General features: G+C 32.5%; 3 protein-coding genes and 1 long non-coding RNA gene across 4 annotated transcripts; 3 read left to right on the forward strand and 1 right to left on the reverse strand.

Moving 5' to 3' along the window:
- Positions 1-16616: 16616 nt before the first annotated feature.
- Positions 16617-29456, reverse strand: LOC139523085 (monocarboxylate transporter 12-like). The gene is made up of 5 exons (XM_071316850.1): positions 29267-29456; positions 28390-28533; positions 19716-19859; positions 18457-19260; positions 16617-17323 (listed from the first exon to the last, which is right to left on the reverse strand). The coding sequence occupies exons 1-5, from the start codon at positions 29313-29315 to the stop codon at positions 17088-17090; spliced, it is 1377 nt and encodes a 458-aa protein (XP_071172951.1). The 5' UTR covers positions 29316-29456; the 3' UTR covers positions 16617-17087.
- A 9797-nt stretch (positions 29457-39253) lies between these two features.
- Positions 39254-42318, forward strand: LOC139524957 (mast/stem cell growth factor receptor Kit-like). The gene is made up of 4 exons (XM_071320131.1): positions 39254-39445; positions 40351-40583; positions 41332-41643; positions 41987-42318. Exons 1-4 carry the CDS (start codon positions 39384-39386, stop codon positions 42316-42318), a joined length of 939 nt encoding a protein of 312 aa, XP_071176232.1. The 5' UTR covers positions 39254-39383.
- Positions 42319-45167: 2849 nt separating this feature from the next.
- LOC139523086 (uncharacterized) lies at positions 45168-48961 on the forward strand. The gene is made up of 3 exons (XR_011664558.1): positions 45168-45472; positions 45813-46079; positions 47198-48961. It is a non-coding gene; the product is annotated as an uncharacterized lncRNA (long non-coding RNA).
- Positions 48962-49256: 295 nt separating this feature from the next.
- On the forward strand, positions 49257-55651 carry LOC139523087 (monocarboxylate transporter 13-like). Its single transcript, XM_071316851.1, has 5 exons — positions 49257-49525; positions 52114-52257; positions 52659-52802; positions 53206-53982; positions 54914-55651. Exons 1-5 carry the CDS (start codon positions 49333-49335, stop codon positions 55117-55119), a joined length of 1464 nt encoding a protein of 487 aa, XP_071172952.1. The 5' UTR covers positions 49257-49332; the 3' UTR covers positions 55120-55651.
- The last annotated feature ends 3582 nt before the right edge of the window (positions 55652-59233 follow it).

Genomic DNA, 59233 nt, shown 5'->3' on the forward strand with positions numbered 1-59233 from the left:
TTGTATAATTTTGCCTTGCAGGACAGAGATAATTATGATTGTGGTCGACAATGACGACATCAGATGCAACAGACACCATATGATATCAAAAACACATAAGTGCAGACTTTGCGTAAGAACTATGTTCATTGTGTGACAATGCGAAAGTTACATCTAGTTAAGGAATGACTGTAATATTTTGTCTGTCTTTTCGAAATAACATAAAAATAGGTGTATTTAAAGTATGCATCCTATTTTTTATGTAACTTCGAATAGACAGAAAAAAAATATTACAGTTATTTCTTGTAATTTAAGTCCAAAATTTCTCTTCAAACCGGGAAAAAACCATGAAAAACGTTGATGAGATCACGTGACTAAATTATGTCTATGATATGATAAACAAGATAATCAAAAGACACGTTACACCAAAACTATTATTATCACTTTATTAAGGCTAATCTAGTTACATATACCTCTAGCTTATATAAAACTGATAATAATGGGGTTTTGTATGTCGTAAGAATAGGCGAGTGATATGAGAGCCAAACTTACATTTTTAATGCATCTACCTAACACACGGCTAAATTATATATCACTGGAAAGCTAAGAATGTGTACTTTCTAAATATCCCGGTCGTCAAAAGAAATTATGGTGCATATTTTTTTAAATCGAGGTCAAAGGTCATAGGTGCAATTTCAATTCACAGATACTTCCAGTAGAAAAATCGAGTTAAAACAAATGCAAAAACGAAACAATTTTATGGGAATGCTGTATTACTGTTGGGAAAATATATTTCTTTCATAGTATTAATTGATTTTGGTTGATTTTAACGGTAACGCATGTTACGTAACGTTTTCTCTCGGAGTCTTTGAAAATCAACCATTAAGTCACACAAATGTATCTGTAGTCGCCCTTGCATTATCTTAATCTTATAATACCTCCATATCATTTGAATGCACGTATTTACAAACATATATCTGCAAATTTGATATAAATAATCCAAAACAAAATATTTGAAGCAAGGGGAAAACATAACATATATTATGACGTATTTTTAATTGTTTAGAAAAGTCCCATGATGAGCTGTACATTAAGATTGAGGAAGTGTACGGTTTCCTGTTAGTTTGAAAGCCTGGCAACCGCTTCAAGATCAGACAACCATAGGGCAGATTTATTTTTATCATTGTAGTGCAATATGTGAAGTCTGGATCATACCGCAATTTCATTTACATTACTAAATCAGATATGATAAGATTACTAACTAACATTACTAAAATGAGTAAAGTGCTACTAGTATATTTATATCAACAAATTGACAATTTCAATATAAAACATCACAAGGAAAAAATTATCACTCATTATACGTCAAATTGTGTTTGGTTTTACTAGTCGGCCGCCGTGTATCATGAGATATCTAATTAGTCAAACAACACTTGACAAAATAGTTTGTACTTTTTTTAAATTACGCTAGTGATAACGTTCGGCTACTTTGACACTAAGTATTTAATTAATTTACTTCTTTATATCTTGTTTCACCGCTTCAAACGGAGGACAAGCTTATGCTTATATCTTATATTGAATCTTTTATTTGGCTTTTTTATGTTAAAATCCCGTTAGTGTATAACCTAAATGATCGAAACGTCGGACCAATAGGACGTTGGACCATTTAGGTGTCGGAATATTATAGCTTCATTTTAACTTGTAATCTCATCATTCTTATCGGTCAACATATCCATACAAAGACAAATTCCTTGGCATGGGCATATATCAGTACAGCAGAGGTTAATATGCTCAAAACGAACACAAGATCTACTGTATACAGATTGAATTAAAAGTGGAAATGGACATGAGAGATTTGTCAAAGAGACACCAACCCGTTCAAAAAGCAGGCAACGACTGAAGACCACCAATGGGTCATCAATGCAGCAAGAAACTCCCAAACCCGGAGTCGTTTTTCAGCTGGCCCCTAAACAAAAATGTACTAGTTTGAAATGATAATGGACGTCATACAAAGCTTCGAAATATACTCAAGAAATTCAAATAAAAATCATACAAACCTAAGAAAGGCCAGAGGACTCTGACTTGGGACAGGCGCAAAATTGCGGCGGGGTTAAACATGTTTTTGGTAATCTCAACCATCCCCCTATACCTAATGCGCGAACAGATCAAATCTTGTAGAAATTTGGATGACATCATACCGGACCGATGTTGCCTTTTAGCCAACCAAAGTCATACGGAGAACTTTTATTGTTTCTGTAGTTAGTTCGACATTGTCTTGGATAACATTCTGACCCCCCAATAGAAAATTAATGCCATGTAGAATGTATGCCCCATTTTCATTTTTTCTAATCTCCTGATCAGTCAAACTTGTTAATAGTTATCAAAGGTGTGTCCATAAATACGGTGCATTTGTAATGATAAACCTAAATGAAAAAGAGTAAAAAAATTATTGATAGATAATATACATTCTACTAAAACCATACATCTAAGAACTTTGTCAAAAGGAATATCGTACGCTTTATTAACTGCCGCAGATGCGCAATCATCAAAAAAACCATACAGAAAGGTTTTTAAAGCAGGTGGCATAATTTCAATTGAATAATCCTCTGATTGGATAACAACTTTATCCTATATCTGCTTCCATAAAGTACTAGTAGCTGCATAAAGTGCTTGCAACCAGTTTCGCAGTCACTGCTCAGATCTTTAAATTTGACAGACTGTATATATATAACAGTTTTAAACGGGTAATTTTCCGTCATTACGGCATAAGACAAAATTATAGAGCTACTGTATATAATATTGGATGTACCTTGGCCTTGTTGAGGCTGTATATATACATGTAACTATGAATTGACCATATATTTTTAGTTTTTGTTGAAGCTGATAATATGTTTTGTAGTTTTCTCGGCTGCGATCCCCGAGCAGAATTAAGCCCGGTAAACTGGTAAAGTAAATAAAGCTGTTAACCAGAATACTTCCTTATGTACAGGCACGTCATCTTTAATCGTCGAAAGTTTAGTAAAAGCTGTTTTATGTTCAGAATTAAATAGCTCTTTACTTTCTGATTTAAAATTTTGTAGCAAATATTTAGCGATACAAGCTCGATGGTATAAAGATTTAATAGTACAATTATCATGAGTTATTTTGTAAATCAGATCATTGTAGGAGATATATGTAGTAACACTCAATACACCTTGAGTTTGCTCCTCAGAGGATACCTTATGAATTTGTGTAACTTGCTTATAGGCTTTATACATTTGCAAAATATGCAGACAAATCGGAATGAGTTGTAGATCTACTGCCCTTGTTGATATATGAGAAGAGACTGGTCGGTAGAATTGGTACATGTAGTACAAAGTCTTTGCACAGACAAAATAGAAGATGATAAGTTGTGCTTACTTTTGAAGTATTTATAGAAACTCTTATGATATTTTGTATTTTCAAATGGGATGATTTCATTATTTTCATATTCATCGACCAGTCTTCTGTAAACTTTATCTTTTCGTTTTCCCACTGCTGCAATACAACTGTATCTTCATTTAAGTGTTTAACTACATAGTTTATATGTAGTAAATACATGACAGACTATGCATCTGTGTCAATCAATGGATAGTTTTTGCTGTTTAGCATAGGAAGGGTTTCATTGTGAACTTGACTGTGAAAATTTGACGACTCGGTAAATGTTCTACAATTTTCCGATACGATTCCTTATTTAGAAAGGGGTGAATTCTACAGAACTCAAAAACCATGTTTTACTTTGATTTGATCTTAATTTCGGACGATTTTATATCTATTTATGCTACACTGAAGTTAAAGATAGAAGTTAAACCGTTTAAATATGATTTATCGTACTCCAATAGCACTATTTGTACACGGAAATCGACTAACATATTCAGTAAAAAAACGATAACGAAATAGATAAGGGATTCCGGAAACTATAGTGATTTTACCCAACATCATAAAATTGCAGAAATTCGTGATTTTAAGAAATGTTGAGATAAAGTCTTGATCTTGAATGAAAAAACGATAACTGATGAGTAATTTGGTGTGTTCTAAAACGGAAACAGTGCAAAAGCATTTAATAAAAATTAAATTGTAGATCCGAAAAGGTCAGGATTATGAAAATTTTCGTACAAAATGTCAAATATTTAGAAGGAATGCAAAAGCATGCGGACTTACAGTTGTAATTATTGTTTTTCATTATTTTAAGAATCTAATTCACTTAATTATTCTGTCTAAAAGAAGAGATACGACTAATTTCCTTTGCCTGAAAAACACGTCGTAATTTTATAATTTTCAACTTATTTCTGAAATAAAGTTAACGTCAATTTTACAAAAACTGCACCGTACGATTTTGTGACGACCGGGCAAAAATCAAAGTTAAATCATTATTCTTTCATTTAAAAAAAAAATTAGCCGTGTGTTAGGTGGGTGCATTAAAGTCCTTAACTAGACGTCTTTTTCAAATATTACACTCGCCTAGAAGTTACAATAATCTTAGAGAAATTATTGTACGGTAAAATGGGTGTTTTAGAAGTAAACATAGGAGTACAAATACGATTGAAAACAAGTCTTTGTGTTTGTTTTCCTCACACATCGTGGTCAACATAATAGAGTTTTCTGCGACTGTCATACAAACGAGAGTTTTAGCTAGCTATAAAATCAGGTTTAATCCACCATTTTCTACATAACAAAATGTCTGTACCAAGTCAGGAATATGACAGTTGTCATCCATTCGTTTGATGCGTTTGAGCGTTTGATTTTCCAACTATATAAGGGACTTCTCGTTTTGAATTTTCCTTGTAGTTTGGTATTTTTTGTGATTTTACATTTTTTGTATTTTGCAAACAAAAGCAATGTGATGGGCAATTATTTTGATTGCTTTCTTTTGAGTTCCAGGAGAAAATCAATTATCTTTTAATGTACTGTTCTAGAAAACATCTACAATCGTCTTTTTTGTTTATGTTTACTAATGTTCCACGATTTCCAGTACTAGTAATAAATATCATTGTGTCTGCTTCCTCGTAATAACACGGACTGTGATCATCATGGTCATCATCAGAATTTGTCACAACACTTTCGCCTCTTTTCGCAAAACTCATTTTGTCAGATTGAATCGAGCAATTTTTTGGCGAGGAAATGAAACAATTCTGTCTTGTTTTCGTCCACTCTAAAGAAGCTTGACCAAGCTTTCTGAGTCTTACTGGTGCCAAAAACTTTCCGCCTGGATCCAGCACCCCTCGCTTTACGTATTGTAACGCCGTAGGGTTATGTTTAGTTCTTGTATACCTTAAACCGTGTAATAAAACAATTCGTATAATAGTGTGACTTTGACTGTTTATAGTTTCACCGGTCAAAGTTACACCAATATACAAGAAAGGACTGTACTATCAAGACAAGACTACTAAATACTACTTAATATAGCCACAACATTATTTTTTCTATAAGGGATCGTTGAGCCTCTAGCTTTTGGTGAATATTAATGAGAAAGTTGGATATGCAATATATAATTGATTAATTACGTATATGAAATATTTATCATATGTTACAAATAAAACTGTCTAATTATAGTCAATATATTTCTGGGTAGTTGCCTGATCCTCTTGCACAATGTATTTTTATCAGCGGAAAAAAATTGGGAACCTTTATATAGATACGGAAATAACGGACAGTCTTCTTTCTTTAACTGACGGTTGTTATGACGCGGTAATATTCTATATTTTCATCAGTAATAATAATGCATCTGCTTTTAATATACTATACGGAAAAAACAGAGTATCCTAAATTTCAGTCCTTCTGTATGCTGGAACTGGCTGGTCAGTACAAGTATTCTATATAACTAAGTCTTGCTTGTTGTTTTCATCCGAAAGTAAACTCTATACGGTATCTAACCCGATACGTAATTTATTTGTACGATAATTAATTATAGTCGTATTACCTATTTGTCAATCAACACTCTTAATATAAATAACTTATAGCAGTTTTTGTAATTATATGACTAAGTCTATTCATTTATTCAAATTCTCCGTTAAAGTGGAGAGAACTTGACAATAATTTATAATATTGACAAGTGAATAAATTCCTTTGTTTTTAGGAACTTTTCACAAGAAATAAATATACATATATTTTTCCTTAAATATTACGTATTTGCTTTAGCTAAATATATATATTTAATTTCAACTTTTGTACTTCTGAACCTTAATTGTTATGTATGAACACCGTTCACAATTTATTACGTAATCAAGGTGCAAGTATAGGACACCCTCTTTGTATTATTTAATTAATTTCTCTTTCAGAAATATTCTTCCTCTAGAAACCTTTCCTTGTTTCTCTATTAGACAAATAATTAAAACTGCTCTTGCCTTCCGCCTAGCAGTTCTCTTTATTTTTAGCTTCGTTTCCGCCTTGAGCCTTGAAGCCAGACTGCCCAACCCAGTCTATGCAGGATGTTTTATAATAGTATTTACGCGCTCTATCCTCGTGCTTCTCACAAGGTCACCTATGGTTACCTCAACAACCAATCATCCAATCAGAAACGGATTTCTACGGGAAACGTCATATTTCCGTTTCCTACCTGAACAGACTTTTGTAAATGTGTCTTTATTCCGTATTTAAGTCGTCGTAACACTTGTATAATTATATTCTAGACATGGAGAGGAATTTAAGCATATCTCGTATATTATGATACGAGTTTTCTAAGTTATCAGCCGCATGAAATAGCTATGAATATTGTGCCGTCTAAATACCGATTGGAACAACGTCAGTTTGTTATCAACTCTAGACCGCATATTTGTATATTCAGCTGTCACCTTCTATTAAAATTGTTATGAAGTTATTCTTTGGATTATGAGTGTTCCATGGGCTTTTAATTTAAGCTGGTAATACTCGTGCAAGCTGAGAACGACGATTATTGCATCCAGATTATCTACCTTGTTCTAGACAGTGTTTGTTTACGTCACATTCCAAAGAATGACAATGACATAGATGTGTGTAAAATTACAATACACATCTTTAAACGTTATAAAGTTTGTAACAAAACCGATGTTACTATGAATTTCTACCACTACAACAATATATAATATATGAGAATACATATTCTTTATCAACTTTGAGCATTACGACTCTTCGTGTAACGAAAATAAATAGAAAAACAGCCTCGCTGTTCGAGTTTTTTTTTTTCTAAACACGATAGTTTTTGTAAGACCTCTTCAGGTTCCTGTGCGTACAATAATTTTTCATATAGATATTCGGCGTAAGGTACATGAGTCATGACAGTGACAGTATTTATGCTTTTAGACTGTTTTCTATGTAAATAACATAGTTAATGTCTACTCTTGAATGTTTTGACGTAAGGTGGATAATGTAAGGCAAAATCACATATTTTACGTATTCATCAAAAGTGTATATTTCACGCGGTTAATTGACTATAGCCGCACCATCAACTACTATCATGTCTGTTTAAGGTTCTTCTTGGTAAATCTCCCTTAGCTTCTAGCGAACTTCCATAAGCTGTGGTGACTTAACGTCACTATTGATTTTTCCACTTTGAGACTAAGAAGGGGGAAATTTCTTGACAGAAAATGTCTCCGAAGTCATTGTCTGCTTTGACAAGATAGTGAAAAGCCTAGACTGCAATCTTCTTAGGCAAGTTTAAGCTTGCTTTTTGTTTCACATGACTTTTTCTTTGGTTGGATACTGAACAACAGACAATTGTTTTTCTTAATAGGTTTATAAAGTCTTGCCTTGTTCTGCATTCGGATTCAGTAGTCAGCATACTGATTGCATCCAGTTTGTATAATTTGTGACATTTTTTCTGTGCCTGGTTGTACAATATCTTTAACATCTTGTAGATATCTTCAGAATCCTCAAGAAATTGATTTCCATAATCATTAATGACAGTTTTGAGACTACTCACTTTGTCAATAAAATCTTGTTGCATAGACATATAAATGTCATGATGCCTCTCATCTGCTCTCTTTCTTCTAGACGAACTTTCTTCGAACTGGCTTGTTCTTGAGGCGAGTAGAATGCACCTGTGCAGAAGAAGAATCAAGCTGTGTCAATCTTTCTTCTTATAGGTTTTCCGGGTTTTTTTTAATTGAAACACCGCCAAATCACCAGCTCAGCAAAAAGGCTTTCTTTCATTATATTTTCCTCCTGTGAACAACTGCTTTCGAGCTTTGTTTGTCTTCTTTTTATGCCCCACCTACGATAGTAGAGGGGCATTATGTTTTCTGATCTGTGCGTCCGTTCGTTAGTCCGTCCGTCTGTCCTGCTTCAGGTTAAAGTTTTTGGTAAAGGTAGTTTTGATGAAGTTGAAGTCCAATCAAACTTAGTACACATGTTCCCTATGATATGATCTTTCTAATTTTAATGCCAAAATCGAGTTTTTACCATAATGTCACGGTCCACTGAACATAGAAAATGATAGTGCGAGTGGGGCATTCGTGTACTGGGGACACACTCTTGTTTATCTCTGTTTATGTTGTATACCGCTCCAAGACGGGTGATACTTCATCTCTTGTGCTATAATATCACCACTACTCAGCTTTACCAACAGTTGTTTATCCTGAAGAACTATTGCTGGTCTTTAGAACAAGGAGTGCACCTAAAAGGTTTAGGAGACTTACATTCACTCAAAATTTTAGATAGCATCGGTGACATATGGCGTTTATGGGCTCTCGCAAGTTTTGTATTATTGAACTTTATCCTGCACTAATTATGGTACCTGATATTTTCCTTTTTCATTGTGCTTTCAATACCATATGCGTGGTTTAATCGCCGATTATCTAGAGGGATAGGGAGGGTATTTAATCCATGAAAAAGGGGGATATTTTTGCCCCAACATTGTATATCCTTCATCTGACGATTTCATTTCAGTAGGTCTGTTGTGACCTCCTGACACACACAACATTTTGTCCATATAGTTTCCCCAACTATCTGCCGAGAAAGCTGATAAGTTAGTTCTTTTTGCCGTTTTAAAAATAAAATAACTAATATATAAATAAACATGAATGGATTAACGCAACAAAAAGCAACGTCACAGGTAAATTTCAAGATTAGTTTTCAAATTATGTTATTCGGATGTATTTAATAACTATATTATTATAAAATTGCGTTATAGCAATAGGGATAAAATTCCTTCAACTCAATATCCATTCAGAATTACAAACAAAACTTCAGACGAAATACACGAACGTTGGATAGACAAATACCGAGACACGTCTTATAACAATGCGAATTCACACTCAGTAAAACAGTAAACTCTGATAACTCTGCGACTTCAGGAGGCATATAGCAATCTAACCTAATGAAGCAATAGAAGATTAGTCGGCGCTCGGCGGAATATAACGTCCGACATTATTAGGGTTATGAAACAGTCATATTCGGGATATTCATAAAAACCAGGAATGAGTAATCGACCGATATATGACTGAAAGTGATGTTTTATCTTTATTTACAATGATTTACTCCATCTTAATACATTTTGGATACAATACAAGCAAAAGGGATCAAACATTTGATGTTTTTTTTCTCTGAAAAGACGTTATTTTGAAAATCCAAGATGACCGCCATGATCGGATGAATTTTTTGTGTGGCTACCCCCTAATATGCTTACATACGCATAAAAGCACGTTCTTACAACGTGTCATGCTTGTATCACAATTTGCATGATTTGTGTGGTAAATGTTTAACTATAATGACCACATCAACAGCACATAAACAGTAAAATCACAAAAATACTGAACTCATAGGAGAATCCAATCGGAAAGTCCATAACTTTCACTTGCAGGACAACACTCCACACATTGCGCTTTTTAAATTAGATTTGTTCTATTTTAAAGTTGAAGAAGCAAAACAATGTTCAGTTTTATCATTGCTACTGTTTAAAAGTAAAAACTATTTTATCATTTATTACATCAGCAATGTTTCCCTTAAAATAAATCATAATTTATGATTTCTTCTTTTTCAATTTTCATTCTTGCATAATTTGACTATGTATACAGATTATACTACGCACTAACGTTGTATTTAATCATAATCTTATTGTAACAGGAACATGTTTCTTTTCCTCTTGATTAACTTATCTGCAAAGAGTGGATTGAACAAAGTATATATATATAAAGCGCAGGCAATCGTCAGATAGATTAAAGGGTAATTCTAAAATTATCTGCAAACAGGTTGAATAGAAAACAATGAATAATATTAGTGTGGCAGTGTTGGTGGCTTTAGTTCTTATTGAATCATTTGCTGTTCAAAGTAGTAAGTAAACATTTTACTGAAAAAAAAGAATAGTTAATATATTGCATATTCATTTTATTCTTTGAAGATTTTTTATTAACTGCCTGTTTTTTTTTTAATTCTTTCAAGACTATATTCAACGTCAAACAAACTATTTAAATTTATTATATATTATTGAATTATAGTTACTGCAAGAGAAGACGAAAACGATATTCACGAAAAAGTTGCTTGATATACAAACTGTAAAAGGAAAAAGAAAATATATAGTGTGTTTTTGCGCATTACCCGTGTGACATTTCTCTTACATCTTAAAATTTTTGATATCCATTCAAAACTATGACGATGCAATTCTTGCCAATGTTTGAACATGACTTACTTTTGGCTTTGAACTTTTCAGTAAATGGGTGTGGCATCATTGTATGTGAGCACAAGTCTGCGTACATCACATGTCCCGACCCTTTGACAATATCGGTACAATCTGCAATATATGGGCGGTCCACGGATTCATCTGTATGCCCTGGGAGTGTCAAAACAACTCATTGCGGATCAGAAAGTTCAATCTATAAAGTCAAAAGGCAATGCAATGGCAAAAGTATTTGTTTATTGACAGCAACCAATCGTCAATATGGAGATCCTTGTCGTGGAACAACGAAGTACCTAGAAGTGGAGTACAAGTGCACTTATGATTTGCTTAACCACTACTTTGTCACACGCCGTTAGTGTGTTGAAGATATATAATCCATGCGTTTTGTTTTGGCAAACTGCTTTTTTTATAATGTGTACCGAACATTAAAATAATATTGTTTTGGGTCTCTTATTGAATGTTTTATTTTTCTTTGCTTTGTGTGTATATTAAAATTATTAACCTAAGGTGTCATACCACCAATTAAAAGTCCCATCTGTTCAACCAAATTTTACAATTTTCACAGCTTTCTAAATATTTTACCTTACTAAGTTTAACTTCATAGAAACCAGGTATATCCTGAATCGTACATGTATCAGCTTTCTACATGCCAATTTTCAACAGATGTTTAAAATCATATAAAAAAGAAAAGGTCTTCCGAATAGAGGTACCACTAAAAATAACCTCTGTTTTTTTGGAAATCTTAAATTAGTATACTATGGAGTGCATTAATCCTCAACTTTGAATGCAAACTCAAAAACAAGTAAATTTTAGCTCAAAATGGTCTTAATATATTTCTCTTTCACCAAAAGTTTCATTTCTGCCAATTTGTTGGTTAGTTTAAGTAAACAAGGACATGAAACGCACTATTTTTTGTCCGATTAGGCATACTTTCACATACGTTCTAAATTTGAGGGAGTAATTGGTGGTATGACACCTTAAATCAAACCGGAGAGAAAGAGAGAGAACGATATATAATTATACAAGTATCAGTATTGGAGTACTTTATAAACTACATGCGTCCGGAGCGATTTACTCGTCTTATCTTCATCAGGAACGCTGTTGCCCTCGAGCAGCATTATTAAACAGTATTCATTGATCATTTGCTGCGGTACAATAAGTACCATTTATGTTATTTGTAGAAGGTAGGTTTATGCTGACTAAATTGTCTATCCGACTATTGATGTGTTAAGTCTTCAAAAATATTGGTAAATTTTTAAGAACACTCCATATCATCGGGCGTTTCCCCCTTTAAATATAAGAGGAGAACAACGACACAACATTGAAATGTAACACACACAGAAACGGACTAAGCATTAGACAAAATCCTATGAGAATAACAAATATAACATCAAAACCAAATACATGAATTTGTGATAGATACATGTAAGTACCGTGACACGTCTTATAGTAATGTGAATTAACACTAAAAAAAAGAGAAGACAATCGACACAACGGAAACACAACGTTAAAATGTAACACACACAGAAATGAACTATAATATAACAATGGCCATATTCCTGACTTGGTACAGGACATTTTTAAAGAAAAAAATGGTGGGTTGAACCTGTTTTGTGGTATGCCAAACCTCCTTCTTTTATAACCATGTGAAATATAACATTTAAAATGGCAACACAACATTACAGGACTACAATATAAATAAGGAGAACACAATTGACAAAGAAACACACGAATAATAGCTAACAAAAGGTTTAAAATTTTAATACGCCAGAAGGGCATTTTGTCCACACAAGACTTACTAGTGACGCCCAGATAAAAGTTGTGAAAACAGATGCCTTAGCACCATATTCTTATTTTAAAAGAAGAAACAAGTTAACAAAAACCTGTCAAAAAGGAACGACAAGACTACTGCAGAACCCTCACAACTATTAGTCTCATCCACATTTTCAATCGTGTTACAACGCCACACACTTTTTTAGTCCGTGTGTCATAACGTACAATCTATTCAAACGGTAAGCTTGATAGAACAAATATGTAACCATGGCTAGTCCATTGTCTTTTTATAGACCATGCGTCAATAATTTCGCTTATAGAAAATAGCCATCAAGGACAATTTTTAATTTGAGTTTATTGAATGAACAAAATTAATTGTTGAAAACATTCATTTTTCTGCTAAACCCTGCTCACTTTGTCATAATGAGTTTAAATTGTATCTCAAAGAAACAATTGAACATTTATTGTTTTTACTAAGCTAAAAAAGGCAGATGGCTCATATAAATTTCAATGGCAAACAAAATGAAGCCTTAAAACACATTCTTTATCTAGCTGTATTGACCGCCGTTAGATGAAAAAAGGGTAGATAACTCTGCATGAAAAAAATTCTTCACATCCAGTGGTCAAAACCTGTGAGTCCAATCAACTTTTGTTTCTCTTAGTTTTCGTGCATACAACAATAAAAAAAAAGAGGTTAAATTCACACTGGACTAAAAATGTAGTGGAATAAGCTATACCTATATGTATGTTTAATGGTGGAAATTGCAATATTATGTGTTGAAACTAGCCTCACAATTTTGTCACCCCGTGTAGTCCGAGATCGATTTGTTATTAATTTAAGATTTCTTATAAGAAGGTCAAATATAGCCCCATTTGCCCACAACGATTTCGTTTACAGTACAAGAGATATACTGTTCAACTTTTGTACAATTTAAGCCCGCTATATCTGGCCAAAAGTTGAGTCGTCAAATTTCAATTTGTTCATGGCTACCTTTGTATAGTCCTTTTCAATAAAAGTATGATTAAATACTTGTCAAGAATATTTATGTGTATGTTCAATTGAACATTGCATTAACATTAACAGTTAATTTATGGCCAGGTTGATTCTGCAAATCACTAGTTTAAAAGTTGTAAAAAAAATGGGGGGGGGGGGGTAAACATTTAAAATCAAACATTAATCAAGAGTTTGTTTACTAAACAGCTTGAGATATTCATCTAAGTTTTAGTATGCAAGTCAACCATGATGCTATAGCCTGTGTACTGTTTTCATTGCCGTCACTCATCTACTTCTTGTTTACTGATACTTTGCCCATACGACTTCCCTAGAAGGCTCCATCTAGTTGATCCAATTGATGGATTTAATTTTGACTATTAAAAATTTCCAGGAGCGTTATTGGTGTTGAATCGATTGATTTAGAATTGGGCTGCGTTTAATATCGTAGCAGCTACGTAGTGCTACGTAGATTTTGACTATTGAACGTGTAGCTATAGACTAGTTGTGACATAAATATGGTTAGCAGCTACGTAGCTGCTACGATATTGAACTCGACCTTGGTGCTTACTGTTTTAATGGTTTGTGATTTAGCTTAATATAAAAAAAGAAGATGTGGTATGATTGCCAATGAGACAACTCTCCACAAGAAACCAAAACGACACAGAAATTAACAATTATAGGTAACCGTACGGCTTTCAACAATGAGCAAAGCCAATATCGCATAGTCAGCTATAAAAGGCCCCGAAATGACAATGTAAACAATTGAAGTTTTCATATAAAGATTCCAGGCTAGCTGCTATTTTCGATCGGTTCATTGAATTTTTGCTTGTGTGAAAAATAAAGCTATCTGTCTGATCAAGAGAATTATTTCTTGACATCTTTACCAAACGATATCCTGATCGAAACTAAACTAAAAAAAGACAGGTTATAAAGGTTATATCATTATCCTAGAACCCTAACTCTTAACTAAGGTGTAATAAATGAACAAAGAATATCATATTTCCGTTTTTCTATTAATCTTTCCTTTAGATAATAGCTGTTTCTAAGTGTCAATAGCAAACCACGATTAAAGTGTTTGTTAAAGAAAAATGTATATATATATATCTGTTAGTCGATCAGTGAATGTTAAAAAGTCATGAATCTGCTTTTCATTCATTTTCTTTTAAAATTAGTTTCTTTATTGAAAGAGGTATACCAATGATATAATCAACAATGCATCAGTACACACATTCCAAACATTCCACACATTCCTAAGGTTACAACATTCTTGATGACATCATTCTGACAATTGCTGGAATGTCACTTATTTGAACTATGATTGACCTCCTGTGTCCTTAGATCTTTACTCAATCCGGAAGTTGTTCCAGAACGTGCATAAGACTAATCCGGAAGTTGTTCCAGAACGTGCATAAGACTACTGCTTGTATCATACTAAATATAAAAAAGAAGATGTGGTATGATTGACAATGAGACAGTTCTCCACAAGAGACCAAGATGACACAGACATTATCATCTATAGGTAACCGTACGGCCTTCAACGGTGAGAAAGGCCCATACCACATAGTTATAGAAGGCCCCGAAATGACAATGTAAGTATATACTTCATCTTCATATCCCTTTATTAGGCATGTGTGTTGTAGTTAAAACAAATATATAGCTTTATGTTCAACAGTCGTCCCAATTCATTATCAGAATCATCGTCAGCGGTTGATAGTTATATCTAAATTTATACCTGAGAATGTGGTGTTTTATACATTCTTTTGGCGTTCTCGTTTCAATGTTGTACATTTAGCTTTGAGTTGATTTCGTACTTTACTTATGATATGTTGAGAAAGGTAAATTATAAATGACAGTATTTTAACTACTAGATGTCTAGTTTGTTACTGTTGTCATTGACGTATATTAAACATCGGCTTAGAGGATGTTCGCTTGTCATGTTTTATTTTTTTTCTTCAAATTTTCGAAATCCTCTGGTTTTATTCATTTCAATGCTTGAAAAAAAATGCCAGTTGATCTGCATTTTTCTTTTTATAAATTTTATATAATTTTATAAATGTGTAATTCTGTACATTTTGTATGAAACGCAGAAGCCCTTCATTTTAAAAATGTACACACGGTCAACTCTTTTACACTCCTATGGAGTTTCAAAAATAAGCATTCAATATTTATAATTACATTTTTTAGCTAGGATCATGAAAACACGATTCTATCAAGTTTTTCTATAATTTACCTGACTGTGTTGTACTTTATTGTGGGACCTCGTGTCATCTTCATTGTGTAATGAATGTTACTTTCAAAAGGACGCGAAATTGATGTTAGCCAATTGAAATAACTGTATCAGAATAAAACATATATCTAATGTAATTGTTTAAGAGTAAAAACACTGGAACAAACATAATTGAGTTGAGTAGTTTCTTTGTTTATACAAAATCTATTTCATAATTGATATTAAGCGACAGTTTCGAAATGCTATATATTTATTTTGTCGAATTCACTCAAAGGTAAAAACAAAATTCTCAATTTTGCAGGGTTATTATCCAGGATATTATTCACCATACAACAATGGTTACCATGGTTATAACGGATACACAGGATATCACGGAAATTATGGTGGAATAAAGGCTGGAATAACGGTCTCTAGGGAGGACCATACGGAAACAAGGGCTACATCTATCATGGTTACAGAAATAATAAAGCTATCAAAATTGATATCAGTGATAAAAACAAAAAGTTTTATTTAATGTTTCCTCTTAATTACTTGTTGTCTGTGGCCATCCTTTGTTTTGGTGTTGTGCATTGGTTTGCACAGAGCTTTTTGTGTAGAAAAATATCTAAACCCTTTCCTTGAAAAAAATCAAACTATAACTTTTTAAACATAATCACAATCACGATATAGGAAAAAAGATAGCATTTTTCATAAACATGTTAAAGTTTGACAAATAATATTTTATCAAAGTTACAGTGAGTGCATATAAAAAGTAAAATAACAATACCTAACTCCGTGGAAAATTCAAAACGAAAAGCGCATAACCAAATGGCAAAATAAAAAGCTTAAACACATCGATAATAGAATCAGATAACTACTGCCATATTCCTGACCTGGTACCGGCCTTTTCTTATGTGAAAAATGGTGGATTACAACTGGTTTTATAGCTAGCTAAACCTCTCACTTGTATGACAGTCGCATCGAGTTCCATTTTATTGACAATTATGTGTGAACAAAATAAACAGACATAACAGGTAAAAATGTCACAAATAAAGGTACGACAGTCAACATTGTGTTTTAATTTTTATCCCTATAAAAACAAACAGATATGTCAAATAGTATGTGAAATTTTCACTGTAGTATTGGACAGAATAAAAGTTTACGTATGAAATATAGTTCTTTATTTAAAACAAAGATAGATTCTGCACATTTTTTTGAAAAAAGCCAATCAAAGTTCACAAAGGATAACGGGAGAAAAACGATGGCTGTATTACTCTTACATGTATATATTAACAGTTATGCGGTGTTTTTATGTTAGTTGGTTTTTTCGTCGTACCGATCTTTTGAGTAATTTTTCAGCGAATTTTAACTGATTTTTACAATTTGTTTCTATGTTGTGCTCAATGTTTTTCAACGCAACCAAACTCCATTATCACCGACCATATTATTACTAATTAGTATGTGTAACTGGTAAGGCAGGATTTGGAAAAAAATACTACTGAATTAATTTTATTTACTTTTCATCGGTCCTAACTAACAGTGTTATTAGTTAGATCATGAATGGTATGATTTTCATTATACAAGCAGATACTTTCTTCTATTTCAACTTCATGATTTTCTAGATTGTTGTCATGTTCTTTAAAGTTAAAACACCAAATACGTTCAACCAAGGGCACCATGAGGCAGGATAAAAACGACAAAATACTGAGAACACCAGTAAAGTAGTAGGATGCGGACCAGGAACCAGTTGTATCATCTAACCAACCTGCAAAAAATACGTTACATAAAAGTATTTGTGTTCGTCTTCTGTGTAAAATAGCATTATATAGATATTCAGATCGTCTAAAGAAAACAGTACTCGATAAACAATACTAGTATGTTTAATGATTTTGTTATCAAGGATTATTATGCAATTTCTTCATACGTTTCGCCAACTTTCAACCAAGGACTGAAGCTCATCAACTCAGCAATCAAAAATCGGGAAAGTCCGGAGAGCCGAAAACCTTGCTTCGGAAGTTGACGTTTTACGTGACTGTCACGAATATGTCAACCGATGTACTGGTACTCGTAATTAGTGACATGTTTTCACGTTGTTATATATCTAGATTACAGTCGTCTGATCTCAACATTTACTGATTATGTCCTAATCCGAATTGCGTTGTTTTGTCCGAGTGTGGATTAGCACGACAGTTGACCCATATAAAGAGCGATGGCCTTACCCCCTTGAGACGCACGCGGTCTCGCTTCTTTTGAAGTTCCTGTTATTTCCTCTTGTTTAGTTTTTAACTTTTATATGTATCTTACGAATGGATTTATTAGATTTTAATATCAATAAACAAATATTACCGCGAATTTATAAATTATCTCTTGTAGACAGTAGACCGAGTATTACTCGAAAGGGTCATATGAACTCTCATAAACTTGAGAATGGAAATGGGGAATGTGTCTAAGCGACAACAACCCGACCATAGAGCATGCATTCTGATACCTTGTAGTAATACAGTTTTCTTTATTTCTATTGTATCGTGAGGTTGTAGTATTCATAGAAATGTGACAGCGCAATCTTTAGAAAATTTCGTTTGATATGTGTTTCATAAGGTTACTTTGAATAATGCAAGTTTAATGATCACATTAATCTTATTACAAAAGTAAAACGTTTTGACAGGCTGCATACCCTCATCTAACTTTTGACCTTACTACAATCCTTTTAACTAAAGAAAGGAACAGTAAAAAATGAATGTCTTATTATCAACACAATGTAATGCAGAAAATTACAAATCGAAATAGGGAATCTGTCAAAGACCCAACAATCAGACCAAATGCATTAGGTTTTTTTCTATCGCTTTTGACTACTATTTGACACATTTCCCATTTCCATTCTCAATTTTAAATACTTACCGGAAAACGGTTGGCTTATACAAAAAGCAGTAGCATTTATTAACGACATCAATCCAAAAGCTGGAGAATAATTCTTTATACCAATACAGTCAATAATAAGGACACCCATTAAACTCCAAAATGATCCCGAGAATGATCCCACAATTACGGCATATGTATATATCGCTGGTAGATACGGCAAAAACGGCATGCAGAAAGGTGTCAAACCACTCACAAAAGAACACATCATGAAAAGGTGAACACGTTTAACAATATTTAAGTCAGCAAACCATCCTAGGAATGCTCGTGCAAATATTTCAGATGCACCTACTAATGAGACTGCTACAGTTATACTCTCTTTACCGAATCCCAATGCTCTAGTTTGTGCAGGTAAAATTAATCCATTAGATGCAAAATTAGCTACTTGTAGAAACATTGCCATTAGGTAAATGGTAAATTTCGGATTTCGAAAAAGTGATGGCTTAAACATTCTCATAAGAATTTTACGAAAAGAACTACAAACATTAATATCTGGTTTGCGTTTCATTATAGCGTGGTTTTCTGCAGATTTCTTCTGGTACGGAAAATGAGCGGGTTGTATAAGAAACAGAGAAGCAGCACAGGTGTGAAAATAAATTCCTCCCATAATTAGAAATGTTCCATTGAGACCATATGTGTCAACTAACAGTCTTATAAGATATGGAAATAAAAACGCTCCTATCCCACTAACGGATACAACAATTCCATTAGCTAAACTCCTCCTTTTTTCAAAGTAAAAGCTTACAATAGTTGTCGAAGGAGCAAACATGAGTCCATATCCAGTTCCTAAAAAAAGTTGAAAAAAGATAACAATTGTATTACTATAACATGTCTTGAAGGCCGTATGGTGACCTTTAGTTGTTAAATTCTGTGTCATTTTGGTCTCTTGGTGGAGAGCTGTCTCATTGGCAATCATACCACATCTTCCTTTTTATACTTATACAAGCCAGGGATTTTTACACTTTATATTTTTTCTAATAACTTGGATTATGGTACATATATAATTTGATATCCTATATATGCACAGCAATATTATTCAAAATAAAGTTTAAAAATTAAAAACAAACATACAAACAGAATGAGAAAAAGAAAGCACTCAAGTATAAAATCTTTGTTAAAGTGAACACAGAAAATAAAAGATTTTATAATCCAAAATGTTCCCCAGTTTTCCGCCATAAGACTTAGACATTATGCTAACTATATGGTTCATATAATATGTATATATGATTAAAAGTATTTACCTGAAATTATCCCATACGTTATATAAAGAAACTCCATTCTTGTAACGAAAGCACTCGCTGTGTATCCAATTAGATTTACGATACTTCCAATAACCATTATAAAACGATATGTATAAATTTCCCCAAGATAATTAGAAATAGGCCCTGCAAATACATTACAATATGCTTAAATTATTGATTACTAATAAATCTAAATAAGTTCTTTTCTATTCATTTAAGTTTTTTGTTATGCGTGCGATTCCTCTAAATACCGTTACAACTATTTTGTGTTGATCATTAACTGTGGTGACACAGGTGTCGGGCATTTATTTTGCAAAAAAAACTTGTCCATGCATAGGGCTTGATCCTTGTATGGAAAACTATTTTGAGCCTTTCTTTATAGTTCATCAACGGCATGACACTGGCGAGTGAAATCTTGCAGTCGTGATTTTTTTATCTACATATTGTTACGATTTAGTGATCGTATTATTAAATTAATGGATCTCGTGTTATCCATAGTTTACAGTAGTAATTTTATGAGTCAGCTGTTTTTGTTTACGTTTTCGCAACGCTATTTTTTACGATGGAATGTCACCTCGTACAGAATATTCCCGGTTGGTTGGCATGTATTTCAATGATACATGATGCGATAATGTGTTTACCTTATTTGCTCATTTATTTTCTTAATGTAATAACTTGTGTTTTAGCCGTAATCGTCTAAATACCAGCAGTGCCATAGTTTATTTACAAGAGAAGCCATATTTATTTGTGTATTGGCGGTCTGCAACACGAGATTGCCTGTGAACATAACAAACGTTTTGATTGGTCAATCCACTGACGGGAAAATTATAAATAGAAGGTTGACGAAACAAACTTTAGATTTATTCTCATCGTCTGCAAGAGCAGTCAACATTTTAGTCGCAATATAAATTTAGTCAACCTAAATTAATCCAAATGTCTGAACCAAAGTCAACCATTAGTATGGTACGCAGGTTTTAATTGTTTTAAGAAAACTAAACCTTCTTACACATGGCAATTGTTTGTTTTGAAGAAGAAGAAGACGACCTTCGACCTACGGGAAAGTCCCGTCAGCTGTCGTTCCACTTAGTCAACTTTCTATAAATACGATGAGAGAGGTTTTCTGGAAATCTACTTTCACTTTAGCAGAGAGAAACCTTTATGAGATGATTACGGCAAATTGTATATAAATATAAATGTATGTTTTTATGATCAATTGTAAATATTTGATTATATAGATGTTATATAAAATGCATCTGAACTTTATACCTGACTTAGTTATTATTTCAACCATATACCAACTCAAAGGATCCATGCAAATTATGTTCGATCGAGCCTCCTTATTCATTTAAACTTACCACTCGGTTTAAGGGGCGAAATCGTTACATTGGTGTCAGAAGTGGGATTCTATTAACTTTGAATTTGGTGGTTGAAATAAATAACTTATAAATTATACTAAAGAAGCTTTAGTATATTTACCTGATGTTAAACTATTTCACTAAATTTTTATAATAAGGATTATTTTTATAATAAGGATTATTAAAATTTTAGTACATTATGGATGATTCTGGAGAAGTAATTATAGCTATAAATCATTCTTTCCAAGAGGAAAATGATGGGGAAATTACCATTCCTTTAAATGAACAGAAGGTTGATAGTGTTGACTATGCAGGGCAGACAATAAGCCATGATAAAGAACAAAACTTATTTATGAAGGAATTAAGAAACCTTAAAAGTTTATTTCATAACCAATTAGGGGAGATAACCCATGAGTTTTCTAATTGTCAAAAAGAAGTTATCATTGCTGTAAATCAGATAAAAAGAGATTTTCAAGAGGAAATTTCTTGTATTAAAGACCGCATAAGCAAAATTGAAGATGCTGTATATGAAAACAAGAGAAATATTTCTACCAATTATAAAATGATTGAACAAAATAAAGATTTAGTAAATTACAATAATCACATGAGTGACATTGTAAACACTGAAAACAAATCTAAAGGTGATGGGCAAGCAGTTCCTGATGAAGCTAATCAGACAAGTCAAAATACAGAAAAACAACAACAAAACACAGATGATATTTATTCATTTAATAAAGATAAAATGTATAATATAAATCAAAACTATGCTGTACTGGATAGACCCAAGGTTCCAAGATTGACCAATTCCCATACCCATTTACCCAAGTCTAGTAATGTAACCATGAAGCCACAGTTGTATGAGGGAGATGAAGATTTAGATGAATATTTAGCTCAATTTGAAATTTTAGCTGAAATAAACGGTTGGAATTATGCAACCAAATCATTATATTTGGCTGGTAGTTTAAAAGGGGGAGCAAGAGCTCTTTTAAATGAACTAGATAAGGAATCTAGGAAAGATTATAATAGCTTAGTAAAAGTTTTGGACAATAGATATGGTTCAGCTGAGAAATCAGAACTTTTTAGGGCAAAACTTCAGACCCGTATGAGAGGTAAAGAAGAAAGTTTACCTGAGTTAGCTCAGTCAATTAAGAAATTGACTAGGCAAGCTTATCCAAGTGCCCAATCCACAATAACTAGTGTATTAGCACTAGAACATTTTATAGATGCTTTACAAGATGCTGATTTAAGACTAAGACTTAGGGAATCTAACCCTAAATCCATACATGAAGCAGAAACACTAGCTGTTAGGCTAGAGACGTTAAAGTTAGCAGAGAGACAAAAAGGGAGGATGGTTAGACAGGCAGATTCAGTTCAGACTAATGCTAAATTTAATACAGAATTGAATGATGACAAGGGGGAAGATTTAAAATCCTTAAAAAATGAATTGAGTGATTTTAAAAGAGAAATGATCTCATTGTCCAGAAATATAAAGGGTATGTCCCAAAACCAAAATAGGAACCAAGGGGGAGGTAACCAGCAGAGGAACTATCAGAATGGTCAGAAAGGGTATAATAACCAGAATAAGAATTTTGGTCAGGGCAATAGAAATTTTAACCAGAGAAATAATAATTTTGGTCAGAATCAGAATAATTATAATCAACAGGGAAACCAGTTGAGGTCGGACTCAGGGGTCGGAGCCAGGCCGGGACAGAATGGCCCAAGTCGATAAAGATAAATGAATCTTTGGCAAATAACGAGGGATTATTTGTCAGAGCTAAAATTAATGATAAATGTTTAGCTTTTCTTGTGGATACTGGAGCAAATGTTACTATTTTAAGTAAGAAATTTATTGATGAAATAAATCCCTCATTACTTCCAAAAATGAATCCTGTAAATATTAATTTAATTACTGCTACTGGTGATAGTTCACCATTTATAGGACAAATTGATGTTGAGATTTGTTTTGGAGATCATATTTATCACCACAATGTTTTAGTGGCTGATATTTCCAATGAAGGTATCATTGGAATGGATTTTCTTGTGACTCATGACTGTGATGTCTTGTTAAGTCAAAATAAGTTGAAGATTAAAGGGGAGATAATTCAATGTTATCATTATGCAAGCAGTGCTAAATCTTGTTATAGAGTGGCTATGCAAGAGACAGTAGATGTGCCTCCTAACTCAGAAATGATTGTTTCTGGGGAGTCAGATGAGCCTATTTTTAGAGGTTTAGCTGGTTTAATAGAACCTAATGAGAAGTTTATGGAGAAGAATGGTTTATTGGTGGCAAGATCTATTGTACATCCAGAGATGTATAATATTCCTTTGAGGATAATAAATTTAAATAAAGAGCCCTGCACTTTATATAAGGGTACAATTATTGCAACCTGCAATAAAGTAGACGAAAAAGATATTCAAACTTCTGAGTTTGTAAATAGTGTGGCTGGTGGCCAAACTATAGTAAATAAGGGGAGACAATTACCTGATTATTTACATGAAGTATTTGAGTCTAATCAAGCTAATCTTGATAAAGATCAAAAGGAGAAAGTTAGAGACCTTTTAATAGAATATAGTGACATATTCTCAAAGTCCTCTGAGGACATTGGTTTAACTGATTTAGTTGAACATACCATAAATACTGGAAATAACCCTCCAGTACGTCAGCGACCCAGACGAATACCCCTAGCTAGAATGAAGGATGCTGAAGCTGAGATTCAGAAAATGGTTAAGCAAGATATTATAGAACCTTCTACAAGTCCCTGGAACTCCAATATAGTTCTCGTGAAGAAGTCAGATGGTAGTTGGCGATTCTGTATTGATTTTCGCGCCGTAAATTTATTGGTTTTACGCCCATCCTACCCCTTGCCCCGAATAGATGACACTATTGATTCCTTGTCAGGCTCCAAGTTCTTCTCAACCGTCGATTTGAAGTCAGGATATTATCAGATTCCGGTAGCCAAAGAAGATAGACCAAAAACAGCCTTTTCCTTTCCAGGGGGTGGTCTCTGGCAGTTCAAGAGGATGCCAATGGGTCTATGTAATAGTGCCCCTGTATTTGAACAATTGATGGAGACAGTTTTATCAGGTTTGACCTGGAAAATTTGTTTAGTTTATTTAGATGATATAATTGTTTTCTCAAAATCATTTGAGGAACATATGAAAAACTTGAAAGAAGTTTTTCAAAGATTAAAAGCAGCTAATTTAAAGCTGAATCCCAAGAAGTGTAACTTTCTTAAGAAAGAAGTTAAATTTTTAGGTCACATTGTTAGCGAAAGTGGAGTAGCTACTGACCCTAATAAAGTTCAGTCAGTTAAGGACTGGCCAGTGCCCAAGAGTATAAAAGATGTGAGAAGTTTTCTAGGATTAACATCCTATTATAGAAAATTTATTTTGAAATATGCTGATAAAGCTAAGCCTATGTATAAGGTTACTGAGAAAAACCAAAAGTTTGTCTGGACAGAAGAATGTCAACAATCTTTTGAGGAATTAAAGACTACTTTAATTAGTGCACCTATTTTAGCTTACCCTACCAGGGAGGATTTATTTATTTTGGATACCGACGCGAGTAATGTTGGTATGGGAGCAGTGCTATCCCAACTCCAGGATGGAGTAGAAAAAGTAATTTGTTACTTTAGTAAAACTTTCAGTAGATCTGAGAGAAAATATTGTGTTACCAGAAGAGAACTACTAGCTGTAGTAGCCTCTATTAAACATTTTCACCATTATTTATGTGGTAAATACTTCAAGGTTAGAAGTGACCATGGTGCATTAAGTTGGTTGTTCAATTTTAAGAATCCAGAAGGTCAGTTAGCTCGTTGGTTCGAGGTCCTGGCATCATATGATTTTAAAATTGAGCACAGAGCTGGAAGGTCCCATAATAATGCAGACGCCCTAAGTAGACGTCCTTGCTATAATAAAGAGTGTCCTCACTGTGCTAGAGCAGAAATAAATTATGAATTGGTTCCAACTCATAAAAACGTTTTAACGGTTGAAAAATGTAATGATAATGTCACTATTCTTGAATCTTGCAGAAATGTTCAAGATGTTAGTGTCAAACAATCAATTACAACAACTAGTATTAGCGGTAAAAATGAAGATTGGCCAAACATGACAAGTGACGAGACGTGCCACAAAGTAAAAAGTCATGTAATTCATAATGAATTTAGAAGTAAGGGTCCAGATGAAAACCCTGATGTACTCCCTGTTCAGTCTAAAATAGTAAGAGTTTGTACCAGATCTAAGGATTATGGTTGCAGTCAAAATAAGAAGGACGACCCAGAGAAGGAGATAAATTTTGAAAATGTTTCAGAATCTCAATTATATGATGATGTAATCAGTATAATTATCCAGTGGAAAATAGATGAAGTGAAACCCATATGGGCAGATGTATCCCATATGAGTCCTGAAGTTAAATTTTATTGGTCAAGATTAAATTCTTTAATTCTTGTCAATGGAATATTATATAGAAAGTGGGAAAGCTATAATGGAAAACATTATGATCTACATATTGTTCTTCCAGCTAATTTTAAAAGGTTCGTGTTGAACCAAGTACATAACACAGTGACCGGTGGTCATCTTGGTGTTAGAAAGACTCTATCAAAAATTAAACAGAGATATTTTTGGTATAAAATGAGACAGGATGTTAAATTTTGGTGTACCAAATGTGATATCTGTGCTTCTAAGAAAGCACCTTGTAAAAAACCTAAGGCCCCAATGAAGCAGTATCTGGTGGGTGCTCCTTGGGAAAGAATGGCTATTGACATTCTAGGACCTTTACCCATAAGTGTCAATAATAATCGCTATCTAATGGTAGTTCAAGATTATTTTTCGAAATGGACGGAAGCTATACCAATTCCAGACACTGAAGCAGTGACAGTAGCTAGGAAATTTGTGGAAAGAATAGTAACCATTTTTGGGGTTCCTCTTTCAATCCACTCAGACCAAGGGTCTAATTTTGAATCTAATGTGTTCAAAGAGATGTGTATTATTTTGGGTATCCATAAAACCCGTACAACACCATTCCGACCAAAATCGGATGGTATGGTTGAAAAGTCTAATTCAACCATTGAGACGATGTTATCTGCTTTTGTAAGCAAACACCAGAGAGATTGGGACGAATATATTTATTTATTAATGTTGGCCTATCGGTCATCAGAACATGAGAGTTTGGGAACATCTCCATGTTCCATGTTATTTGGAAGAGAAGTTAATCTTCCGTTAGATTTAATTCTGGGTAGACCAGAGACTGAAAAGCTACCTTTATATTTAAAAACTGTTTATGCCTATGAATTATCCCAAAAGTTGGAGGTAATTCATAAATTTGCAAGATATAAATTAAAACTGTCAAGCGACAGAATGAAAAGAAATTATGATGTTGGAACTAAGATGCAAACATTTGATGCAGGAGATCCAGTATGGTTGCACAATCCTCGTCGGGTAAAAGGATTGTGTCCAAAGTTACAAAATAATTGGGAAGGCCCATATATTGTTGTAAATAAACTTAATGATGTTATATATAGAATACAGAAAGGACCAAAGACAAAACCTAAGGTGGAGCACCAAGACAGGTTGAAGCCATATCTAGGAGAAGATGTTCCTGTTTGGTTTAATTAAATATGTGGAGCTTGCGGTACAGAAGAAGATGTTGAACAGTCAGCCTAGAACATTTATTGGAAGAAATGAACATTGTGTTATATATTTATATGTGTGTTACCTAAATAGTTCTATGTGAATACATGAGTTTTCGGTTAAATGTATATTGTAACTTGTTAGACAGTTGTTGTCTTATGAGTTATTCGATTTTGTTTTCAAGTTTTGAGCCAATTAGTGGATTAATTTAATTAATGTATAGATAGTTTCTGTGCATTTGAGGACAAACGCCTAGTGGTTAGGGGGCTGTGTTACGATTTAGTGATCGTATTATTAAATTAATGGATCTCGTGTTATCCATAGTTTACAGTAGTAATTTTATGAGTCAGCTGTTTTTGTTTACGTTTTCGCAACGCTATTTTTTACGATGGAATGTCACCTCGTACAGAATATTCCCGGTTGGTTGGCATGTATTTCAATGATACATGATGCGATAATGTGTTTACCTTATTTGCTTATTTATTTTCTTAATGTAATAACTTGTGTTTTAGCCGTAATCGTCTAAATACCAGCAGTGCCATAGTTTATTTACAAGAGAAGCCATATTTATTTGTGTATTGGCGGTCTGCAACACGAGATTGCCTGTGAACATAACAAACATTTTGATTGGTCGATCCATTGACCGGAAAATTATAAATAGAAGGTTGACGAAACAAACTTTAGATTTATTCTCATCGTCTGCAAGAGCAGTCAACATTTTAGTCGCAATATAAATTTAGTCAACCTAAATTAATCCAAATGTCTGAACCAAAGTCAACCATTAGTATGGTACGCAGGTTTTAATTGTTTTAAGAAAACTAAACCTTCTTACACATGGCAATTGTTTGTTTTGAAGAAGAAGAAGACGACCTTCGACCTACGGGAAAGTCCCGTCAGCTGTCGTTCCACTTAGTCAACTTTCTATAAATACGATGAGAGAGGTTTTCTGGAAATCTACTTTCACTTTAGCAGAGAGAAACCTTTATGAGATGATTACGGCAAATTGTATATAAATATAAATGTATGTTTTTATGATCAATTGTAAATATTTGATTATATAGATGTTATATAAAATGCATCTGAACTTTATACCTGACTTAGTTATTATTTCAACCATATACCAACTCAAAGGATCCATGCAAATTATGTTCGATCGAGCCTCCTTATTCATTTAAACTTACCACTCGGTTTAAGGGGCGAAATCGTTACAATATCGAACATTTCTCAGCAGATTATTTTTTACGGGGTTTTTTTTTCAGGCTCCGGATACAGCTCTCAAATGCAATGTTAGCTTTAGGCATTGTTTTTCTTTTACTTATACTCTTTTTTTTGGTTATTTATTATTGAGTTTCATATTTTGTATGAAATGTTCTAGTGTGATTGACAAAGTCTAACGCACATCATCACATGCGGCGACATTAAGGCAATTTCGATTAGATTGTGTCAGGGGGGTAACCGCGTAAGGACTACATTAAATATGCGTCTATACATTAATATTATAACCATGAACTGTCAAAATGAGTTTCTAGTGCAGTAAAATTAGAAACTTTGATTTACCATTATTACGAACAAACCTCTTGTTTTAATTTGTGTGGGCTTTGGGTTTTACTTTTAAAAAGTAAGCTGGTGCTGGTTACAGTTGCCTTTTTTTTTTTTTTGCTCTCTTTATTGAAGCATCTAAGGAAACTCACCAAGACCCATCATTAGGAATGAGTTCACACTTGATATCCATGCTGTGTTTCCCGCCCCATCATCGTACCGGTCTAGTAGCTCAGTATACAATACTCCAAAAGACTTAACACCCCCAGCAATGATGAAATAGTTGACGCTACAAACTGATAGATTTTTTAAAATAAATTTACGTATCTAATAAGGATAACAGAAACTCATTTAATCCTCTACTTGTATCCATAAGAATGTGAAAAAAATTAAAACGTATAAAGTTTCAGTGATGAACATTGAGGACAGTATCATTATTTAACTACTATAGTAATTAACAATTTAACGAAATTATAAGTATAATTATAAATAGACTTAAATGGTGCTGAAAATCATACTGATTTTTTCGTTTATCGTTTTGTACATAAATCTGGCCGTTCGTTTTATTAGTTTGCGTGTTTGTCATGTCGGGGCGATATGGGTTTAGCTCATTGTTACAGGCAATACGAAAACCTATAGTTGCTTACTACTAGGCATACACTCTCATGATCAATGACAATCCGCCATCACATATTCTAATTTTTTTTGGGGGTATATTATGAGGTAAACACTCTTCCTTTCTGGAAGGAGATAGAATCGGAAAAGCTGGAACAGTCAACCTTGATCAGGTACAATGTATACACCCGACGTGGAAATTCGGAATTGACTTCCTGTCCGAATGAAGAATCCCTGTTAAATCTCACTGAGATATTGTAATAAAATTGAAAATTGAAATGGGGTATGTATGCTCCAATGCACGCTATAGTTAAAGAAAAACACACATATTCAGTCCGATGAGCATTTCTATAAAACGAGATAATACAAATTTTATCAATGTTTGCATGTTGAAAATTGAAAACATAAACTTACAAAACAATACTACCCAAGCATAACCATGATCCACATCCGAGTTCTTCATACTTCTATAGTTTTAATTCTTCTATCACGTTAACAAACTTTCTTTCATTCTAGGATAACAAAAAGTACAACATATTAATTGTTTTAACCTGTCACAATTTCTCATGTGTATAATTCTATTTTTGGCACACATTTAATTATAACAATGGCTTGTGTATGTACAATGTACATGTATGATCAAAGATTAATCTCCTTTAAAGACTTTAAAGATAAGAAAGTGAAGATCAATTGTTTGTGTATCGTGAATGACCTGCATTTTAAATTGAATGTGTTGCCGTGATAATACATTGTATTTTTAAAATACTTTGAGATACAGCAACTAGCAAGACTATAGTTATATCATAGATGTAAAACATGTATGGTTATATGCAAATAACGAGATGCTGTATGGTAGACAACTATCCACTAAAGATATCGATTTATAATGGGGGTTTTTTTCTCGAGAGTTTTAAATTTGTTCTGTCAGGATTCTACTTCGTCAAAATTGTCTTCATTTTCTTCAAACCGTTAAATTGGAAGATGAAGCGCTGTCAATTTATCTCTAAAATAAATTTATCCACATAGTAATAATAGTATCATAACGGTCCTTATATATGCCACTTGTATTTTAAAAGACAAATATTTTTACTGTCTATTTAGCATTGTGTTAGACTCTCGAAAAGTCAAGTTAGGCAGCACACCAACAATAAACCAGATACACAGGCACATAAAATGACTGAACTGACAAAGGCGGTTTAATTCAACAAAGTTCCCATTCTGATCCGTTACAGTCTGAACTGCCTGTAAAAGACCTTTCCTTTTATAGTTCTACAAACGTGACCAAGATTTAGAAAGAAAGTTGTTTACTCTTAAAAGGCCAAAAGCTGTATGTTAATAAACTCATCATAGATACCCAGGACTAAATTTTGTATATACGCCAGACGCGCGTTACAAAAGACTCATCAGTGACGCTCGAATCCAAAAAAGTTAAAAAGGCCAAATAAAGTACGAAGTTGAAGAGCATTGAGGACCAAAATTCCTAAAAGTTTTGTCAAATCCAGCTACGGTAATCTATGCCTGAGGTAGAAAAATTTTGTGAACAGTTAATTTATAAATATAACCATATCAATGTGTATGAATATAACCATATCAATGTGTATAAATATGTCAATATGTCACAACAGTCGTCATCACGTGAATTCATTCAATACAAAACTATAAATGACAATTATAGTGTGTGATAACATTGTGTGAGGGAATTCGACGTTTGCTGTACCACTGTTCACTCCAGCGCAATTTATGACAATACCACTGTATCAATCAGAATGATTTTTTTTGCAGTGTTTTAAGAAATGATTTTACTTTGTTGTCGCGTTTTATTCGTGATACATTCAATGTTTTAAAAAGGCGAATTTTCTGTATAAAGTCAATGATTATGTTGACTTTTGAAGGCCAAACTTTTTACAGCCTTAAATACTCAAATAAAAGATCCAAAAACTATACCAATACAGAATGACATGTTTATGAAATTATAGCAAATCTATTGGTTAACAAATTTTTATTCGTTGTTGCAAAATAATGAACTTAAAATATCTGACATTTTCTCCCTACCCAGTTTACCCCTATACATTTTTATGATGTGGACTGGTCATTGTTATTGAATCGTAGGCAATTTGATTGGATTAAGTTGTTATTAGTTTACCTACAAACTTGTTTATGCTTTTCATACATGACTATTGATTAATCAGAACGTGCATGAATGTGTACGGTAACTAAAATGACCTTCCAACTGGACACTGGACGAGTCAATATTATGTTTTATCAATGAAAGTTAAGGTATGAAAGGTAAGAATTGCCACTTCTTCTATTTTAACAAAAATTTTTGAATACACAGTTGAAATATTATTTTTTAAAAGCCTATTGTGGAGATAAAAGTGAAAGTTTACAAATAAGACGTTTTGTTGCATTAAACAAGTCATTTCTTAAGAGAAATGCCGAAATATATTTTACGCACGACTACGGCAGGTAAAATTATTATTTATCATAACAAAAAAAAAGCATTTTTCAGTGTCTTTGGAACATGTTAATTACAATAAATCACAAACTTAAGAAGTAAGTAAATAAAGTCAAAATATGTCCGATCTGCCTATTTCTGGACATCAAAAGTCAATACGATCGTTTTAAAGTCAATTTCGTCTACCTCACAAAATCTTGTTAGGCACTATAACTGACAACCCGCGATGATCATCATTACCCCAAACCAAAACATGTACTAGGTCACATTGTATATAGAACATCAATAATAGTTTCTACTTATTAACCAATAAAGATATAGTTATTGATTTCTTGTGTACATATAATCAATTAAATCTTTAGTAAAGTTTTTATAAAACTCTACAGCACTGCATAGTGATACATTCGTTTACTGTACTTTTGATCCTTCAGTCAACTAAGACCTACTATCTGATCAGTTGTTTGTGGAGGGGTAGATACTTCAGAAACAAATTCTAATTAAACATTTCGTGAAAAGGCAGAAGAAATATTTTTCGGAAGTTGAATTCGAATTACCCTAATTTATCGCCTGATTGTTTGCCTCTTCCCAAAACAGAACCACATGTCCGTACATCTACCACAATTTTGTCTTTGATAACAAGTTTATAAATATCTCGAAGCTCCATACTACATTTGTACTATGATTTAATATAAAACACGAAGCACGTACATAAGATGCATAAGATCCTAAACTATGTACCTACATTTAACTATATAATTTTATTTTCAATTTTTATTTTTATATACATGTAACAAGATGTGGTATGAGTGCCAATGAGACAACTCTCTCATCCATGTCACAATTTATAAATTAAAGTAAACCATGTGTGTGTATTCACAAGGAAATGACTGTTTCAACAAAATAATAACTTTATTAAAACAAAAATAGCTGAAACAATGATGCATAACTTTGTCTCTTTTTGTCTTTTAAACATCCCGTTAAGGTTTATGTACCCTTCTGTAGCCATTTTTGTACGAATTTTTCAAACCTCAATTGTATCAAAACTAAAGATTAAATAAATAATAGACATAGGCCATTTAGTACATGTTCAAAGGGGAAACTTGATGCAAAGCATTATTTTTTACTGTTTCATTGCATTTGATAGAAAAAGAGGACTTTGTGGCAAATAAATCAAGATTTTTATAGAAAATCCACAGCCTTTAATACAGAGATTTTTGTTATAAAATTTGAAACATAAATTACTCACTTGATTTTCTATGATGTGCTAGTGTTTATTTTTTACAAAACGTTCTAAGTAACCTGTAAATTCTAAAACACCTCGTGCTGAGTCACTAAAGTCGAGCGCACCCTAAAAGGTGTACTTGATTTTGGCCATATTTATACTTGTCTTAACCAATAACTACATTCATAAACTTGTTTTAAGGAAATCAATGCTAGCACTGCATGCAATAATCCCATATCTATCAGTCATCAAATTGCCAAATATGAGAGTACAAGGATAAAGGCTGAGGATTTTCTATAAAAATCTTGATTTATTTGCCACAAAGTCCTCTTTTTCTATTAAATGCAATGGAACAGTAAAAAATAATGCTTTGCATCAAGTTTCCCCTTGGAATATGTACAAAATGGCCTATCTCTATTATTCATAATATCTGTAGTTTTGATACAATTGAAGTTTGAAAAGTTCGTACAAAAATGGCTACAGAAGGGTACATAAATGTTCACAAAATGGACCTGAAGAACAAGCAGGATGTTAATATGTACGAGTCCATTAAATAAGCATGGCCATTTCGGGATGTTGTTTACCTCTTTTTAACTTTATTTACACATCAAATACAGTTTAATTAAACTGATTATAAAACATTTATTTGTTTAGTTTGGTGTAAAAAAAAATTAATGTACAATTGACATCTGACCAATTTAAAGTTTAATCTTCACATTTTAACATAATGTTTCTACTCAAAGGACACGTACAAATATGTGTATTACTTATGAATGTAGGTAAGATAGCATTTTAAAATCTAAGGCAACCATTCTTTTGTGTGTAATAACAAGGAAATAATATTTTTTTAACACTTTTACAAATTAGTATATATATTTAATTAACGTACAAATGAATCGCTTGATAAATTTAGCTAATGAATGTCTTTGATTCTAACTTAGCAAAAGAATATCTGTGCATTTAATATACTCATATGTAGGGAATTTGAAGTGGATTTTTATTATAAATGCTGTCATAATTTCCAGGACTCTTCATTTTACGGTAAAATTTCCGTGTTGAGGACCGTGCTTTGACCTATAATAGTTCACTTTTACAATTTGTGACATGGATGATCAGGGAGAGTCGTCTCATTGATACTCTTACCACATCTTCTAATATCTATTGAAAAGCTGCCAGAAAGTGGTAAGATGACCCAATTTACTACAATTCGTGTAATACAAGAAATATCTTCACGCATACTCATTTTGAGAAGTCAAATCTTTTATTTTGCAACTCTATTTAAAATCTTCGAAATGTTCTGATGAACCAGTTTGAATATAGAAAAAATTCATTATAAGAAAATGTATATCAAATTCTGTTTCAATACCAACTATATGATATCCAGATTATCGTCCTGTAGAGAAAGTTTGCACCCTGAGTCTGCCTTACAACTTATCGCTTTATATTTCAGAAAACAAAAATATGAGGTTGTTTAGAAGTTTCATTAGATCTTCCAATTCCTTCAAAGACAGGATATCAAGAATAAGAAAATAACTTTCTGAAGGTTTTTTTTCCATTTGATTTCTATGACAAAGTTAAAAATTTTATTTCATTATTCAAAATTAACAATATTTTTGACTATGTCTATTATTGGTCTCTGTCTTATTGTTAAGTGACCGTGTCAATCTACTACAGTTAATGGTTTCTCCTTATGGTCTTAGTGATTTCACCCGTTTCTTGATATGCATATATTGAGCTAGCTTTGATGTACTAAAACAAATTGGGTTTAACGCCTTTAACTGTTTCGTACCGAAGAAAAAAATCTCACTTTGACGTAATACTGTTTTATACTGCACTAAATATGGCTACATTTAAAGTTATTGAAATTTAGAATATGAAACCCATTTCCAATCCGTAAATCCGAAATTGTGACGAAAAGTGACATTCTTATCACATTTGGTTTCTATGGACAATGATGAGGGGGCAAAGATACAGTATGAATGCAATGAGTGACTTAAATTTTGCAGGTTATATTGTCTCGTCTATGTATTTTGAGAACAGTCTAAAGAAAACTTGGCATGCTGCTTATTTTGATTGCATAGACAGAGGAATGGAACTGGCTATCCTTAACTCAGCAACTTCATATAACACGGCTAAAACTTTAATAGAAGGAAGGTAAAGTGTAATTTTCGTTAATTTAAAATATATATATATATATACATACAAGTATAATTTGTCAATGCTCTGATATCAAATACGATATAGATACCTAATTTCTCTCAGTTAGTCCAGCATTAACATTCTCCTGGTGTTTCTTTGCGTTCCATACTCATACCTATCGTAAAGCAATTTAATTTAGACATCTAGTTGGATTTTGTCTTATTTTTTTTTTTTATCAATAATGATATAATTATTTGGTAATGAAATTTTTCCTATGATACGAATATATGAATTATTCGGCTTATTAAGTAATTTCAATACTTTAAACATGTTAACGTCAAATACTCGATTTCTGTGTATTACAAAGAAGCTAAAATGCAGTTATAACTAAAAGTCAGTTGTTCATGAACAATTGAAAGGTCTTTCCGTTTTCTGGGGTTTTTTTTTAAATTTACACTAGTTCAGAATCTTTTACGGTTATTGAGTAAATCCGATAACAAGCTAGGGTCAAAATCTAGATCACGACTTTGACCTTTGACTTTGATGCATTTTCATGGTCGCATGAATTGATGATCATTGATGAAGCCTTGTTAGTTCAAATTGTATGGTTGCTAAGGACTTATATGTTCATAACAAGTGGTTGATAAGGTCACAAATCGTTTTAAGGAAAAAAATATTACTTCCAGCATTCTTAAATGTCATATCTTTTATTCATAGCATTAACAGCTTATAAAAAAAAGATTAGTGTTTGCTCTGTTCTTACACGTCATTGCTAGGGACAAAAATGTCACTTCCAGTAATAAAAATTTCATTTTTATATTATTCACAGCCTTCTAAGTTCAAAAATATATGGTTGCTAAGGTTTTTATGTCGTTGTTAAGGACCTTGAACTAACTTTGAAGTTCAAAGAATGCTGAACATTTTTGCAATTCAAAGTTTCTTTTTATCTTTAATCTCGTTTGAGTTATAAGCAGAAAATCTTCATTTCGGACATTCATTTCGGACACCGAAAAAGAGTTTTGGTGCCCTAGGTTCATAATAGTTGGTCCACCCAACATAACAAAAGTAGATCTCGAAAGTCTTTCAAAAAGACAGAACAAATAAAAGTTCAAAAGCAAATTTATAGTTGCAATCCAATGATTAACCATATTTAGCCAATTTCCGCAACAACAAAAAAAAACACCCAAAAAAGTCATCATCAGATTAAATTTATTTCATGTAAGTAAAATTTATATCAGATAGACAAACATTTTGTTCTGCATCATTGTCAGTCTGTTTGATTCAAATTTTTTCATAGTATAAAATCTTTTCTTTCTTACAAATAAGCTTTTTAAACAGGCATGCGCGAAATCACCAGACATTTCAGTAACCCTCACAACAGGGGTTCTCTAATTTTCTACAAACATTACAAAAAGTCTTAAGGGTGAAACCGTACATTTCAAAGTTTCTTTATATCTTTTATCTCGTTTGAATTATAAGCAGAAAATCTTCATTTCGGACTTCATTTCGGACTTCATTTCGGACACTGAAAAAAAGGGACCGGAAATTTAGAAATGATCCATGTAAACTTATCGCTCCTAACTTATTCTAAAAGGTTACCAATTCAACACTGTAATAAGATCATTGAATATTGTTTTTATTGGTATAAATATTGATTGTGTTATCAGTAAATTATAAACAAGCTAATAATAAATTACTAGTATGTTATATACATATACACATTCATGGATCTACAATCTGTCGATATCTGTGACTTGGCATTGCAAAAGGTCATGTTTTTCTCTGGCTGTTTATGACGTCTTTATTAAAATCCATTGGATGTTGAATGTGTACCTATTGATAGTTTAGTCGTTGATGCATGATTTTTTTTTATTAGTTGTTAGGGAGCTACCATTTGATTTTTATGGGGGGGGGCTAGGATGAAATTTGAAAAAAATAGGCAGGACAGGAGTTTTGAGTAAAAAAAAAAGGCAGGATGAGACACTTTGCAAAAAAAAAAGGCAGGATGACAATTTAGGTAAAAAAAGTCAGGATAAACTAATAAAAAAAAGGCAGGACCCAATAGAGTGAAAAATAAAAAGGCAGGACAGAGATTACAACTAAAAAAAAATGCAGGACAAAATTTTTCATCCTAGCCCCCCCATAAAAATCAAATGGTAGCTCCCTTAGTGGCTTTGAACTAGCTGTCAGATAACTGCGAGTACTCTCAGATGTGTTCCTAGTGTCTTTTTGTTGTCGGGATGTATAAGTTCCCGGCCACGTCAACTTGTATTTTGTCCATCTGATGAGTAATGCCTTTTTCAACTGATTTTTATAGTTCGTTCTTATATTGTACTGTTATACCAATGTCCCAGGTTAGGGGAAGGTTTGGTATCCTCCTTGTTTAACCCCGCCACATTATTTTAGTATATGCCTGTCCCAAGTCAGAATAACCTGTAATTCAGTGGTTGTCGTTTGTTTATGTGTTGCATATTTGTTTTTCGTTCTTTTTTTTATATAAATAAGGCCGTTAGTTTTCTCGTTTGAATTGTTTTACATTGTCTTATCGGGGCCTTTTATTGCTGACTATGCGGTATGGGCTTTGCTCATTGTTGAAGGCCGTACGGTGACCTATAGTTGTTATTGTCTGTGTCATTTTGGTCCTTTGTGGACAGTTGTCTCACTGGCAATCATACCACATCTTCTTTTTTTATATATACAAAAGATTTTATGAAATAAAAGTATGTAATGAACTGGTTCACACAATATTATCCGATTATTGGTTTCATCAGTTTAAAAAAGTGAAGTCATAAGTTTTCGGTGCGTGGATACACAAGACTGCACAGTATTGTTATTCTCAACACAGTGGGTTTTTTTTAATTTAAATTTTCTTAGAAACCACGATTTCATTCATGTTTATCGAATAGATATATATTACAGCGAAATTTCCATCGAGTATTAATATATTACAGTGACATCACTGTAGTGCTTTCGTAAAATACGAAAGTAGTATCGTCAACATCTTCAATCATAGGGAAAAAACCAACAGAGCCAATTAAATACAAGTTTATGCATATTATATACCTTCAGGGTTTAACTCATAATTGTACTAAAACGAACAAGGAAATAAGTCTGGTCCTCGGGTAGAAAACCGGTTTATAGATTTTCTATTTTGATTTTTTTTATCCAGTTTTGATTCTGGTGGATACAGCAACGCTGATGTTTGGATTGGTTATTATTTTAAAGACGTGTCAACAAAGGAATATGCTTGGATAAACGGTGAAAAATCTAGCTATGAAAACTGGAACCCTGATGACCCAGATTATAAAGAAGATTCTTGTGTTCGCTTAAAACAACGAGCTCAATATAAATTTGCTGATTGGGATTGTTTAGGAGAGTATTTTTACCTGTGTACAAGTAAGTATCAAAGACAATTCCGACCATTCGATCAAAAATGTAAATTACTTCCGCATTAGTGCATACTCTCAGATAACAATACAATCTTTTTGTTTCTTTCTTTTTTTTTTTTCATTATCAATGTTGAATTACCATGATAATTATTTGCTTCAGATGAATTATATTATCTTTATAGTCTTTATATATGAGCTCGAACAACAAAGTATACGATTACAAAATTGCTATTGCATGATGAGTTGACAGATAACAAAATTGAGAATGGAAATGGAGAATGTTTCAAAAAGACAACAACTCGACCATAGAGTAGACAACAGCCGATGCATGTATTTGTTTTTTTTATACATTTAGGTGGCTCACCACCGGTAGTCGAAGATACAACAAACACAATAGTCACTACCTTAGGATCATCTGTATCGTTTGACTGTAGTTATACGTCGCTATGGGATGCAGTAGTACAATGGGTTCATATCACACCAAACCGAATAAGCATCATTAATGACACATTAGAACCGGTATTGTACAGTCAGTCACCACATTCCGTCGGAACAGTAACCAAGAGTACATTACATATTACGAGTTTTAATTCATCTGATGTCGGTTCGTATCAATGTCAAGTGACCAATCAGTTTGGCACAGGGATGAGTAAGAACAACACTCTGAAGAAACACAAAAGTGAGTTCATTTTCATTCTTACTTTGTATTGTATATTTTCAGAAGAGCTGACATATTTGGTTTTTTTTTTCTATGTTGTGGTTGGTATGCTGTTTATCTTTTGTTCTTTTATCTTTCATTTTGTCACGGATTTGTTAGTTACAGGGAGATAACTCTGTAAAGTCAGCTAAACGTTTTAATTACGTTGTGTTGTAAAAGGAATATTAAGCTTCTCAATGATCACAATTGGTGTTTGTAAAACTGCTATTTAACCAGTGTAATTTTTCTGACAAAACGGTTCGTTCAAATTTTTTATATTTTTTTTTATTTTTATTTAAGGGTCAAAGTAAGTACTTTGACAAACTTTTATGAAAATTAAACGAGCCAAATTAATTTTAGTGCAAGTGTTGGGTACCACCTTAATATGAACATTAAATATTAATGCTTTAATCATCGCCAAAAAAGTTTTTTAAATGTTTTTTTCAGAAATCTCGTGTTGAACCATTATCCTGTACATTAATAATGAATTATAGTTTAATAAACCTATTTTCCTCATTAGAAGATCTTAGAAGCAAAATCTATATCCATCAACGATATTTGCAGATTTTCTCTTTAGAGATGGAGATTACACTTGGCTTGAAGCTAAAGCTGGCTGCCAAACATTGAACATGGAGCTAGCTGTTTTGTCAACAACGATTGATCACAACGATGCAGTCAACTATTTGTACAGGTAAATACACCTTGTTGGTTTTTTTTTAGGTATTTTGTACATGAATCTATTTTCGTTTTATACAAATGTGTTACTATCCCAATCTCTACAATAGTAAAACAAACTTGCTATTTTTCTGCGACTGACTTCTTTACTTCAGCACTCCAATATATTGACAACAATGTGTGAACAGAACACATAAAACAAAATATGACCTATAGTTGATAATTTATGAGTCACTTGGTCTCTGGTGGGGAGTTGTCTCATTGGCAATCATACCACATCTTCATGTTCATGGGTACAATAGTCAACTTTATGTTATAATCTTAATCAGTATAAAACAAATAACTATCCAAACAAGGAGAAAAAAGGCATATATACACTCTATAGTGAAACAAATCAGGTGAAATTTCCATTATACATTTCACTGTCCGCTTTTCAATCAAATTGACCATCTAATTACATATGTAGCAACTATTCGACATTTTTTAAAAAGGTTCTAGGTATTTCTACGGTTAGTTTATCCTGGCTCAAAATAACTGTTAATTATTGCAATCTTTGGTACAAATACTAGGATAATGGGTCGGAATATCAAAATATGTGTTAAAATGTATGGCATACGTCTATCAGTCCTAAATGCTTTCAATGTGCTAGTTCACACGATTGATGTCCACACTTTTTTTCCGGGAATATTAGTCTGATTCCGAATAGAACCTTCTTTGCTCTACATCATATATATTTTGCATGCTAGGAAGCTAATCAACACGTTCCAACTTCCATTGCTATGGTATTACCCGACTATGAATCAAAGTGACTAACTCCCGCAAGCGAGTCGAGCACGCTAAAAGAATTACCGATGCGGTTTCTGAAAAGTACAAGTAACTAGAAATGTTTATGATTTTTTTTTTTGGAACTTATATTTGCAGTAACAATTTAAACCCTAATGGAATATGGATTGGACTATATAGCGATTTAGATAACAATGCAAGTCAGTTTATTTGGATAAATGGAGTTCGGGTAATGTCTCTAGATTTGGCTGTCAATGAACCTGACAATGAACAGATCAGAAATCAATCCACATGTGTTCGCATGAAACCTAGCTCCCAATACGCACTTGACGATGTTAAATGTACAGACACATCACCTTATTTGTGTACGGGTGAGTTCAATTTTTGTGAGAGTATTCTATGTTTATTTTTTTAACAAAAGTAAGTTCAATGCATTTAAAGGAAATAAACATTAGTCGCAACAGATTAGTTGTGAAATAAAAATATCAAGGAGGATGTTCACGTCTGATTGCAATCTACATACTGTGCAGTCGTTTCGCTTACAAATATTTTACAATGAGACATTATATTCTGTCGTATTTGAATTACATTCGGGATCCTATGGCTTTGTCGCTATGATGTGCACCTTCCAAAAATAAAAATTTGACATTTCGTTGACTGATGATGAACAAAAAGTTGAATAGAATGTTTTCGGATGCTAGAAAGCCGTCTAGTTAATACTTCCACTTATATAACAGTGGCTATATTTTTTTTTTATTAGAGCTTCACTGATGAGTCTTATGTAGACGTAACGCGCGTCTGGCGTATATACAAAATTTAGTCCTGGTATCTATGATGAGTTTATTATAGTTCCACTGTGATGACAAAATTAATTGAGCAACCCAAACAAACATAGTTGGTTATTGTGACACTCATTGGGATCCAGCTGCAAAAAGAGCATCGCTGAATTAAAAATTCAAAACAGATATACAAATATAGAAAAAGAAAAAAGTAATTGTAGATATAAGAACATACAATATAACAAATATATCTTGATAGTGATAAACCTGAGTGTTCATCTATTATTTATGTATTTACTTTCAAATATGAATGCAATAATTTGATTATTCTGATTTTTAGAGGGTTCTGCTCCTTCAGTATACACTACTCAATCGTCTATATCATTGCCAATAAGGACAGTCATTTTGTTGGAATGTCCATATTTTTCCTTATGGAACATCACAAACGTACAATGGCAACGAAAGACTTCTCAAGAGACCGTTATCTTAGACCATTGGAAAGATTCTAGCATGTATGGTGGTGGAACAATCAATAATTCGTCATTAGTAATCACTAGTTTGGATGTTAATAATGATGGTCTTTACAGATGTTTTGTTGAAAATAAATTTGGGCTTGGGAGAGGAGAAGATATTACAGTCACAACTAATCCAGGTTGGAAACATTTGTGAAAAATATTTTTAGGTCGAACAATTTTAAAGTGGATCTACTATTGATAGACGTTAGATTGATTTCTAATCTTTTACAATAAAAAAAAATGATATTATGTTAGGGTTCAGAAAAAAATATTTAGGTATTTATTACTTTTTCTACTGAATTTATACATATTTAAAATGATACTATACTTTCAAACTCAAGTATCTTTCTAGATATTTTTCCACAATTCTTCAGTCATAGCAACAAATTTATTTTCGGAATTGTAATACTCAAATCATGAACACTATTTGTCTAATCTGATATATATGAGGTCTCTTTATAACATGACTGTGTTTTATAGGTATACCAATGATAGTTCCGACCACAGTAATTTATAGAGTTAATGAATCTGCAAATATAACTTTAACATGCGAATCATTCGGGTATCCAAATATTACAACTCAAAAGTGGACAAGGAGCCTGCATGGATTCACAGTAACTCTTAAGACATCAAGCATGTATCTAGACATAACCAACGCCTCTGTAAGCGATATTGGTAATTACACCTGTTATGTGGAGAATGCTGAGGGGTCAACAAAGCTTGTATACAGTATATATGTGAAAGAAGGTGAATATAGTGTTATTCATAATGTTCAAATGTTATCGTCTTTTGCTTTAGGCCTTAGTTCATAATTTCAAATAAAAAAAAATTGTATTTCAGTAATTTATGCAAACTTATTTTGTTTTTTAAGAGAGAAGAAAATAAAAATTTAAGCTGTACAAACATTTCATTGTCATGCATTTGTAACCATCCATACAAGGAGGTAGTACTTTTGGTACCATCGGTCTATGTAGCCAGTAAAATATATAGCATACGAGATAGTAGCCAGTACATTTGGGTACCATTCGTTAGTTAGCAAGTTTTTGTGTACCATTTGTCAAAAATGATGCCAAGCTTTCGTGTTGCAATTGTGAAATTATATAGTTTTAGTTCATGAATGAAGTATAGTAATCCTACAATCAAAAGCGCATCATCGATTATTAGATGACTTTTGATATTGTGTGCTTACAACTATTTGTTTTGCATTGAAAGCTTTTTAGTCTCTCAATAAGTACTTGATAGAAAAATATTGACCGGCAATACCGACATACTTAGATAATACAATAATTACACAATGCTATATTGATATTCTTGTTATTGTTATAATTAAACTCTTCAAAGATACCAGGAAACATCAAATAACTTAACTACAAACCTTAACTCGATTTATATCCAAATTTTAGAAATATTCATTTGACGTCACTTTTTTGTGGCGTTGATTCATTCGTGTGACGCATAGTTCGGTATTCTATTATGCTGTTTTGTGTGCTGTCCTAGATTATTTTAGATATTCGTTATTCTGTGGTTGACATGTCAAAATGTACTTTGCTATTATATATACATATGTATTTCTCTGTCCTTGATGTTATTGCCTTTGTTTGTGCTGTGTTCCTATTATGTAGAGTTGTCATTTGACGGTATATTTAACATTGTCATAAAGAGAAATGTTTGGTTAGCAACAAGGCCATCTTTCTTAAAATGTCCTGTACCAAGTCAGGAACATGGTAATTGTTATCTAATAGTTCGTATCTATGTATGCTGCGCTGCAGTGGGTTTTTTTCTTGCACTTCGGTGTTTCTGTTGTTTCGTTGTTTTCCTCTTGTAGTTAAAACTGCTTCCCTCAGTTTTCGTTTGTGACCCGGATTTGTTTTCTCGTTGTGAATTTTGAACAGCGGTATACTCTTGTTGCCTTTTTGACAAATGATGCCGCTTAAAATGCTTATTTTCTGTAGAAAATCTGTTCAAACAATTTAACAAAGAGGTTGTGATAAATCTAAGCATTTCATCAGTCTTTACTCCAAAGAATTTGACTTTGAATCGATTTGGTTCCTGGTTTTTTACTGAGACCATATAGACAGAATTGATTAGGAAAAAGCATGATGCATAAATCTTTTAGAATGTATTTCAAGGTTTTCATTTTGATAAAAAAAAAAAAAGAGAAATAAAATGAAATAGACAGAGGGATATTCAAATTCGTAACTTGATAACGAATAGACAACGCCATGGCAAAAAAGAATGAAAAACAAAGAAAAACAAAGTAAAACAACAGTTTGCCAAACTTTCCATAGAAAGATAATGACGGAATAACACGTACATATTGTACCCGACCAAAAACCGGGGGTGATCTAAAGTTCTATGGAAGGGTAGGCAGATCATGATCCACGTGTGGTATTTGTCAGAATTCAGGTAGTCCGAATCAAACATCTAAATTTGTATTAGTCTAAATTCACTTCCACACCTTAATTGGATATAAAACAAACAATTTAGGGATTAAAAGAAAAGTTTATAAATTTCGTTCGTCTAATTCACTAAAGTCATATAGTGAAACACTTGACGGACCATTCTATACACCTTTGGTTTAATTTGACTTGTTCAGTTTAACAGGTCAGGAACTCTACCATATATGAAAATGCATGAATTAGCATACTTATGTCCCCGCACATGTAACTGTTTATTTACGTGTGACGCAATTATGTTTACCTGGGTTTTTGACCAATCCATTAAATGAATAACAATGCATGATGGACTACTTCGTGTTTACAATCAACGAAGAACACGTGTTATTTTCTGAAATGCAACATTTTTTCGTTCAATGCGGGATAAACATTTTCGCTAAGTTTTTTATTTTATTTATCCACATTTAGAGTTTGTGATATAAAGTATTCGTTCCATGCTCAGATTAACGAAGAGTTGTTTCTATGCGAAGAAACAAATGTTTGAATTATCCGATATATAGCCATTAATATGTTTGATGTTTGACACGGCGATTTCAGTTGTTCGTCCACCAGACAGCAACGAAACAGCAATGAAAAACACAATTACCCATAAAACTAACTTACTAGAGTTAGCCGTCGATAACAGCCGGTGCTAATATTCATGAGGGCAGCAACTTTCGTATAGATAGTAAAAGAAAAATGTGTGATCCTTGAGGCAGAAATGATTATTTTTTGGAATGACATTATACAGGTTTAAAAGAGCTCAAAAATTGTTCATGCTAGACAGTGGTCAATTCATCTGACATTTCACTATTTCACGCCGTGAAATGATTACACAGGTACAATGCATAACAATGGAAAAAAAAACTGTTCAACTACTTTTGAGCCCGTAAACAATATTTTTTTAATTTGAGCATGCAAATTGAAGATTATGTTATATATTTTACAATTAACATATTCGCAGAACAAAAACAATTACTTTGAGAGTCCCAGACACTATATTAGTTGACAGTTTTCCCACTAATTCCACGTGTTTTCAAGTAGTATTAAACTCGTAGTTGCCCACAATACATTGTAGTTCATTGAGTCGATTGGTCAGCTTTTCAAGGCCGTATTGGCCTTGTGTTTGGGAAATTACTATGCAAATATATTCTGACGTCAGGAACTCTAGAGTTCTCGACCTGTTTAATGTATAATGTATTAAATTGGTAAATTTCAGAAGGGGCAGCACCTTTAGTATACATTACGCAATCCAAAGTTTTATTGCCAGTGAGGACGAAAATTGTGTTGGAATGTCCGTACTATTCCTTGGGGAACATCACAGACGTACATTGGCAAAGAAAGACTAGTAACGAGACAGTTATTTTAGACCATTCAAAGGACACCAACTTGTATAATGGTGGCACAATTTGTAACACGTCACTAATCATCAATAGTTTAGATTTAAATAATGAGGGCATATACAGATGCTTTGTGGGGAATGAATTTGGGTTAGGCAGAGGAGAAGATATTACTGTCACAGCTAACCAAGGTTGAACACATTTATTATCAATTTAGTATTTTGGTAGAGAATAAGTGCTATACAATTGAAAAATATAGATTATTTATAGTCAAATATCGAGTATTCTTGGTTATAATATTTTTAAACAAGAAGTTAACTATAGGACAGCTGAAATCGTTACATTTGTCTACATAATAATCCATTTCGGGAATGTAATTAGTTCTTGTTTCTTTTTTTTTTTATCATAATGAATATCAACCAAGCTATTACAGGAAATGTAACACTCGCATCATTAACTCTTATTGATTGAGGGTAATTCAATCTCAACTAATTTATAAGTATAAATAACTAGAACTGTTTTAATTTCAAGGTATACCTATAATTGTTCCTACCACAACATTTTACGACGTCAATGTTTCTGCCACTATAACTTTGACGTGTGACGCATATGGATACCCGAGCATTTCCAATCAATATTGGACAAGGAGTCTTGGAGGATCTACAGTAATTCTTAAGACCTCAAGCATGTATCTAAACATAACCAACGCCTCTGTAAGCGATAGTAGTAATTACACTTGCTATGTGGAGAATGCCGTGGGGTCAAGAAAGCTTGTATACAGTGTTTATGTGAACGAAGGTAAATCTTGTGTAATTCGTCCATTTTCTTTGACACATTCCCCGTTTCTATCTGTTTTTATAACTTCAAAGAAAACCTATTGCTATCAACATGTTACAGCTCAAACCGGTGCTAGAAGCTGACTTTACCCTGCATTGAGAGAGGTTTTTTTCTTGCATCACTGTGACTTTGAAATGAACACTAAAACACTGTTCCTTTTGCTCTATGTGTGTAAGTTTGGTTTTTGTCGTGATTGTACTTATTTTGTGTCATGGATGGATACTCCATATCCTTCAAATAAGTTTCATTTATTAATATATTGGATTTTAATGCTCAATAATGTGATGCAATGTTTTTACGAATAAAAGGTCATGTGTGGTTAAAGTCGATGAGTCAACATCCGGATTCTATTTAATATATTAAAACGGGCAAAATACATATAGAAAAAGGTATTTAGTAAAGAGGTAGTTAATTTAATTTAAACAAAGTGAAATGACATCCGGCATCAAAACTATATCTGTACAGTATAATTGTTCTTATTCCTTTCGAATTATGGAGCAGTAGCAGTTTAGTTTTCTATTTTATGTATTTGAAGATTAAAAAAATGTCATAAGAAGTGAACTAAAATCAAAATATCAGAATCTTTAATTTGATTTAAAAACAAAAAGTTGCAAGAATCATATGTAACTTCTACAACTAGTAAAATTCAACCCTTATTTTTCAGAATTTACATTTATAGAATACAATAGTTTAAGGATTAACTACGAGGTCAGCGTTTTATTTTATTTCAATGATGATTTATTGCAAATGATAATGATAATGATTAGCTCGAAATTACTGGTGTAATAGACATGCCATTTTTCACCAAAAACTGCGTAGACACATTTTACTTTCAGAGAGTATATTGCTGCAAAATTGTGATTGAATAATTTGAAAGACGAAAATATATAATGGAAGATTTTTCCCGATATATAAAAATTTGATACACAGTTTGACTGCATCATATTTTTCGACCTGCGTTTATAGAACAAAAAAACAAAATGCATATATCTTGATCGCTAAAACATCATTGTATGTAACCATTTATGCATTGTCCTATACATGTTACGATACAATTCTGTTATCTTCGTTTATTTCAGCTGAGAGTTTGTGTCCATGTGTTTGTGATAGTATAGCCAATCAGAACTTGAGTCATTATTCTTTTGACGAATTAAAGATAATACTCGCACCAGTAACAGATAAACTTCGACAAACATTATCTGTCGATACATCAACTTTATCCTCCACAATATACAAACGTACTTGTATGCAAGATGACAGGCCATCTTCCAAACGGATTGGTTATTGTGGAATTGGATTTTTATGTTCAGTGTTCTCCACATTACTTCTAATTGATATTACATCGTTCAAATGTTTTGGAACTTTTAAATAGATACAAACTGTTTGTACAATTTAGTGATTTCGTTTTGCTATCTGGTTTCCCTAGGTGTAGCTTTCTTCACTGTTGGACAAAATACATTTTATTTTAATGTTTTAACATATGAATGATTTGCTGTGATAAAAACGTCAGTTAGAAAATCCATTCACGAAAAGTAAAAAGATAAAAAGTACTTAGCCTGAAAAAATTAGAAATAAGTCATTTAAACCGTATTTACAATTTAAATTGTATATATTTACTCTATTGATTTTATAAAATTTAATCTTTGTTTATTAAAGGTTATGATCCTACGATACTTAAGGGGGCTCCTGGGTATAAATCATTTTTTTTCTAATATAGGATTTAGCTAAATGAATTTTATCATATACTTAAAAGAAAAATGAAATAAAAAAATGTGGTCACCGTTCATTTAACTCTCAATCTGCCTCCGGAAAAAGCATACATTTTTTTTAATGTTCAGAAATCGCTTAAATTTTACAATTATTTAGTTTATGTTACAGCTTATTTGAAAACAATAATAAAAAAATATAGGTCACCGATGAGTTAAAAAAGATATTTCAAATTTAATGCATTTTTGCACCAAAGGGAGATAATTTGGAGCTTTTTCAATGATATAAACATTTTAAAAGTCATCTGGGGCCAAACCGAATGAGTTTTTTGGGTTGATTTTTGTACCATATCATAAAGTAATAACTTATAGTGTAATAAATAAAATTTGTAACGAAAAAATAAAGATTTAATTTTTTGCTGAATTTTTGTACCCACGAGCCACCTTAAGACATTTTAATATAATAATTATTCATTTTCGGCGGCATCTTGTATTTCGGCCTCCTTTTTACCTTTGAAATACACTTGCTGTACATTTTTTCGGCTTATGTCACTACCACCGCTCCTGATTATTTATAACAAATAAAAAAAGTTGGAATCTATTTTTGAGGCTGAGTTGATGAAAAAAGTGTTTAAACAGCACTTACCTAGGAAAAGTGTTTAAAGCGCACTTACCTAGGAAAATGCATATTTGACAATATCATATTAAATGTCGGTATCATTGAATTTTCAACCTACATTGGGTTTTGTATCGACGTGCGTTAACCAATCAAAATCCTATAAATATACTAATGTCTGTGTCATTTTGGTCTCTTGTGGACAGTTGTCTCATTGGCAATCATATCACATCTTCTTTTTTATAAGCCGGGGATAACCATCTTTCACGTTTTGTGGATTCGACCAATTTTAGTTTGTATATAATTTTTCACATGTTCATTTATTCAACAATTATTTTGGTGTCCCGTAACTGTCTGCAAGTTTCTATTGTTTCCTAATGTCATCAAGAGATTGTAAGGCAAAATTCTATTATTTTTATTTTGCTGTTTTGACTGTGATTGTTTTTTATATTACCTTTAGTCTTAGTTCTTTAGTAAGCACTTGTAGCGTGTTATGCTTTAGGCAAAGAAAAACATTTTAACGGTCAGTTCTTAGTGCCTTTTGAAATTTGAAATTTCATTACAACATGTTGTGTCATTAAATGATATACCATAATCTTTCTTTTCGAATACCAATTCCAATAAAACATTTTAATATTTTCACCTCTTTTTTTCTGACGTTATACCAGAATTATTAACATTTTTGGTGCAAAAGTATCACGCACTTTTATATTTGTATACTACAACGAGGATTGATGCATAATCAATAATGGAAAATTTACAAATATTGTATATTTTTAGATATATGGAAATCTTATAAAAGTTATCAATGCATGCAATCTGCGTTTGTACTTTGTATATCCTGGTTCAATGTGAGTGATTTTTAATAAATTGATACATAGAAGGTAAACTAATGTCGCACAACGAAGATATTGAATATACAGAAAATCTCTCAGTTCATAGAAATCAACCGCATCATGAAAACCAGGAACATTATGATGATAGTGATACAACTCACGTCCCCTTTATCGCTGATGATAGGCTCCACAGGTCCGTACAGAAAGAAGATGTCACTGATAAGGGATATGCTTGGTTTATATTGATAAGTATGTCTTAAGTTATTCCTATAGTTAGATTACTTTCTTTTTTATGAAGATAAAGGTACTTTTAAATTGTGTAACAGTGTAAACACTTTTTAAATTTATTATGTACAATAACATGCATTTACATACGTTATCATGGACTAGTTAAATGCATCTTAAATTTCTTAAATCTTCTTTTATTATAAAAGTGCGTAAACATGTAATTTGCCTGTGTGAATTATAATTTGCAGTACGTATTTGATCTCAAAAGAGATATACGTACATTTCACTATGACTAAAACTATTTTAGAATTAGTTTTCACCTTTTAATTGGCTAAGGTCGACTTTAGTTTGAATATTGTTAATCTTGGTTTTCCATGGCATATACTGTTCGTTTTTGACTTATTAAATTGACTATCCATTTGTTATCTTCAGCTTCTCTTTCACAAATCATCAGCCGAAGGTCGATGGTTCTCACTGGGTAATTCGATTTCCTTTATGAATAAAAAATTACCGCGGCAAAATAGCAAAATAGTGATAAAAGTGGCGTTAAACAATAACCAATCAATCAATTCAAACTTTAACAAACTAAAGAACATGCATAGGATCATTATAAAGGACATAAAACCCGTGCGCATTATTTTTTGTGTGATGGTAACGATGTCACGGAGGACATGTCTGCCGATGTATCATTAGTTCGTTCCAGACATAGCACAACAGGTAGAAGTAGTTTTTACCTACTATTTCAACTTATTAATCTGAAATCGATGAAATATATTTTTAAATTCTGAAATTGATACATTTATAATCAACAAATTTGGAAATAAGTATATAGTGATACACAAGTATATGTTAAATAAAACCAATTTGTTATCACATAAGCAACACGCCGGGTGCCACATGTAGAGCAGGATCTGCTTACCCTTCCGGAGCACCTGAGATCAGTCCTAGTTTTTGGTGGGGTTCGTGTTGTTTATTCTTTAGTTTTTTATGTAGTGTCATGTGTACTATTGTTTGTCTGTTTGTCTTTTTCATTTTTAGCCATGGCGTTGTCAGTTTGTTTTAGATTTATGAGTTTGACTGTCCCTTTGGTATTTTTCGTCCCTCTTTTAAATAAAAGGTTTATTTACATTCATATAAACGTATGATTCAATAAACTATAGTTTATAAAATAGAAATTTATAGAAATCTGAGTTTATACCCTAAGTACAAATATTATGTTATTGAAATGCTAATTTTGAGGGGTTTCCTGTCGTATAACACAGGAGAACAGAAGACCTCAAAATATATCTTACTTATTTAACGATCAAACTAAATTGAGATATTCTATTCTGATGCGTTCAGGTTTTAATATGCACTAATAAATCTAGATACAAACTTTTCATTATCAAGTTACAATAAAAATTATCACTGTAACTGCATGAATCAAGACACATATAAATGTAATAGTGTATTAAAAATATAAGTAACTTGATAAGTTATTGTATTAACTTTGTTTATGAAAAGGGTATGAACTTTTTTGCGGAAAAGCTGACTCTTTTTCAACGAACTATTCAAATAAAATGTTTTCTTTCCTTTGTCTTGCAATACAATTCTTTTTTAAACTGAGAATCTGGATTAAAATTATAATGGTAACCCTCCCCACTCCACTATAAGGAACCTGCCTGATATTCTATATAAAATAATAGTATTCGTTCATTTGATTATTTGATAAAGTAAAAAGTATATATCGATGTAAAAAGTTTAAGAACTGGCACCAAGAGAGCACGAAATCGTGTTACATCTGGATGTGCACGAAAATAACTATCCTTAGGTGAGAGCATGCTTTCTAATAGCGTTTCGATCAATAATATTTTCAAAATCATACACACGAATGTGCTAAATATAGCTTAGAGTAATGAACACATTTTAGTTATTAAGGTAGCACAATACAAAGATTTTTTCACTCCCAATCAGACAACTTTAAACTGATATTTATATTTTATAAATGAGGTACCAAAAGAAAGAAGAAAGATTAATCTTTCAAATTGTGATAATTTCATTATGATATAATTATTACAAAATTTATTATTATGTAATTAGTTGCTATATTGTGATGTCAACACTTGAATGAATTTAGCGTCTGTATTCTTTCTTGCATCTCAAAATATTTTATAGATTCTTGTACAACACAACTTGAGTGATACCTTAAATTCATATCCCATTATGTTCCTTTAGCGTAGCGAAAAATGATCAAAACTTCACATTAATTGTTTTGAAAGTTACTACTTACTTTGTGACTGAATACAATTGGGTTTATTACTAAAACAGGATACGTATCTCTAAAAAAAAGATTATTATTAAACAAGAATTTACATTGAATATTCAGACTGTAGAGATTTTATAAAAATCAGAATGCCAGTTTCATATTAAAATGGATTTGCTGATAAGTGACTACATGTACTATCTTGTTAATTAATTTTTTAAAAGTTTAAAAAAGAACATCAGTCTAAGAAATTTGAAAGTTGGTTCTTATGTATATGGATAGAAAAAAAGAATAAAAAATGTCATTAGGTTTATATGAAATGTTCTAATACAATAAATATATATTCATTGTATTTGCATAATTTTAGTTAGTTGTATCGTCTACATTATTGTTCCTGGTAGTGTAAAATCTTTTGGTGTGCTATACACAGAACTGCTAGACTACTATGATGGCGGAGCTGGGAATACGGCAGGGATTCCGGGAGTACTTTTATTTCTCTATTTTGGACTTGGTAAGATGTATGGAAAACTGTGTCACTTTTGTTTCCTTCTATGGAAAATTCATCTCATTCGTAATTTCTTTTTAGATATACTCATCATATATACCAGGATTGAAATTAAACAAGATTAGACGTAGTTGTTTCTTAGTTAATTAATCAAGATAAATTAAAGACATTATATGGGATATGTATTCATCTTCTCAATTATAATCTTTCTCAATTTGTTATCAAATATCTTGTCCTCGAGGTCCTTAACTTTAATGCGTATTTGGTGCAGTAGCATTGGTACTGTTGATGTTATAACATTTATTATTGGTATATTATTTTTTTTTCTATATAAGCAAACTTACTATACTTCATCATATTCAAATTTATTAACTAATTTCATTATTTCATTATTATTATATTTCTAGCTCCTGTATCCAACTATCTTGGTGAAAAATATACATATAGAGTGGTGATAGGGATAGGAAGCTGTTTAGTACTGATAGGTCAGACTGCAAGTGCGTTTGTGCCTAAATTAGAATTCCTTTACATCACCTACGGAATAATAACAGGTAAATTATATTTCTTTTCTTTGTTTCCAAATTTTAAATTAGGATTTGAAGGCAAAACTATAAAATCACACTTTATTATTATATGTGCATGCCATTAAGATAGGGTTGTATAGGTCTAACAGCATAAATATACATACATAAAGCCCCGCATTTTTAAATTGTTGAAATTGTTATCATTTTCTTAGGAGGTAGCATTTAAACATATGTGACATCTTAGTAAATCTGCTTCCACTTTGTCCAGCCACATAGCCCCATTACTTTAATAGTTTACAATTGCCTTATATGTTTTCCGTAGAGTTAATCTAATTATACATTTTTTACACAATTTATGGTTTCTCTAGGAGTGCCAATTTGCATTAAACAAAACTTGGTTAACTTTGTAATTTCATTATCTATTTTATAGGAATGGGATATGGATTAATCTTTGGTCCGTGCTCTACTATACTGAGTTTTTATTTTGACAAAAAGCGGGGTTTAGCAACAGGAATAATGGCATCGTGTAGTGGTATAGGCAATATGTGCTTTCCGTATATGTACAAGTATTTGATAGAAAATTACGGTCTGCCAGGAACTATTTTAATAGCTGGAGCAGTTTATTTCCATGTTTGTCCTGTTAGCATGTTTCTTAGACAACCAATATATGTGACAAGGCAAATAGTAGAAAGGCAAGCACGACAAAAGGAGACGCAAAAATGTGGAGCGTTAAAACGAATATTTAGATTCGATCTTTTCAAAAATTCGAAATTTAGTGTCTATATAACGGCAATATGCTTACAAGCTACAAATACTACATCAAATAAAGTTATTTTACCAGGCTATATTCGAGGTCTGGGTTTTGGTATTGAAACCATAACACTAGCAGTTTCTTTATATGGTGCTTCGGAACTTGTAGGGAGAATATTATTGGGATGGTTTGCAGATAAAAATGTTGTATCTAGAATAACCATATTTATGATATGCTCTTTTATATGTGATATCACAGCGTTTTGCATGCCTCACTTACCATACAAGCCGGCTGTAATAGCTTATGCCGTTGTTATAGGAGCTTTTTCTGGATCAATTTGGGGTTTAAACCAAGTAATCATAATTGACTGTGTTGGGCTAAAACATTTGTCTCCAGCATTTGGTTTGTTGTCGATGAGTATCGGTATAATTATATGTATAAGCAAACCAATAGCCGGTAAGTTAATATAAGTATAACTGTCCTGGTCCTGCATTTGTCTACGTTTTTTTTGTAATGTTTATTTACAGAATTCAGTATCATTGGTGAATAATAGTGATTCAACTTAACTATTTATTCAAACCATTTGTAATTTTACGAAGACAACTTCATGCTTGGCAAAGTCTTCTATTACAAATGTTTTGCGATTCATAATGCCTGGCAATCTTACTGGAATATCAGGAATAGAGGAAGAGTCGATGTATGCACAAGACAAATTAGTAGCTTCCATCAAAAGCTATCGACTAGACGGTGCAGTATACAAACCCAAAACGTTATGATAATGTTTGGTTCAGGCAGAAGTCACTTTCTATTCAATCTATAACCAGTTAACTTTTAAGAAGAAGAGTTAAATAACATGCAAATACAATGCATGTTTGTTGGTTTGAATGTACAAGTTGAAATATCATCATTTACCAATACTACATTTTTTACTTAAATTTCCAAATAGATATATGAAAAAAGTACAATTAAACACCCTATTCAAAAACACAAGCAACAGTAAAAACAATGTTTTACAGAACATTAAAGATTGAGTAACACTAAACAAATCAAAACCAGGATAAAGTCATGATTCCCGGAAGCGATGCAGTTCCGTCACAACAATAAACACATATCGCCTTGTTCATGGCAATTAAATACTCCGAGATATGTCGAAAATATCACAACCTAGAAAAAGGGAATGTTGATCATATCCTTGAGTATATGTGACACAGACATTCCATCGCGCATAACAAAATTACGATGTCGAAATGCTTTCATTTAATAGTCTTATATTTTATCTTATATTGTCGACTGATTTGAATATTTTTAAATTGTTTTTCTGGTCTCATTTATGTTTTTCAAAATAATATTGTTTCAGTTGATGAAAGGTTTTGTTTACTTTACATAGGTTTGCTGGAAGATGCAACTGGGTCTTGGACTTCATCATTTTATTTCGTTGGTATTCTTAGTGCACTTGCTGTTGTATTATGCTTACTGGAACGTCCGATTTCACATATCTGGTGCTGTCATCGAATAGTAGCAGACGACATCATTGATGTTTCCCGCGATATTGTCGATAAGTCCATTCCTGTGGCTTATAAATTTAACGGATAGCAAGAGAAATGAGAGAAAAGGAGGGACATCATTTGATAGTAATCCTGATGGCCTAAAATAAAAATCGCAAAATAAATATCTTCCGTTAGACGAAATTGAAAAAGAAAGTTCTGTTCTCAAAACAAAGAATGCAGAGATTTAAATGCAGTGTTAAGGACCAAAAGACCAAAAAATCAGTCTGAATAATTATGTAATACTGACTGATAATCAGATATTACCTTCTACGATAATGAAACATTTGTCTCCTTTATATGATATACAATGCACTGTTCTGTTTCGTGTGACTGTATATCATGTTCTGGTTTTATTTGCATGTGTCTTACGTATTCGACCTTTGAGCTCTGATAATTCCTGTTGTATCTTCTTACTTTTGTTAAACAGTAACATGATATTTTCACACACTTGTCCTAAGGGATATCGTTCAACCTTGATGTGTTTAATGTAATAAAAAGATACTTGATTGGGCAAATTATGACGCTCATTAGTAGGCATAGTAATCATTTTATAACAAAATTAAAGATATTTTACACAATTTATTTTTTCGATTAACAACGATAAGCGATTAGTTGGAATGAAAAAATGAATAACGACAAAAGAACCAAAATATAAATAACAAGGATGCTAGTATACAATGTCAAAGCAACATATGTATTTGCTATTTCACTCACATTGGTTTGAACATTGGCAATCACAATCTATGGTTTAATTCAAAGACGCTCATATCAAAATAGTCATAAAGTCAAACAAGTACAAAGTTGAAGAGCATTGAGGATCCAGAATTCAAAAAAGTGCCAATTAACCTTTTTCTTTTCTCTTTTGCTAGATTATACATTTTGAAACATACAAATTATAACAACAATTTGACAACTTTATCAAGTAGACATGTTATTCTTGGTATGCATGTTTGTTCTGTAGCTGTAGGTTGCATTTCTGTAAATATTGACAATGCAATTTCCCTTAGGAACTCCTTTTACGGCTAAAACTGTACCACTTTTACTATGAAGTTTTGAATAAAATCTTATCCTAGAATTGAAAATTCATATGCACTACTTTTTATCATTTTTCAGAGGTCAAAACATAGGGCTGTGCGTCATATTTTCAACGTTGATATGCCCTGAACTTCTCGCAGTTTAAACTAACACTAATTTTCTTAACTACCCCTACCTCGAATAAAAGGTTACCACAGATTTCAATATAAACAAATTGCACATGTATATTTACTGGTAATATTCCCAAGTTATGTCTCTATGAGATGGAACACAGAGATCATAGCTGGGAACTAGTATGTAAACAAAATTCTAAATCTCCCCAAAAGAGGCGTGGTTTGAGAAACAGCTGTATTTACAAAGTGCAGCCTGTACATGAATTCTGCTTTAAGCACAGAATATACATCTAAAGCTTTATTTTTTTTTCCGTTCAGACCTATAATTTGCCCTGTATCTACAAAACATTATAATTGTAATCAAATAATTAATTTCATAGTAATACTCATCATTTATTTTATAATGCAACACTTAATTCTTTAGTGTTAAAACATTATTATTAATTGCAGTTTTTCTAGTTTTTTTCCCCTTTTTTTTTTTTACATATATTATACAAAATTGACACAATGATAAAAAGAAGAGCTTGTATTTTTTTAATGAATTGTCAATTCAAAATATTTTCAATTTTCAATTGGGGGTAGAAAATTTTAAATATTTGTTCCAAAAAACTTTTCAAAAATAATAAATATTTTAAGTATTGACTGCTTCCCTTTTCAATCCATAATTGTGATTATTTGCAACAATAAATGAGACAATAATGAGATACCTGATATGTATAGAACCACTGATTCAGGCCCGGTCGGAAAGAACATACAAGAAAGTAGTACATATTTTAAACAAAGTAGTTCCTACGCATAGCTGTATCTTTGTCAATTGCGGGCATATTTGGTTAATTGTGGTATCAAATGAAAGCTTGGGGACTTGGGATCACTGTACAAAACTTGTTGAAAGATTTATTTATTGAATAATAAAGAAAAATATTAAATTTTGATAGAAGGGCACATTTGACCGGTTGTTCACATCAGACATTCCTGTTTTTGTACTATCAAACTTCAGGGAACCAGTACGCTCTAATATGCAATTAAAGGTATGTTGATTTTTGCAGCACAAGTCAGGATAAGGTACAGTTTTGTTACATGAAATAACTGCCCCTTTATTTGAACTTAAGACAAAGTAGCCTTCTTGAAATTTCAGAATTTAACATAGAAAGCAATGGGGCTATGAATTAGTGGTTTTATACCATATGGGGGGGGGATAAGGAGGGGTCCTGATCCCGAAATCCCGGGCTTAAAAACATGAAATCCCGACATTCCGAAATTCTAAAAAAGAATTCCCAAATTCGGAAAGGGTCAATCCCGGAATCCCGAGCTAAAAAAAAACCGGTTCTGGAGTCCCGATAAGGTCCTATCCCCTGGCTCTCATTTGAATTTAGTGCAGAACTCTACATGTCATAAACACACACTTATAGTCAGTATTCCTATTCATTTGACTCTAATGATTTGATTATGAAAACATTATGTCATAGAAGTAAAATGAAACACAAAACTCTGAGTCACATAGGCGCACGCTATTAAATTTTAAGAGACAATGGCCAAAAATCGGTATTTTTCCTTCTTTTTGCGTTTTTGATGCCATTTTACCCCCCCCCCCCCTATTTTCTGATTTTCTAAATTTTGCTTTGGAAAGCTACTTATCACGTTAAAATATTCCCTTAGGTTTGAAGTTTGTTTGAATGAACTTCAAAACCATTAATTTCAGAAAATGGGTGAGGTTAGGGGGTAAAAGGGCATCAAAAACGCAAAAAGAAGGAAAAATACCGATTTTTGGCCATTGTCTCTTAAAATTTAATAGCGTGCCCCTATGTGACTCAGAAAAAAATATGGCGATTTAGACAGCAAAAACAGTTCTCATGACATTGGAATAAAAAAATTCCTGGGTCACGTTGGCGCAGGCACTAAAAATATAACAAAAAGTAAAATCACAAAAATACTGAACTTAGAGGAAGATCAATTGGGAAAGTCCATAATCACATGGCAAAATCAAATAACAAAACGCATCAAAAACGAATGGACAAAAACTGTCATATTCCTGACTTGGTACAGGCATTTTCAAATGTAGAAAATGGTGGATTAAACCTGGTTCTATAGCGCTAACCCTCTCACTTTAATGACAGTCTCATCAATTTCCGATATTTTTACATTGATGCGTTAAATAAACAGACACAATAAATATAATAGTCAAAATATGGGTACATCAGTCATCATCGTTTAACAATTCTAAAAGGAACAATTTAACAGAACACAAAAACATCTACTATCTACGAACACATTTATTGAGTGTCTGACGTCAGAAAATTTTATACGTCACATAAATTTGTCGTTCAATGTGCGTACAAACAATTTTAAAATTTGCATGGGAATGTTAGCATACAGGGCTAAAAAATCAAAAGTATGTAAGAATAAATTTAAGAAATAGACCGAGATTTAAACTACATGTAGTCCAAAAATTATATTTGTTGTAAAATCACCTGCAAAATCAATAATAATTACAATATTTGAATAATAACAGAAAGTTAACCCCCTCACATGACTCAGTTGCGAAAATTAGTGGTTTTGAAGTTCATCATAACAAACTTCAAACATCAGGGAATGTTTTAACATAATAGATAGCTTTCTAAAACAGAAGAATACGAAACTGGGGGGGGGGGGGGGGAACAGGCCTTATCGTACCTTGTCTTTTATACAAAGAGTAAAAAGACATTTTATATCCCAGAAATATGAACTAAAAGTAACAAGTGGTTTTAATGTTTGCAAATCAAGAAACGTGTAATACCGACTTATTCATAAAGAAGATCATCAGGAAAGGAATATTGAATTGACCTAGTTGTCAATCTATCTATCTGTACGCTTGCTATGCCCGACACTTCGATAAAGACCTCCACCAAAATGCATTAACACCGGTAGTGTTAAGCTCGATTGGAAATAAGATACAGTAATTCTTATGCATATCTATAGATACTTGAACTGGATTGGTCAGTTAGAAAATATTTCCTTGGTTTACACTTCGATAAA

This window comes from Mytilus edulis, chromosome 5 (assembly GCF_963676685.1).
Source record: "Mytilus edulis chromosome 5, xbMytEdul2.2, whole genome shotgun sequence".
NCBI classification, from domain to species: Eukaryota; Metazoa; Mollusca; class Bivalvia; order Mytilida; family Mytilidae; genus Mytilus; species Mytilus edulis.

Coding starts and splice junctions, on each gene's coding strand:
- LOC139524957 (XM_071320131.1), top strand. CDS start 39,384: ATGGAGCTAGCTGTTTTGTCAACAACGATTGATCACAACGATGCAGTC. Junction 40,584..41,331: donor ATCACCTTATTTGTGTACGG/GTGAGTTCAATT, acceptor TCTGATTTTTAG/AGGGTTCTGCTCCTTCAGTA. Junction 41,644..41,986: donor TACAGTCACAACTAATCCAG/GTTGGAAACATT, acceptor TGTGTTTTATAG/GTATACCAATGATAGTTCCG.
- LOC139523087 (XM_071316851.1), top strand. CDS start 49,333: ATGTCGCACAACGAAGATATTGAATATACAGAAAATCTCTCAGTTCAT. Junction 52,258..52,658: donor ATTTCTCTATTTTGGACTTG/GTAAGATGTATG, acceptor TTATATTTCTAG/CTCCTGTATCCAACTATCTT. Junction 52,803..53,205: donor CACCTACGGAATAATAACAG/GTAAATTATATT, acceptor TCTATTTTATAG/GAATGGGATATGGATTAATC.
- LOC139523085 (XM_071316850.1), bottom strand. CDS start 29,315: ATGAAGAACTCGGATGTGGATCATGGTTATGCTTGGGTAGTATTGTTT. Junction 28,534..29,266: donor TGCTTGGGTAGTATTGTTTT/GTAAGTTTATGT, acceptor AAAATCTATCAG/TTTGTAGCGTCAACTATTTC. Junction 17,324..18,456: donor TATAAGCCAACCGTTTTCCG/GTAAGTATTTAA, acceptor TATTTTTTGCAG/GTTGGTTAGATGATACAACT.